Genomic DNA, 62,741 nt, shown 5'->3' with positions numbered 1-62,741 from the left:
GGGTGTCAAGGTTCCTTCCCCAATCTGAACTTTAGGATACAGATGTGGGGACATGCATGAAAGACCCCACTAAGCTTATTTTTACCAGCTTAGGTTAAAAACTTCCCCAAGGTACAACAATTTTTTGTTCTTGAACTGTATGTTGCCACCACCAAGCGCTTTAAACAAAGAAAAGGGAAAGAGCCCACTTGGAGATGTTTTTCCCCAATATATCCCCTAAAGTCCTACACCCCTTTCCTGGGGAAGGCTTGATAAGAATTCTTACCAATTTGTACAGGTGAACACAGACCCAAACCCTTGGATCTTAAGAACAATGAAAAATTAATCAGGTTTTTAAAAGAAGAATTTTAATTAAAGAAATGGTAAAAGAATCACCTCTGTAAAATCAGGATGGTAAATACCTTACAGGGTAATCAGATTTAAAACATAGACAATCTCTCTAGGCAGAACCTTAAGTTACAAAAAGACACAAAAACAGGAATATACATTCCATCCAGCACAACTTATTTTACCAGCCATTAAACAAAAGGAAATTTAATGCATTTCTAGCTAGATTAATTACTAACTTAACAGGAGTTGTGAGGCTGCATTCCTAATCTGTTTCTTGTAAAAGCATCACACAGACAGACAAACCCTTTGTTCCCCCCCCTCCAGATTTGAAAGTTTTTTGTCCCCTTATTGGTTATTTTGGGTCAGGTGCCAGCGAGGTTATCTTAGCTTTTTAACCCTTTCCAGATGAAAGGGTTTTGCATCTGGCCAGGAGGGATTTTATAGCACTGTATACAGAAAGGTGGTTGCCCTTCCCTTTATTTTTATGACAGGGGGCTACTGTGATCCAAGTAGCCAACGCAATCGCTGAGCTGCTGCTATCAAACGTAGTGACTCTGGGAAATGTGTAGGTCACAATGGATGGCTTTGCTGCAATGGGATTCCCTAACTGTGGTGGGGCAATAGGCGGAAACCCCCTCCCCGCCCCCCCAGTGTTCTTGGGCGTCTGGGTGAGGAGGCTATGGAACTTGGGGAGGAGGGCAGTTGATTTCACAAGGGCTGCAGCAGCGGTCTGTGCCTTTCCTGCACCTCAACCATATGCTGGAGCATATCAGTTTGATCCTCCAGTAGCCTCAGCATTGTATCCTGCCTCCTCTCATCATGCTGCCACCACCTTTCCTCTTGATCCCACCACCTCTCCTGTTGCTCCCGCCTCCTGTCCTCACATTCATTTTGTGCTGTCCTGGGCTCTGCCATTGTCTGCCTCCACACATTCTGCTGGGCTCTTTCAGTTTGGGTGGACTGCATGACCTCAGAGAACATTTCATCGTGAGTGCGTTTTTTTCACCTTCTTGTCTGCGCTAGCCTCTGGGACGGAGATGCTAGTCATAGCATTGAAACATTTGCAGCTGCGGGAGGAAAAAAGGGAGATTAAAACTGAAAAAGACACATTGGCCGTTTAAAAGGAGGGGCTGATGTTTTCAGGTTAAACTGCAGCACAAACCCAACTAACCCCCCCTCCCCACACCCAATTCTCTGGGATGATTGCTTCACCCCTCCCCCCACCGCATGGCTAACAGCGGGGATGATTTCTTTTCAGCCACAGGCAAACAGCCCATCAGGAACGGCCACCTCTGAATGTCCCCTGAATAAAATTCCCCTATTTTAACCAGGTGACAAGGAATGATATCACTCTCCTGAGGATAACACAGAGAGATAAAGAACAGATGTTGCTTGAATGCCAGCAAACACCAGGACCACACACTGCCATGCTTTCTTATGCAAGGATTCCAGACTACGTGCTATTGGCCTGGCGTGGTAAAGTGTCCTACCATGGAGGACGCAATAAGGCTGCCCTCCCCAGAAATCTTTTGCAAAGGCTTTGGGAGAACCTCCAGGACAGCTTCACTGAGATGTCCCTGGAGGATTTCCACCCCATTCCAAGACATGTTTACGGATTTTTCCAGTAGCTGTACTGGCCGTGAATGCATCCCAAGTCTTCAGCGCAAATTAATCATTAAACACGCTTGCTTTTAAACCGTGTATTATATTTACAAAGGTACACTCACCAGAGGTGCCTTCTCTGCCTTCAAGGTCCGCGAGCCTGGGTTGGGAGGGTACTGTCTCCAGGGTGATAAACAGTTCATGGCTGTCGGGGAGAACGGTTTCTCTGCTTGTCTGGTGTGCGCTATCTTCAGCCTCCCCCTCCTCATCATCTTCCTTGTCCCCAGAATCCTCATCCCTGTTGCGTGAGACTCCCTTGCAGGAGTCCATGTACAGGTGTGGGGTAGTTGTAGGGGCACCCCCTAGAACTGAATGCGGCTCATCATAGAAGCGGCATGTCTAGGGCTCTGACCCCAAGCGGCCGTTTGCCTTTTTGGTTTTTTGGTAGGTTTGCCTGAGCTCCTTAAGTTTCGCGCAGCACTGCTGTGGGTCCCTGTGATAGCCTCTGTCCTTCATGCCCTTGGAGATTTTTTCAAATATTTTGGCATTTCGTCTTTTGGAACGGAGTTCTGATAGCATAGATTCAACTCCCCATACAGCAATCAGATCCATGACCTCCCATTCGGTCCATGCTGGAGCTCTTTTGCGATTCTGGGATTCCATGGTCACCTCTGCTGATGAGATCTACAAGGTCACCTGTGCTGATCAGCTTACCAATGCTGGCCAAACAGGAAATGAAATTCAAAAGTTTGTGGGGCTTTTCCTGTCTACCTGGCCAGTGCATCCTGGTTGAGAGCGCTGTCCAGAGTGGACACAATGGAGCACTGTGGGATAGCTCCCAGAGGTCAATACCGTCGAACTGCATCCACACTAACCCAAATTCGACCTGGCGATGTCGATTTCAGCGCTAATCTCCTCGTTGGGGAGGAGTGCAGAAATCGATTTTAAGAGCCCATTAAGTCGACAAAACTGGCTTTGTCGTGTGGACGGGTGCAGAGTTAAATCAATCTAACTTGTAGTGCAGACCAGGGCTATGATAAGATGCAGTAACTGCATCTGGGCTGAGTGGCACATTCAGAAAATTAAGGGCCAGGAGAAGAATAAACTTCATAGACCACAGGTTTTAAAATGATACCACTGTAGTCATCTGCTGTGAAAGCTGTCATCTGTTGTCACCTGGTGTGATATCAAGCAGGCCTTGGATCTTTCTGGTAGCTCTTTTCTGAACCCTCTTGTTTTTCAATAACCTTCCACTGTGGACAAAAGAAGTGTACACAGTATGCCAACATTGGTGTCATCAAAGTCTCATACAGAGGTAAAACCATTAGAATTGGGAGAAATTTTTCGGGGAATAGAAATTTTGACAAAAAATGAATTGAGTGCGGGGGAGGTTCTAAAACTCTTTGAAACTTCAAATCTCGTTCAATTTTTTTTTCAAACAATTGAAAACATTTCATTTTGAAACAGCATTTCATTTTCAAATTTGGCTAATTAATAAAAATCACAAAAAGGAGTGAAAAACACCCAAAATCACAACATTCAAAACAAAAAACTCTTAAAAAATTCATTTTGAGTCAAACATTTTGGTCAATTCAAAACAATTTTTAGAGTTTTGTATACAATAAAAATGTAAAAAAAAAAAGGGTTTAATTCAAATTGAACTGCATTTTTTTTCAAGTTTTTCAGTCCCTCCCCACCCCGCCATAGTCTGAAAAATTCACTATTCACTCAGCTCTAAATACCACTTCCCTACTCCTACTAGACAGGTTTCAGAGTGGTAGCCATGTTAGTCTGTATCAGCAAAAACAATGAGGAGTCCTTGCAGCACCTTAGAGATTAACATATTTATTTGGGCATAAGCTTTTGTGGGCTAAAACCCACTTCATCAGATGCATGGGGCTCAAGGTTGGGGCGCGGGCTTGCCTTGGGTGGCTCCCGGTCAGCAGGGCTAAGGCAGGCTGCCTGCCTGTCCTGGCTCTGTACTGTGCCCCAGAAGCAGCCAGCAGATCCAGCTCCTAGGCGGGGAGTTGGGGGTGGCCTGGGGGCTTCGCGACACGTGCTGCTCTCACCCGCAAGCACTGCCCCCGCAGCTCCCATTAGCTGGTTCCAGGCCAAAGGGAGTGCGGAACTGGTGCTCAGGGCAGGGGCAGTACACGGCCCCTGTGACCCCCCTGCCTAGGAACCAGACCTGCTGGCTGCTTCCGAGGTGCAGCACGGTATTCCAGGATAGGTAGCAACTAGCCTGCTTTGGCTCCGCAGCACTGCCAACCAGACTTTTAATGGCCCAGTTGGCAGTGCTGACTGGAATCGCCAGGGTCCCTTTTCAACCGGGTGCTCTGGTCGAAAACCAGAAACCTGGTCACCCTACACTGGGACACACTGCCCTGTCTCACCGGGGCAAATTTACTGACTGTAGCCGCTAGGCCTCATTGCCCTGACAACTGGTGCAAATAAGGATAAGTGCAGGGTCCTGCACTTAGGACGGAAGAACCCAATGCACAGCTACAGACTAGGGACCGAATGGCTAGGCAGCAGTTCTGCGGAAAAGGACCTAGGGGTGACAGTGGACGAGAAGCTGGATATGAGTCAGCAGTGTGCCCTTGTTGCCAAGAAGGCCAATGGCATTTTGGGATGTATAAGTAGGGGCATAGCGAGCAGATCGAGGGACGTGATCGTTCCCCTCTATTCGACATTGGTGAGGCCTCATCTGGAGTACTGTGTCCAGTTTTGGGCCCCGCACTACAAGAAGGATGTGGATAAATTGGAGAGAGTCCAGCGAAGGGCAACAAAAATGATTAGGGGTCTGGAACACATGAGTTATGAGGAGAGGCTGAGGGAGCTGGGATTGTTTAGCCTGCAGAAGAGAAGAATGAGGGGGGATTTGATAGCTGCTTTCAACTACCTGAAAGGGGGTTCCAAAGAGGATGGCTCTAGACTGTTCTCAATGGTAGCAGATGACAGGACGAGGAGTAATGGTCTCAAGCTGCAGTGGGGGAGGTTTAGATTGGATATTAGGAAAAACTTTTTCACTAAGAGGGTGGTGAAACACTGGAATGCGTTACCTAGGGAGGTGGTAGAATCTCCTTCCTTAGAGGTTTTTAAGGTCAGGCTTGACAAAGCCCTGGCTGGGATGATTTAACTGGGAATTGGTCCTGCTTCGAGCAGGGGGTTGGACTAGATGACCTTCTGGGGTCCCTTCCAACCCTTATATTCTATGATTCTATGAAATCTACTGACTCAGGCCATTGGACTACACTGCCCAGCTCTTAGGGGCGAGTACATTGAATTTGGCCATTAGGCCTCATTGCCCTGCTAAAGAAGGGCAAATATATTGACTCGTGCTAAGGAGGCATAGAACATAGGTTATGTACACCCCAACATCTACACCCTAAGAGAGACGGGACGCACTTGCCTCGCACTAGACAGGGTCTCTCCCAGCCCTGTCACAGCTTGGCATAGATGTATGCCTTTACTGTTTAATAGATGCTGTTATAAATATAAAGGGAAGGGTAACCACCTTTTTGTATATAGTGCTATAAAATTTCTTTTGGCCAAAGGCAAAATCCTTTTACCTGTAAAGGGTTAAGAAGCTAAAGATAACCTTGCTGGCACCTGACCAAAATGGCCAATGAGGGGACACAATTCTTTCAAATCCGGAGGCGGGGAAAAGGCTTTTGTCTGTCTGTCTGTGTAATACATTTGCCAAAAACAAATAAAAAATCCTGTAAAGGTAATAAGTAATCTAGCTAAAAAATGTGTTAGGTTTTTTCTTTGTTTTTTTGGGCTTGTAAATTCGCTGTGCTGAAGGAAATGTGTATTCCTGTTTTTGTGTCTTTTTGTAACTTAAGGTTTTGCCTAAAAAAATTCTCTCTGTTTTAAATCTAATTACCCTGTAAAGTATTTACCATCCTAATTTTACAAAGGCGATTCTCTTACCTTTTCTTTAATTAAAATTCTTCTTTTAAAAACCTAATTAATTTTTGATTGTTCTTAAAATCCAAGGGTTTGGATCTGTGTTCATCTGTACCAATTGGTGAGGACATTATTATCAAGCCTTCCCCAAAAAAAGAGGGTGTAGGGCTTGGGGGAATATTTTGGGGGAAAATGTCTCCAAGTGGGCTCTTTCCCTGTTCTTGGTTTAAATCGCTTGGTGGTGGCAATGTATCAGGTTTTTAACTAAGCTGGTTCCCAAGGCAAGAAAAAAATCTGTGCCTTGGGGAAGTTTTAACCTAAGCTGGTAAGAATAAGCTTAAGGGGTCTTTCATGCAGGTCCCCACATCTGTACCCCAATGTTCAGAGTAGGGAAGGAACCTTGACATGGTGGGAGAAGTGAGATCATTTTGAACCAAAAACACAGCGGAATTTAAAAGGTTTTGTAAAAGGTGATTACAGCTGCAAATTCTGTCTCTTTGCCTGGGGACAGAGCAGCTCCATAACAAAAGGATTTTTCTGTCGGCCGAGAACAGCTATCAGAGACAAAGGTATCAGGTTACAGCACAGCAAATTTTACAAGCCGGTTTTTGTTTCTTTCTAACTCTTGGGTATAGCTAGGTTAAAAACAAAAAGGCTAAAATGACAAAAAGCAACGCCCAACAGAAACTGAAAACAACCAAACTGGAAGCAATACACCAAACAACAACACTCCAAAAACTGGTCAAATTAAAAATACTCAATAAGGAGGCAGCAAAAAAGGCAGAAAAAGCCCAGGAGGTTGCCCACCAAAAAGCCATAAGTCAGGTGCCAGCGAGGTTATCTTAGCTTCTCGCAGAAGCTACTAGATCGCACGCCCTGGTTCTCATGGGTGACTTTAATTTTCCTGATATCTGCTGGGAGAGCAATACAGCGGTGCATAGACAATCCAGGAAGTTTTTGGAAAGCATAGGGGACAATTTCCTGGCGCAAGTGCTAGAGGAGCCAACTAGGGGGGGAGCTTTTCTTGACCTGCTGCTCACAAACCAGGAAGAATTAGTAGGGGAAGCAAAAGTGGATGGGAATCTGGGAGGCAGTGACCATGAGTTGGTTGAGTTCAGGATCCTGACACAGGGAAGAAAGGTAAGCAGCAGGATACCGACCCTGGACTTCAGGAAAGCAGACTTCGACTCCCTCAGGGAACGGATGGGTAGGATCCCCTGGGGGACTAACATGAAGGGGAAAGGAGTCCAGGAGAGCTGGCTGTATTTCAAGGAATCCCTGTTGAGGTTACAGGGACAAACCATCCCGATGTGTCGAAAGAATAGTAAATATGGCAGGCGACCAGCTTGGCTTAACGGTGAAATCCTAGCGGATCTTAAACATAAAAAAGAATCTTACAAGAAGTGGAAGGTTGGACATATGACCAGGGAAGAGTATAAAAATATTGCTCGGGCATGTAGGAATGATATCAGGAGGGCCAAATCGCACCTGGAGCTGCAGCTAGCAAGAGATGTTAAGAGTAACAAGAAGGGTTTCTTCAGGTATGTTGGCAACAAGGAGAAAGCCAAGGAAAGTGTGGGCCCCTTAATGAATGAGGGAGGCAATCTAGTGACAGAGGATGTGGAAAAAGCTAATGTACTCAATGCTTTTTTTGCCTCTGTCTTCACGGGAAGGTCAGCTCCCAGACTGCTGTGCTGGGCATCACAGCATGGGGAGTAGATGGCCAGGCCTCTGTGGAGAAAGAGGTGGTTAGGGACTATTTAGAAAAGCTGGACGTGCACAAATTCATGGGGCCGGACGAGTTGCATCCGAGAGTGCTAAAGGAATTGGCGGCTGTGATTGCAGAGCCATTGGCCATTATCTTTGAAAACTCGTGGCGAACGGGGGAAGTCCCAGATGACTGAAAAAAGGCTAATGTAGTGCCAATCTTTAAAAAAGGGAAGAAGGAGGATCCTGGGAACTACAGGCCAGTCAGCCTCACCTCAGTCCCCGGAAAATTCATGGAGCAGGTCCTCAAGGAATCAATCCTGAAGCACTTACATGAGAGGAAAGTGATCAACAGTATTGTTGAACAGTATTGGTGAACAGTCAGCATGGATTCACCAAGGGAAGGTCATGCCTGACTAATCTAACCGCCTTCTATGATGAGATTACTGGTTCTGTGGATGAAGGGAAAGCAGTGGATGTATTGTTTCTTGACTTTAGCAAAGCTTTTGACACGGTCTCCCACAGTATTCTTGTCAGCAAGTTAAAGAAGTACGGGTGGATGAATGCACTATAAGGTGGGTAGAAAGTTGGCTAGATTGTCGGGCTCAACAGGTAGTGATCAATGGCTCCAGGTCTAGTTGGCAGCCGGTGTCAAGTGGAGTGCCCCAGGGGTCGGTCCTGGGGCCGGTTTTGTTCAATATCTTCATAAATGATCTGGAGGATGGTGTGGATTGCACTCTCAGCAAATTTGCGGATGATACTAAACTGGGAGGAGTGGTTGATATGCTGGAGGGCAGGGATAGGATACAGAGGGACCTAGACAAATTGGAGGATTGGGCCAAAGGAAATCTGATGAGGTTCAATAAAGATAAGGGCAGGGTCCTGCACTTAGGACGGAAGAACCCAATGCACAGCTACAGACTAGGGATCGAATGGCTAGGCAGCAGTTCTGCGGAAAAGGACCTAGGGGTTACAGTGGACGAGAAGCTGGATATGAGTCAGCAGTGTGCCCTTGTTGCCAAGAAGGCCAATGGTATTTTGGGATGTATAAGTAGGGGCATAGTGAGCAGATCAAGGGATGTGATCGTTCCCCTCTATTTGACATTGGTGAGGCCTCATCTGGAGTACTGTGTCCAGTTTTGGGCCCCGCACTACAAGAAGGATGTGGATAAATTGGAGAGAGTCCAGCGAAGGGCAACAAAAATGATTAGGGGACTGGAACACATGACTTATGAGGAGAGGCTGAGGGAACTGGGATTGTTTAGTCTGCAGAAGAGAAGAATGAGAGGGGATTTGATAGCTGCTTTCAACACCTGAGAGGTGGTTCCAGAGAGGATGGTTCTAGACTATTCTCAGTGGTAGAAGAGGACAGAACAAGGAGTAATGGTCTCAAGTTGCAGTGGGGGAGGTTTAGGTTGGATATTAAGAAAAACTTCTTCACTAGGAGGGTGGTGAAACACTGGACTGCATTACCTAGGGAGGTGGTAGAATCTCCTTCCTTAGAAGTTTTTAAGGTCAGGCTTGACAAAGCCCTGGCTGGGATGATTTAATTGGGGATTGGTCCTGCTTTGAGCAGGGGGTTGGACTAGATGACCTCCTGAGGTCCCTTCCAACCCTGATATTCTATGATTCTATGATTCTTAACCCTTTACAGGTGAAAGGATTTTGCCTTTGGCCAGGAGGGATTTTATAGCCCTGTATACAGAAAGGTGGTTACCCTTCCCTTTATATTTATGACAGATGCCAATTCATTTGCAAAAATATAGGGTGCCTTTAGCCAGGAGCTGATCCTTGCAGAACCCCACTAATAACTCAGTCATTGATAATTCTCTGTTACCAATTATGTTTGAGATCTATCAGTTAGTCACCAATATGGAGCAGGTGCGAATGGTGGTTTTCTAGCCTGAATGATTTTCATGGGGAGAGGTATCGCTCTGGCTCTAGGACTTTGTAAATTCAAACTTCCACTTCCACTCCCCTAACAGAGTACAGGCCTTTACAAAATGGTTTGGAACGTATTTTTTTACAACAAAACCAACCACCTGGTGTTCACTTACCTTCTCAAAAACAGCTGAGCAATTTTGCTCAAACTTTCCAGAAAATTAACCTGTGGTAAGTGTGGAAAATTTCAGACCTTAAAGTTTGGCAACTGAAAACAAATGTTTCTAATGGAAAGTGTCAGGCAATCTTATCCAGAGGTGCTGATCCTCTCCATCCATAATTAGCATACTTTTTAGTGTGATTGCAGTGAGGTTGATCCCCACCCCAGACAGAAAAGAGTTAAAGAACTCCTTTGGGCACAATCAGCCTCAGTCTGCTGTACCTGTGAGGCATGTCAAGCCCGGAGATGGGTGGGTCCCTAAAAGGGAGGATCCCTGCTCAGTGCAGGGTGGCACTCTGAAGGAGCAGGACTGCAACTCAGAGTCCTTTGGCCCCTGGAAACAGGGATTGCAGAACAGGGAAAAGGTTTGAGAGCCTTGTCCCCCTAAGCTCTCTCAGAAAGGAGAAGTGCCAGGTCTTTTCTCTTTCTTTGGCTTCCCAAAGGTCTCAGACTATGCTTTTTGTGGGCTGCAGAAGCATACTGACTTTTGGTTGGCACAAAAGGGGGCTGACGCCTTGAACAAAACAGCTGGGGGGCAGTGCCCTGGACTCTGAGACAGGAGTAGTGGCCCTTTCCCTGAGGGGGTGCTAGAGACGTATATCGTCTGCTAGATAGTGCTATTTGGTTAACAGTGTATTTGTTCCAATGTACTGACAATAATCAGAAATGGGAGGTGATGGTACCCAAATACACCTTTGCATAAATCAGGCTTTATTGAGATAATATCTTAAATGTGTACAACTTGCCCATTCACCATTCAGAGAAACCAGAAAGAGAATCAATCATCTGTATTATAAAGAAATTGAAGAATCACAAAAATAGGTGCCAGTAGGCAGCCTACAATCACTAACTTGTAAATCTGCACTCATGGGCTTCAATTCAATCTGGACTTCTTTAGCTAGTGTTATTAGCTAATCCTAGTTCTTTTAGCAATGGCCACTTGCAAGCTAATTACAGGGCTGGAAGTTTTTGCAAATGGAAGAAAATCGACACAAACACAGGCAAAATGGCAGCAGCTAGGCCATGCATTCCAGCCAGCAAAGTCAGTGGGGGGTTAGACTGAAAGGAGTGAAGAATCCTTGCCAGCAGCATCCTGAATCCAGCCCTCCAAGGAAATCTCAACTTCCATCATAAGGAGTCACTGGATGCTTGTTCTGTGGGGTGAAATGGGAAAGGTGTCAATAAAGCAGAGAAGGCTCCTGGGTGGCTGGGATTGTTCTGGACATGAAATTTCCCCTGAAATATTGTGTATTCTGCCTCTGAGTGAAGCAGTTTTTGGTGTTGAACATTCAGCACCTGTAATTACCCAGGTTATCCCCTTTAGCCTTTTTAGAATATTGGCAGAATATTAGCTTTTTTCCCAGTCCTCTGGGACTTTCCCATTCTTTCTAATATTTGTTAAAAATTAAGATCAATGGCTCAGAATGCTTCTTGGGCAATTCTTTTGGAACTCTTGGATGCAAATTCTCTGGTCTTGCGGATTTAAAGAAATTTCTCTTTAGCAGGTGTAGTTTCACATCTGCCTAGTTACTGCTGGAATAAAAGGTATATCACTGGCACTGTAAGACACGATTGCATCATCCAGCTTCTTTTCAATCTGATATTAGGGGGCCCTTTAATCTACTGGACAAAGGAATTACAAGGTTACCCATGGACACCCAGGAGATGTCGGAACTGCTGGGAGCTTTACAGGTCAGAGACCCTGGAGACCCAGGAAATCCAGAGACCGCGCCACTGGAAGATACAGTAGGAAGCACCCCAGGGGAACTAGACATTGATCCAGTTGTAGGACTGGGCACTAACTTAGCGTGTTTTGGTCGGATCTTTGCTGAGCCAGTGGTGAGTACACTAGCTGCTGACAGGGCCCTGGGCTGGGACCTGGTGGAATAAGGAGGGTTTGGGTCCCCTTACCCTGCCCACCACCTCCCTTTAGCGGTGGCCCATCCCCCTCTGACTGTTAGGCTGCATGGCCCTGCGAGAGAGGGCAACCCTGTTGACCCTGGCAATTAGGCAATGCCACTCTGAGGCTAAGGGTGCTCAGGAGGACTTAGCCGTAGGGCTATAATGCCCTTTCCCCCACCCCAGAGGGGGACAGGGTGCACTTGCCCCGTGACAGTTTCTCACTGCCTTCCGAGCTCAGCACATGCATGAAGAGCAGCTGGCTGAAGCTGAACCAGGATAAGACTAATGTGACACATGTGGGAAACGAAAAGCACTCCTCCTCTATCACAATCCCAGCCATCTGCCCTCAGACTGCCACTCTGGTCCACAGCCTGGGGTCCTCTTAGATTTATGTAGCAACAGCAACAAAGAAAAAACCTCCCTGCGGTCTGTGGCTGGCCCGATTGTGCCCGGTGTTAGAAAAGGCAGACCTGGCCACAGTGATCTGCGCACTGCAATACTTAAGCTGGGTATTGCAATTCCTTGTATCTACGAGGGAAGACCAAGCCCTGAGGAAAAACAGCTTGTTCAAAACACAGCAACGTGGTCGCTCTGCAACACAGGACACTGGGAACACATCACCCCAGCATGCCGTTCTCTGCACTGGCTCCCCATTCAATTCAGAGCCCAGTTCCACGGGGTGCTGTCCGGATTTTTCAAGACCCTGCATGGCACTGGTCCTGGCTCCCTGAGAGATCGGTCACCCTGCTGCAGCCAGGGGTCCTCCGACACCTGAGTTCCGCTGGAACACTAGGGCTGGCCAGAAACAGCACTTCCAGTTTGCGGAAAAATGAGGTCTCTAATTTGTTTGGTTCCAATTCAAAACCAAATTGAGACCTTTCAAAATCCCCCACACCCAAATATGAGTACAAGCACCAGCCCACCCCAGGATATCCAATAGCCTGATTGTTACGGCATTCTCACGTGGGATGAAAACACCCCAGGTTCACATTCCCAATTTGCAGTAGGCACTTGAATCTTGCACATCCCAAGTGCGTACCCTGACCACCAGGCAATAGAATCAGCCTCTCTGGAGCAATAAACACGTAATTTTTTCAATATAAAATGGAACAGCTCCAACAGGAGTCATTGAAAGAGAGTGACTCTATAGCCTAGTGGTTAGAGCACTTACTTGGGATGTGGAAGACCCAAGTCCTTGCTCCTGAGCAAGCTGTTGTGGGGTAGGGCTGGTTCTCTCCAGAAAGTCCATCCTGGACCTGAGAAACCTTCCAAATGACGTTAAAATCATTTCAATCCCCCTGAGGCCAGAAAGGGGGAGCACATTTTCATCTGTAACTCGTGGGAGCTTGGTTGATGCTATGGGGATGAACACTGTGTAAGTGCCTGAGTAGAACACTAGACACGATTTCAGAAATATCATCCCAGCAGTGAGGTCTAGGAGGCTGTGGAAGAGTGTACCAAGGGAAAGCGTGGAAAACCCACCTCTTGGGAGTCTGGCTATGACACTAGAAAAATACTTCAGGGAACAATCCTGCACTGGCCGCAGGGACAGGGCCTGCATGGGGCCTAACAGATCCTTTCCATTTCTAGAGTGGATGAATCTCTCTTAAGAAGATAACTATGAGTACAGTCAGAATATGATCAGCTGTCAGAATATGATCCACAGCCAGGGATCTAGGGTTCCCAGTCCAACTCCCACTGGAGTAAATGGAAAGCCTCCCACTGTCTTCAGTGCAGCTGGATCCAGCCTATGGTCTGTGAGCAGGGTGGGTGAAGGCCGGGTCTTTGGTACCGGGGCCAGGCAGTGACAGAGCCTTAGGGACAAGAGAGTCAATGGGCTTGTGTTCACTAGAAAATCAGGGCGTGACAGAACATGGACCTGAACTAGTTGTGTTAACTAACGTGGTGTTAAAAGCGACTTTGCAGTGGGTGTATTCGCCAGTGCGTTGGTTAACACAACTCTGCCAAGCAGTGCTAACATTCCCTCATGTTATAGTGAAGACAAGCAGGAGCCTCTGGGGCAGATAGGAAGATCAAGGTGAGGGATTGGGAGGAAGGATCTGTTTGAGGAAGGGTGGCTGGAAGAGTGAGTTTGTTTGGAGATTGGGGTTGATCTGGGGAGGAAAGGCCAGGGAGTGCTGGGGAGGGGAAGTCTCCGCATGGGCCCGGTTGCGTGTGTTTCTCTGGGCACGGGGTCCATTCTGTACCTTCCACTCCCTAGTTACTGCGTTGTCTCCAAGGTGACAAGTCAAGACGGTCGATCACTCTGCAGTTCACAAAGTCCTCAGGATAGCGGTTGACCTTGAAGACGTCCCTGGGCACCTCTCTAATGCGAGTGTTATCACAGAGAACCCCTGGCAATGAACTGCTGCTCAGGGCACGGCGCTGCTGTGGAGTGAAAACCCCGGGATTCTCCCACCAGAACCTACAGAGAAGCAGAAAAACAGCAGTGTTACCGCCTGGGTTTATCCTTCTTGGGAATTGATTGAGTTCTGGGGGGTCACGATTTTGTTTTGTCTCCACAGATAGGAAAAGGAGCCTGCCTGTGAAAAGGAAGTACAAGGGGTGGGGTGTGAAGTCTGGGACTCACTGGAGTCAGCAGCAAAGCTCCCACCAGCTGCAGAGGGGCCACAATTTCACCGGGTAGTTTAAAAAAAGTGTATTTCTAGTGTGAATAAATCTCCTATAGCCAAACGGCCTCCAGGATTTCCAGAGAAAGACTGTGAAGATTCTATACAGATAAGTTCTATTGAAAACGAAAAGAACTTTAGATTGCAAAGTCACGGGCTAAAAAGCTTCTGCAGGAATCACAGCTGTTCTCCGGCCTGTGCTGTGCAGGAGCTCAGATGATGATCACCATGGTCTCTTCTGGCCTTAACATCTATGGATCTATGCAAAGGTTAGGGAATCCCTGAATTAAGGTTGCCTGCGCAATCTTAACTCTGCCCTCTTGTGCGTATGGGCAGTGTTAGAGACCTTAATTGAATGTTCACATACTGTTTAGTCCACAAACAGCCCCTGGCTCACTCAACGCACGGTGCTGTACGAATGAGGTAGCTGCCCAGTTCTTGGTTGTAACAGTGGGCTTGGGGGGCCAGTCAACCTAGTGGTTGGAGGACTTGACTCCCTGCTTGTGTGGTCGAGGTGCTTCAGACTTTATGACAGGGTGGACAGGGGCATGCAGTGGAGTGGAGCACCTGGGTAAGAGGGTCTGCAATGGTTGAGAACCCTGGAATAAATTGGCTAGAATAGTGAGCTGGCTACCATGGTCACCTCTACTCCCTCCCATTCCACCAGATTCCAGCCCAGGGCCCTGTTTCAGTCAACCCCTGAGTAGAGGACCTCCCAACGGGGAGTCTACGTCCACTGCCCTGGGCTACTTCCTACTGCTGCCCCTTCAGTTTGGGGCTTGGCCCCTACAGACCAGGTTCCTGTGATGGCTTGTCACCAGTAATGGCCCCTCGTGGACCCTGGGCAGCATCCTGCTGCAGTCCCAGTTTCCTCCAGGTGGAGCAGCTATAAATTTGCCAGGGTCAGAACCCCCACAAGGTCTCTGTGCTTTGGTCACCCGGGTTCCTCTCAGGCCAGGTGCACCTAGGCCTCTTTCTCTATTTCCTTTGGCCAGGAAGATGGTGCTGGGTTCCTGGTGACTGCCTCGGCTAGCAGGGCAGTGCTCCTTCCCTCGGGTAGGGAGGCAGCTAGCTCTTGCCTTTTCGCCAAACTGAGCCAGGCTCCCTCCTTTTCTCTCCCCTCCAAGCCTGGCATTGGCTGCAGGTATAACAGGGCAGGGCTAGCTGGGCCCAAAGGCTCTCTTTAACCCTTTTCGGGCTGGTGGGCAGTTACTCTGCTTGACCACATTTGTATCTTTTTCCACTCATTGTGCATGCCATCCAAGCACTGCGCAGAAGACAGACTAGTGTATTCCAGGAACTCGCCCTGTTTCAGGGAGGCATTAGCTGATTTTACTGACAGGCCCAGAGGGCTCTTTGCTCCCGTTGGAGCTGGGGCCATGATCTGACCAGGCTGGTGAACACCTGCAGGCAGTGCTACGGCTAGTGAAGGGCACAGTCTGGAGGGCTGCACTCTAGGAGATGCCTCTCCTCCTTGGTCTGTGAGGCTGGTGTATGGTGGAGCAGATCTCAGGGTTGCTGCTGCCTAAGCACTCCCCACGCTCCATGAGGAAGGGGGAATCTTTGCCATGCTGTTAGTGCGGCTCCTGCTACTGGATAGCATGTTGTCGGGGTTTTCCCAGAACCCCGACAACATGCAATCATGTAATTAAAAAGACGGTCAAAATGCATACGCACAAGGGTGTCAAATTAAGATTGCAGGCAGCCTTATTTCTGAGTGCTTCTGAGTGCTCAACTTTGCAAACTACACAACTTTCTTTTAATGTAGTGTTTCTGAATGTCATCAATTATGGCAGAATGGTGCTGACATTGTTGTTAAAAGGAAAACTCTGCTGCAACAATAACCGTCAAATTAAACCTGCATTTGTAAGAAATGTTTTTAAAGTGGCAATACACAAAACAGAAATCAAAATTGACATAGTGTTTGCATTTTTCATGTTGGTTTGAAGCAGGCTGGATTCATAAACACAGGATCACGACCCCAGAAATTATCACCTTTAAAGGAGATTTAAGGGGGTGTTTCACCTTTTCTTCACCTTCTAAAGACCATCCATGCACCAGTGATTGGAGCTGCCTGGCCATGCAGGGGTTAATCAACTGCCCTTCCCACAAGGGCACCCCTTTAATAACTGTGAATGAAACTCCGGTATTGAGCTGTGGAGCTTGGAACACCAAGCAAGCTCATCGGCGAGGGAATGGAACAGCACAGGACACCGACTGCCGTTTGTTCTTTTGTAAATAAAATGGAAGTGGAGATTCACTTTCCAGTCAGCCTACCTGTCCCCATCTCGCAATTTCCTGAACTGAGATCCAATGATGCAAGCCAGGAGAGGTCCCACTCTGCCATTGGGAACAAACGGCTCTGCCATAGCCCCAATCCAGATGTCAATATTGTCTGGTGTCCCGTACAGGTCCATGAACTTCTTGGCTAGCTTACGATTTCTCAGCACTTCAGAGAGTTCAGCTAAGTTGCGAGGCTGTGAAAGCCCACAGAATTGCCTCCAGGCGTTATACCCTGCAGAACCAGAGCAGAGCAGTCAGTACTGCCATCTGTGCCAGCATCACCCCATCTGTAGTCCGTTCCCCACGGGCAGCCCGCTTTGCCTTTGCCCACTAGTAACATTTGCCTTGTCCAGGATTTTAAAACGCATTTCAGCTGATGTTGATGTGTCATCTAGGATCAGACACTGAATTAACAAAGTACTGTCTTCACAAATGGGAGTGGGAGTTAAAGCTGACTTAGAAAGTTCAGTGTCCTACTCATCTTGCATCTCAACTACTGCAGCAGTCTCTTCTCTGGCCTTGACAAATGCAATCTTGCTCCGCTCATAACGATCCAGAATACTTCTGCAAGGATAATTTTCCTAGCCAATTGCTTTAACCACGTCATTCCTCTCTTTAGATCCCTCCACTGTCTCCCTCTTCTCTAATGCATCGAACACAAGCTGCTTGTATTCACTTTCAAGGCCATTTACGCCTATCATCAAGGCCTCACCCTGCCTATCATCTCTCATGCACCATCTAGGTGTCAGTTCCTACGTGACTGGCCAATGGCAGCCCTCATTGCCCACTTGTTAAATTTTCAAGCAAGCACCTTTGAGCTTTCTCTCATGCTGTCCCTTGCACATGGGAGGAGCTCCCTGTCAACGTTCTCAAAGAGACCTCATTATCCTTCTTCAAACTCTCCTGTGTGTGATGCCTACAAAAGCTTGCCAACAATTAGGCTGCTACTGTTTTGAGACCCACTGCCTGGCGGCCTGATCAATATTGTCTCGCTGTTTCCTTGTGCTTCCCTGGAGGTATGTCTGTAGCCATCTATTGTCTCCTCTTATACTTAGATTCTTCTTCTGTCTTTTTGTTCTGTGTTTGTACAGGGCCTAGCACAGTGAGGTCCTGCTCCAGTACTTGGGCTCCTAGGTTCTATGGTAAAACAAATAACAATAATAATCCAAGGTTCAGAATCTGCCAAAGGACATTGTTTTGGTTTTGAAAGTTTGAGCAATTTCTACCAAAAAGTGAAGTCCAGATACTATTCCTGCTGGGAAAAATCTAGTCACCACTGTTTGCATGGACTCCAAGGTCAGAAGGGACCCCTGATCATCTAGTCTGACCTCTTGTAGATCACAGGCCAGAAACTTCCCCACAAGGAATTTCTTTTGAACGAGTGTATCGTTTAAAAAATCCATCCAACCTGGATTTAAAAGTTGCCAATGATGGAGAATCCACCACAACCCTTGGTCAAATTGCTCCAGTGGTTGATTACCATCACTTAAAAATTTATGCCTTATTTCAAATCCAAATTTGTCTAGCTTCAGCTTCCAGACACTGGGTCTTGTTGTACCTCTGTCTGCCCATTTAAAGAGCCAATTATCAAATTTCTGTTCCCCATGTGGTACTTACAGACTGATCAAGTCAACCATTAACCTTTCAGCGTCAAGCTAAACAGATTGAGCTCCTTGCCTCTCTCACTATAAGGCATGTTTTCCACCCCTTCAATCATTCTTATGGCTCTTTTCTGAACTTTCTCCAGGTTCTTCTTGGATTGTGGGCACCAGCACGGCACACAGTATTCCAGCAGCAGTCGCACCAGTGCCAGATTCAGAGGTAAAATCACCTCTCTGTTGCTACTCAAGATTCCCCTGCTTATTTCTCCTAGGATCTCATTGTCTCTTTTGGCCATGGCATTGCACAGGGATCTCACCTTCAGCTGATTGTCCACCATGACCCACAAATCTTTGTCAGAGTTTGAGGCAGTTACAGCAGAAACTCTCCTGGACATCTTCTCCATGTTGGGTGCTGAGACTCTGACCTCTCCTACCCCTTTTACCACGAGTCCTCTTGGTGGGGCTGCCCCCTGTCCCTCTCGGGGTGTTCCCAGGGCTCTGCCCTTGCTTCATCTCCCTTCGCTCCCTGGACAGCCTCACAGGACTCAGCTCTCATCTGCACACTGATGGCTCACACAGCTCTCTCCATGCCTCGCCTGTCTCCTGCTGTCCAATCCCGCCTCTCAGCCTGGCTCTCTGACATCTCTCTTCGGGTGTCCTGCATCATCTTACCCGGGACACGGCCAAACCCAAACACCTTCCCTTCCCTCCCAAATCTTCCCTCTTCTGCATCACCATCGATAGCCCCCAGTCCCGTCACTCGGGCCTGCATCGCAGGGGCTATTTCTGACTCTGCCCTCTCCCTTGCTGCCCATCCAGGTCATTTCCAAACCCTGCTGCTTCCTCCTCAGCATCTCCAAGATCCCTTCTTTTCTTTCCATTCCACACCAGATCTCTTGTCCAGGTCCTGACTGTTGCACCAGCCTCCCTCTGGCCACCCGGACACTCCCTTTCCCTCTGGCCCATCCAGAATCCAGCAATAGAGCACCTTCCCTCTCCATCCATGATCACATCCCTCCCCTGCCTCTCATCAGTTCTGACATTAGATTTAAGCCTCTGTCCACCTTCTCCGAGTCTCTGCACAGTTCTGCCCCTCCCTCGTTATCTTTCTTTTTCAATGTTGTATTACCCCCCTTCTCCTCTACTCCGCCTTCTCCTCTGTCCTTCCTGGGTTGTCTGGAAAAGCCTAGCACATTGTGGAAGCAACTGCAAACAACGCAGAAAGAACATTATTACTACCTATGGGATGCAGTCTTATGCTTACTTACCTGGAAGACCATGATCTCTTCCCCGTTGCAGGTTTAAGGCTGCTAGATCCAGTCCAATTATTTCTACCTGTTCAAAAAGCCGCTCCTGGAGCTCCTCAACCACCATTTGATTCTGTTTCATTAGTTTTGCATGGTCAACCAGCAGACCACGGAGAAGCGGGTCAATGCCACCTGCAATGAAGGTCAAGTCCAGAAAGAAACAGAACAGTCTGTAATACATTCCACCTTGTAGGCTACATTTTGTGCAACAGAAGGTTAGCCCCAGTGCTCACTTTGCTCTTCAGGGGTCACCTGAGATCCTTCCTGCTCTGATGGTTGGGAAGGTTCTTCTTAGCACCATGTTCCCCCTAAGGAACCAGAGTAGTTTTAAGAATGTCTGCAGATGCAGAGGCCTGTTGGCTGACAACAACATGAGCTGCTCAAAGGAAGCCAAGCAGTTTTAGTAAACAAACTGCATAGGAAGAACCGGGAAGGCTTCTCCTTCAGGAAAAGTGGATCTTTGTGTTTCTACCTCACAGCAATAAAACAGGAGCTGGAAAAGGCCTCGCAGGTAGAGCTGGCTGGGCAATGTGTGTTTTGTTCCTGGGAAAAATTTCATTGAAATTTATCTTCAAAAGTATAACAGAGGCTTGGGTGGCTGGGTTGCCTAGTGGTTAGATCTCCTGGCTCTCAGCCCCCTACTGAGCTCCACCTTTAAGGCTGGGGGTGGATAGGAGGACCCAGGCCCTCCCTCTCCACCATCTCCCAGCCCAGAGCCCTGTGTATATCAACCCCCAAATAGGGGGTTGGTGTCCCTCCCAACAGGTAGTCCAATCCACTGCCCTGAGTTACTTCCTACCAGTGGGTTCAGCTTGGGGCATGGCCCCTCTAGTCCAATCTTCCAGGCAGCATGCTCCCTGTAATGTTCCCTCTTGGGTCTGAGGCAGCACCTCTCTGCGATCCCCGGCTCCTTCAGGCAGGGCAGCCACGAACTGGTGAGGGCAAGCCCCACAATATCTTGGGGATCCACTCAATCAGTTTTCTCTGATTCTGGGGGTTCCTTTGCAGTCTCCCCTTGGCTGGGGAGCTAGCTCCTGTCTCTACACCAGTCAGCCCTGAAGTGAGCCGGGTGCCCTCCTTTTCTCTCCCCTATAGGCCTGGCATTGGCTGCAGGCCGAATGGGGAGAGGTTAGTTGGGCCCAAAGGCTCTTTTTAACCCCTTCCGTGCTGGTGGGTGGTTCCCCTTCTTCACCACAAAAAGTTTTCAGGTTTTCATCAAATACCTGAAAATCAAAATTTTGGGACCAACAGTGGCAAAAAAGTGAAAAATACCTGATTTTCAGCTGAAATGTTTTGGTATTCAGGTTTTCAACAACAAAAATTCAAAAAATGTTGTTATACGTGGGGAATTTCTGTGGAAATTTTTATTTTGACAAAAAAGCCCCCATTCATCGAAAAAAAATGTTTCAAATACAAACTTTCACCAAGCTCTAGATAAAGAAAAGGAGGACTTGTGGCACCTTAGAGACTAACAAATTTATTTGAGCGTAAGCTTTCATGAGCTACAGCTCATTTCATCGGATGCATGCAGTGGAAAATACAATGGGGAGATTTACATACACAGAGAACATGAAACAATGGGTGTTACCATACACACTGTAACCAGAGTGATCAGGGAAGGTGAGCTATTACCAGCAGGAGAGCCGGAGTGCGGGGGGAGGGAACCTTTCGTAATGATAATCAAGGTGGGCCATTTCCAGCAGTTGACAAGAATGTGTGACGTCCACATATCTATTCAGGGGACACCATCATAGGGCCTAATCACATCAGTCACACTATCAGAGGCTTGTTCACCTGCACATCTACCAACGTGATATATGCCATCATGTGCCAACAATGCCCTTCTGCCATGTACATTGGTCAAACTGGACAGTCTCTACATAAAAATAAATGGACACAAATCAGACGTCAAGAATTATAACATTCAAAAACCAGTCAGAGAACACTTCAATCTCTTTGGTCACTCGATTACCAACCTAAAAGTGGCAATTCTTCAACAAAAAAACTTCAAAAACAGACTCCAACGAGAGACTGCTGAATTGGAATTAATTTAGGCTTGAATAAAGACTGGGAGTGGATGGGTCATTACACAAAGTAAAACTATTTCCCCTTGTTTATTCCCCCCCCCCCACTGTTCTTGTCAACTGCTGGAAATGGCCACCTTGATTATCACTACAAAAGGTTCCCACCACCCCCGCTCCCTGCTGGTAATAGCTCACCTTTCCTGATCACTCTTGTTACAGTCTGTATGGTAACACCCATTGTTTCATGTTCTCTGTGTATATAAAGCTCCCCACTGTATTTTCCAGTGAATGCATCCGATGAAGTGAGCTGTAGCTCACGAAAGCTTATGCTCAAATAAATTGGTTAGTCTCTAAGGTGCCACAAGTACTCCTTTTCTTTTTGCAGATACAGACTAATATGGCTGCTACTCCCAAGCTCTACATGTAGGCGATACATGCCAGGCCCTCCTCATAGAGAAGGGCTTTGTTTTACAGTTCCTTTTGTTCTGTCTAGTTTTAAAATGTCCTCCCCAATGGTTTCGTAATTCCATGGATTCCCTTGGAAGAGTTGGCCAGCATTGAATTCCTTACTCTCAGGACCATTTTCCTGGAAATCAGCCTAAATTTTCCTTTGCTTAGTTTTACGCCATTACTCTCAATAACAGCTCCTGAAACACACTGAACAATCCTTCTGTCAGTGATGTAATGCAGTGCTAAGCTGTATTATACTGTTCCCAATTAGATATGAACTTGGCCCTCAGGTTCTAGACCTGGCAGCTCTTTGAGTGATGTCTATCCTAAAAGTGTACATAAGCTCTTTTAGCAGTTTTATCTGATTTGTCTATTCTCTTCATATCTGGCCACTTTGGAAATAGGTTCTTTTCCAAAGCTGGAACAGTAGTTCTGAGCTGTCTTCCCATCAGGATTTGGGCTGGACTATATCCAGTAGCCATGACTGGTGTTGATGTGTAACTCAGAAGGGCAAGGAATGGATTTTCTTGGCTGTCTGTCTAAAGCTCTCTCCGCCTCTCCATTTGCTCGTGGGTGATGTGGACTGCTAGTAATGCGATTTTGATATTCAGGATATTTTGAGCACAGGGCTGTTGGTCATTAGCTGTTGTTTGATTTCTGAAAAGCTATACAGTTCTTATAACGCTGAGTTCATAGCGGTGCCTCAGGCTAGACCCACTAAGGGACTTAGGCCCCTAATTTCCACGCCATAAGATCCTTAAAACCCCTGCTCCACTGCTGCCTAACTCTGTAGACACCTAAATTCCATAGCTGCCTACACGCCCAGCAGTGGGCATGCATAAAGCCTCCAAATCCTGATGCCACTGAGCTGCTCAGCACCCTAGCGCACACCTAAATCCCAGCAGGATTTATAAGCTAGGTGTTCCCCTACCAGGCTTGGTCCCATTTGGGTCCTGTGCAGAAGACAGTCAGCAATAAGGAGAGTGGGAATTAGACTGGCTGAAGTTCATGCTCCCCAGTTAGCAAGGGAAGAGCTGTTTCCAAATCCCCCTCTGCTTGATTTGGCACAAAGCCTTGAACTCAGCTCTCCTACATCCCAGGTCAGAGCCCTAGCTGGCAGGCTATTGGTTAATCTGAGGGTGGGGGTGTCCCAGTCACTCCTGTCGAAGCTGTTCCGTTTGGTATTAAGCAATTCATTGGGCCAGAGACAGAGAGCGAGAGATGTTGACTCGATAGCCTGGTGGCTAGGGCCTGTATCTACCATGTGAAAGAGCCATGGTCAAGCCCTTGCTCCAATGACTATTTACTTATTCACAAGTAGTGAGTTCACCCATGTCATACTTTGGCTAATTTGGTTTAAGATTCTGCTGAATGAGTCACAGTAAGTTGAGAGGTAGGGCAGTCAGTTCTAAAGTGGCTGCACTCTGTCCCATTGTATATATATCCAATTAGCATGAAATGCATATAAAATGAAAGTTCACCACTAAACGTGAGTGAAAGGAGCTATAGAATTGTGTATTTTTAAAATATAGCAGAATGCTATTGATAAACTCAAAATCTTGGGGGGAAAAATTCTCCTGTTTGAGATATTTGTTCGTAATCTAGATAAGGCCATTTGTTTTCCGTTTGTACTGATTTTTACTGAAAAATTCCTGGATTTTTCAAAAGCTATTATCTGGTTTTTACTGATTGTCACAACTCATGGACCGGAAAACTCTGATTATGTTAAGAAAATCCAATACATTACATTAGGTACATATATCTATGTTAGTAAATCAGTCTAAGTGTAAATGCAAGGCTGTCTGTTAAAGTAACACAATGTAGTGGAAGATACACATAGGCAAGTACATATGTTAATGTACAGTTCATGAAGTAACTTTTAAATTGCTTTTACTTTCAATCCTCTTACTTTTCTCTGCTTGTTGCTTTTTTTTTCTGTCCTCTCATCCAACATTAATCCTGGTATTTACTCAGAAAACTGGGAAATTAATTTTTTGCACTGATTTTCACCTCTTTTTTAGTTTTTGTAATAAAAACACTGATAAATCCCTAGATAATTTTAAACACAATAAAAACTGAAAATGAAGGGCCTTGACCATAGTCCCAGCCAGATGTTAATCCTGCCTGCTACATCGTAAAGGTAGCTAGGTGCCATCTAAAGACACAGATAGAAGCCCAATGGGATCTTCTCAATAGATATTAGGCACGTAGGTGCTTTGGGAAATTCCACTAGCTGCTAGCTGCATCTTTAGATATCTAATGACCTTTGAAAATCTGGTCCTAGGCCTCTGCATCTCAGTCTCTGGAGCTGTAAAATGGAGATAATTCCCACCTCTGAAGGTCATGAGACTTACTTCTTGTTTGGAAAGTGATTTTGAGGCCTTGATTAAAGGCATATTTAATATGAAAACTGTACATTGTATAAGTTTTATAAACTAAGCGGACTATCAGCAAAAGCATCATTTAAAAATGGTGGCTTATTAGAATTAATAGAACAGCTATTAAAAGTTATGTTGCATAGAATCATAGAATCATAGAATATCAGGGTTGGAAGGGACCTCAGGAGGTCATCTAGTCCAATCCCCTGCTCAAAAGCAGGACCCATCCCCAATTAAATCATCCCAGCCAGGGCTTTGTCAAGCCTGACCTTAAAAACTTCTAAGGAAGGAGATTCTACCACCTCCCTAGGCAACGCATTCCAGTGTTTCACCACTCTCCTAGTGAAAAAGTTTTTCCTAATATCCAACCTAAACCTTCCCCACTGCAACTTGAGACCATTACTCCTTGTCCTGTCCTCTTCCACCACTGAGAATAGTCTAGAACCATCCTCTCTGGAACCACCTCTCAGGTAGTTGAAAGCAGCTATCAAATCCCCCCTCATTCTTCTCGTCCGCAGACTAAACAATCCCAGTTCCCTCAGCCTCTCCTCATAACTCATGTGTTCCAGACCCCTAATCATTTTTGTTGCCCTTCGCTGGACTCTTTCCAATTTATCCACATCCTTCTTGTAGTGTGGGGCCCAAAACTGGACACAGTACTCCAGATGAGGCCTCACCAATGTCGAATAGAGGGGGACGATCACGCTATGCCCCTACTTATACATCCCAAAATGCCATTGGCCTTCTTGGCAACAAGGGCACACTGCTGACTCATATCCAGCTTCTCGTCCACTGTCACCCCTAGGTCCTTTTCCGCAGAACTGCTGCCTAGCCATTCGGTCCCTAGTCTGTAGCTGTGCATTGGGTTCTTCCATCCTAAGTGCAGGACCCTGCCCTTATCCTTATTGAACCTCATCAGATTTCTTTTGGCCCAATCCTCCAATTTGTCTAGGTCCCTCTGTATCCTATCCCTGCCCTCCAGCGTATCTACCACTCCTCCCAGTTTAGTATCATCATTGCATTGTAACTGGGAATTATATCTACACTGATGAGAGGCAGAACATTCAAAGCAGAAGATTAAACTAGCCCTGCAGCAGGAGTAAGACACAACTTAGCCTCTGCTCATGTTCCAGGTCTTTAAGGATACAATTATCAGCAAGTTCTTTTGCAGATGCCCACTGCCAGTTTTTGCATATAATTTCATAGTTTAAGTGGTATTGCAAGGTTACATTTACTCAACACAGTGAAAGTTACTGGCAGCTTTAAAAATCTTTCCTAGAGTGACAGGCTGGGTGAGGTAATATCTTTTATTGGACGAACATCTGTTGGTGAGAGAGACCAGCTTTTGAGCTACACAGAGCTCTTCCTCAGGTAGTGTAGCACAAAACCTGGTCTCTCTCCCCAACAGAAGTTGGTCCAATAAAAGATATTACCTCACCCACCTTGTCTTGCTAATATCCTGGGACCGAAATGGCTGTAACAACGCTGCATCCTAGAGTAATTTTGTTGCTCTTTTTTAATGCCTTCAATTTGTTTTAATTCTGGTGCCCAGAGCTGAATGCAGCATTCCAAGTGCAGTCACAGTCGAACAGGGACTGTCACCTTCTTGCTCCATGAGCTGTTCCATCTACATATGCAGCTCAAACTTGCACTGGCTATTTGTGGTGCCATGTTTAGACTGAAGCTCATGGCTCACCTGCTGTCCATTGTTTATCCATTTTAGAGTTTTCTACCATTACCCATCACCAGGCGTGATGCGTGAACCACCCATTTGGGGAGGCTAACCCCCGGCCCTGCCCTTCCCCACACCCTCCCCGCTGGAGCCTTGAACCCCCACCGGCAGCCCCCCAGCCCTGGGCCGCCTGAGTGCCCCCAGCCCCAGAGCGCTGGGCAGTCGGCCCCTGGCGTGGACCCTAGTGCCCCAGAGCCTTAGCCAGGTGGCCCCCGTTGTAGCCCCCAGTGTCCCAGAGTGTCACGCAGGCTGTGCGGCCCCCAGTGCCCCAGAGCGCTGTGTGGGTGGCATGGCCTCTGCACCTCCAGTCCTAGAGCATCGGGTGGGCAGCCACAACACCTAACAGCCCAAGCACTGGCCCCAGCTGCTCCAAGTCCTGGGCCGTGGGCCAACAGGCCCCAGCCCCATGCCTCAGCCCCAGCCTGGGCCATGGGGAAAGAGGAGGAAGCAGGAGGGGGCCTCAGGGTGAAGATGAGCATTGCCATGCCAGGCTGTTTACGGAGGCTCAGCCTCCTTTGGCCTCCGATACCCGCCACTCATGCCCATCACCATACTGACTTAGTACCTTCCAGGTTAATTAGATTAGCATCGTGAGGTCCTGCTGGACTTCACAGAGTCTTTGGCTCATCTCCCTTCCCCCTGGATATGAGAAGCTCTAGCTGTGGAAGGTGTGGGGAGGGCGATTGTAAATGTCATTCTGGAAAACCTCTTATCGAAGAAGAAGGTTTTGCAGACCCAAGTCTATAAAAGGTCTGTAATAAATATCCCTATGGCCAGATAGTTACCTTTGATGAAAACTGTTTATTTGCTGGAATTAAGGAAATGATTTATTAACTGAAAACATGTCCTGATGCACAGAAACAAATGATCAGTTGTAACGAGCTTTAGGTTCTGATTCAGGAATGTACTTAAGCATGTGGTTAACTTGAAGCATGTGCTTAAGTTCCAGTGAACTCATGTGCTTCAGTACATTGTTGAATCTCTGCCTTGCTGACAAAGCAGGACTGCAGGCAGGGCCTGGCAAAGCATGCTTACCTTCCATTACAATCCTCCAGGAAGCACTGAATGTGAGGTGAAGAGGGACCTGGAAATGTGGACCCAAAGGTTGGAAATGATCATCTAAACGGGTCACAAAAGGCTGTACAGAACCATGACCAAACCGAAAAGCCAAGGAGAATACATTTGCCACGGTGGGATCCACAGACTCATCATAGCCCCCGTAGCATGGTATTTCCTTCTCACTCTCATCTCCAAGCAGAAGTGGCAAGTAGTCTCTGTATGTTACTACCTGGAAGGGAGTACAGACTGAGTTAGAAGCTCATATACACTCTTTCTAAAGGAAAAAACGATCACTTTCTAACGTTATCAATAGGATTGGTCAAAAATTCTGTGTCAAAATGCAAGACATCAATGAAACAGCCAGGAAGGTAAAAGACAACAAGAAGGAAATTTTAAATATATGAGACACAAAAGCAATTCAAGCAATGGCTTTGTTCTGTTACTAGGTATGGATGGCAAAATTGTGCGTAATGATGCAGAAGAGGCAGAAGTCTTCAATAAATATTTCTGTTCTGTGTTTTGAAAGGAGCAGGAGGATGTATTCATAACTTACAGTGATCATTAAATGCTTTCTATTCCAATAATAAGTAGGGAGCATGCTAAACAGCAACTGCTGAAGTTAAAAGTTTTAAATCTGCAGGACTGGAAAACTTTCCCCCAAGAGAATTAAAAGAATTGGCCGGGGAGCTCTCTGAGCCACTGATGTTGATGGTCCAGAGGACCAGAGAAAAGCCAGTGCGCTGATATTCAGAAGGGTGACTAGAAAGGCCCAGCTACCTGAGGGGCTTGGACAGTGACTGTGCCTTGTGTTGGCCTCTGCACAGGGCTGAACTTCACTCACTGACAGCATGGCTGAGATATGAACTTTCCTCCCCAGCTGGATCTCCTTATCCTGTAAAGCTCCCCAAGAGGATGCCTTCATAAGAGATTAAAGTCCAGGACCTCCATGGTAGCATTCTCTAAAATGCTTCCAGCTCCATGATTGGGCCAGTTAGACAGGCAGAACTGAAGGCTCTCAATGTGTGGCTTAGACAATGGCATAGGGAGGAGGGATTTAGGTTTATTAGGAACTGGGGAAACTTTTGAGAATGGAGGAGCCTATACAGGAAGCATGGATTCCACCTAAACCAAATCAGAACAGGATTAAAAATAAAATTAAAAAGTTCATAAAAGAGTTTTTAAACTGAGGGTTGGGGGAAAGCCAACAGGTGCTGAGGTGCACACAGTTCAGAGAGAGCCATCCCTGTGGGGAGGATCTATTAACAGGGATTCTCTATATCCTAATAGAGAGGAGAGGATAGAAATTGCTAAAGTACAGGCAGGAGCTGAAGAGAAACAGTGAAATGAAAGAGTCTCTTCAATTATTCATCCAAAATATTAAGAAATTTTAAAAGGGTTGGTTTTCAAATGCTAGAAGTCTAAATACTAAGATGGATGAACTTGAATGCCTGGTGTTAAATGAGGATATTGATATAACAGGCATTACAGAAACTTGTGGAATGATGATAATCAACAGGATAAGGTAATAACTGGGGATAAATATATATAGGGATGACAGAGTAAGTCATGCTGGCGGGAGAGTGACAATTCATATGAAAGAAAGCATAGAGTCAAATATGGTAAAAATCTTAAATTAATCAAACTGCACCATAGAGTCTCTATGGACAGAAATTCCATGTTTGAAGAATAAGAGTAGAAATTTATTACCGACCACCTGACCAGAATGGTGATGGTGGCTGTGAAATGCTCAGGGAGATTAGAGAGGCTATAAAAATAGAACAGGAGTACTTGTGGCAACTTAGAGTCTAACAAATTTATTTGAGCATAAGATTTCATGGGCTACAGTCCACTTCATCGGATGTATAGAATGGAACATATAGTATATGTTTCTTACTATATGTTCCATTCTGTGCATCCGATGAAGTGGGCTGTAGCCCACGAAAGCTCATGCTCAAATAAATTTGTTAGTCACTAAGGTGCCACAAGTCCTCCTGTTCTTTTTGCTGATACAGACTAACACGGCTGCTACTCTGAAACCTGTCATTATAAAAATAGAAAACTCCATAATGGGGGATTTCAGCTATCCCTATATTGACTGGGTACATGTCACCTCAGGACAGGATGCAGAGACAAAGTTTGACACCTTAAATGGCTGCTTCTTGGAGCAGCTAATCCGGAACCCACAAGAGGAGAGGCAGTTCTTGATATAGTCCTAAGTGGAGCACAGGATCTGGTTCAAGAGGTGAATATAGCTGAATCACTTGGTAATAGTGACTATAATGTAATTAATTTTAATATCCTTGCAGGGGAGAAAATACAAAAGAAGTCTACCACAGCAGCATTTAATTCAGACTGGGGAACAACACAAAAACAAGTAAGCTAGTTAAACGGAAGTTAAAAGGAACAATCACAAGAGTGAAATGCCTGGAAGCTTCATGGAAACTTTTTAAAAACACCATAATAGAGGCTCAAATTAAGAAAAAATAATAATAAGAGGACCAAAAAATGCCACCATGGCTAAACAACACAGTAAAAGAGGCAGACAAAAAAAGTATCCTTTAAAAATTGGAAGTCAAATCCTACTGAGGAAAATAATGTAAAAAGGAGCATAAATTTTGGCAAATCAAGTGTAAAAGTATAAACAGCCAGGCCAAAAGAGAATTAGCAGAGCAACTAGCAAAAGATTCAAAAACTAACAGAATTTTTTTAAAGTTTGTTAAAAGCAGGAAGCCTGCCAAACAATCAGTGGGGCCACTGAATGACCAAGGTGCTAAAGGAGCACTCACAGAAGACTAGACCATTGCGTAAATGAATTTTTGCATCGATCTTCACTGCAGAGGATGTGAGGGAGATTCCCACACACCTGAGCCATTCTTTTTAGGTGACAAATCTAAGGAATTGTGCCTCTTTGAGGTGTTAATAGAGGTGGGTTTGGAACAAATTGATAAATTAAACAGTAATAAGTCACTAGGACCAAATGGTATTCACCCAAAAGTTCTGAAGGAACTCAAATGTGAAATTGCAGAACTACTAAATGTGGCATGTAAACTATCAGTTAAATCAGCTTCTGTACCAGATGACTGGAGGATAGCTAATGTGATGACAATTTTCTTAAAGGGCTCCAAAGACGATCCTGCCAATTACAGGCCAATACGCCTAACTTCAGCATTAGCCGAACTGGTTGAACTATAGTAAGGAGCAGAATTATCAGATACAGAGATTAATACGATTTGTTGCGGAAAAGTCAACACTGCTTTTGTAAAGGGCAATCATGCCTCACCAATTTAATAGAATTCTTTGAGGGGGTCAACAAGCATGTGGAGAAGCGGGATCCAGTGGATATAGTATACTTGGAGTTTCAGAAAACCTTTGACAAGGTCCTGCACCAAAGGCTCTTAGGCAAAGTAAGCAGTCATGGGATAAGAGGGAAGGTCCTCTCATGGATCAATAATTGGTAAAAAGATAGGAAACAAAGGATAGGAATAAATGATCAGTTTTCAGAATGGAGAGAGGTCAATAGTGGTGTCTCCCAGAGGTCTGGGACCATGGTGTTTAACATATTCATAAATGATCTGGAAAAAGGGGTAAACAGGTGGCAAAGTTTGTAGGCAATACAAAATTACTCACGATAGTCAACTCCAAAGCAGAATGTGAAGAGTTACAAAGGGATCTCACAAAATTGGGTGACTGGGCAAATGCCTCTAGAAAACCCAGTTTGAACCAAGAAATGCAAACTGCCTCAAGGGGTTGTCTTAGCAACTCACATTAATCATCCCCCACTGTTTTTAATTCCTGGAGGGGCTGTGATAACCACCTCCATGGAGTAGAACACAATCATACTGAAACTATTCCTAGATTGATTGCATTGGTCCCCAAAGATACCGCATGCGGTTGGAATATCTGACACAGTAATTATTTCCATTTGTACAACACTAACAGTAAGCCACTAAAACGGAGCTAAAAAACCGAGGAGTACTTGTGGCACCTTAGAGACTAAAGGACTCCTCACTGTTTTTGCTGATACAGACTAACACGGCTGCCACTCTGAAACTGAGCTGTGAATGACTGATAAGGCAGAGGGGACTTGCAGCACATAGGGTGCCTAAAACATTTAGATCTGCAGCCTGCTGCACACATAGCCCCAGTGGCTAGGACTGAGCGAGCTTGGTGTGTAGGAACCTGCACAGGCAATTCTGGAGGGGAAAAAATCATGTCTAAATTTGAGCAAGAAATGTTTAATCAACAAGTGAATGGCAGCGAAAACGATATTGCAGCTAGTACCTGGGTCATGGCACCTATGATTTTTCGAGCCTCCTGGTAGAGCTTCTCTCCATCCCACTGTGGATTTAATTTCTTCAACTCGATAGCCAAGCGATTGTGCTCCCGCACAAAGAGAGTGTGTATAGCTGTAAGTCCCAGATTTTCAGTTGCTCGTGCATCACCTAAAATATAAAAATACAGCATAATTTTATATTTTATTCATCTGAGGAACTGTTTTTAATTTGCCATATTAGACTCCTGCATTGTAAGGTGGGCTGCGAGCAAGTCACTGTGGCCACAGCTGGTAGTGCTGTCTAAAGTTAGGATTGCCCAAGATTTCCATGGTAATACCCTGTTTTCAGTTCCTTATAATTTTGCCAAACTTTAACCATTCAGGCTGAAATTTCCCATGCCAGGTGTCTTCCCCAGGCTGATTGTTTTCCTGAAATTTTCAGCAAAATTAGTTGAGCTGTTTCTGAGAATGGGACTATGGAATTAATGTTCTTTTGACCATGTTAAAATGTTCTTACCACTGTTTTGTTGAGGATCTCCAGCACCTCCATGCTGTGGAGCAGGGACTGGAAATTTGGTCGAGGGCCGGCCCTAGTGTAAGGGGTGTAATTTTGCCATTCCCATAAAAACCACACAAATTTGGCCAAGCTACAAACCTCTGAAAAATCTCAGTTTGCACAGGCTCGGAGGAGATTTGTTAGAGGCAGGCAGAAAAAAATCTTCAAAGATTGTGTCTGCACTGAGCATGGTCCATCCCTTCACATGGTGAATGAACTGCACATGCACATTCCCACAGAGCGACGTAGCATGCTCCTGCCCAGGGCAGCTGGTGCCAAGCAGGATTTTCCCTGCAATTAATTCTCTCGGCTGCCGGGGGGTTCTGTGCTGCTGTGTGCCAGACCTGGGAGCAAAGAGACTGTTTCTCTTGTACTCTCAATACCACCGCACTAGGACCTAGAATGCATGGGGGAGGGGAAATATCACTCTTATGCAAAGGTGGAAGAGCGGGGGGAGGGGGCAGGGGTATGCTGGGGTGATAGGAGCTGAGGGGAACAGGAATGAGAGCTGGAGGTTGGAACAGAAGCAGAGTGGGAGAGGGACAGGATCTGGGAGGTGAGGGAATAGGAGCAGAGGGGGGCAGGGGCAGAAGGGTCTATAACCACTAGATCACACTGCTCTCCAGAACCTGTAATTGAACCCAGGATTCCTGCATCTCAGCCCTCCTCTGCTGTCAGCAAACAGCTATGAATTCTATTAACAAAATGGCTCTTCTCCTGTAATGGCTGGTCCCCATAAAGGATACCAATCTACTAGTGCTACCGGTTACTCAATTAGCTTAAATGGTAGAGAGCTTTGTTGTGGATCGAAATCTTCAGATCTTGCATATAACCCATGTGGGGTGGGAGCAAGATGATTCCACCTGTTGGACTTTCTATTTTTTTTTACTTTGCTTTTCTGAAAAACAAAACAAAAAACACCATGCAACCTTAATTCAGCCCTTCTCCCCCACCCGCATTGTGTGTGTACACATGATAATAATTTTTAATTACATGTTCTCGTATAATTCCGGCAGTCCCCTGTCTCATTCAGTGAAGAGTATTGACAACACTCAAGGAATGGGTCACAGTTGCATAATGAAGGAGTCTATTATCTGTAGGACCCCTGCCTCCTTTGTTACAGAAGTGAGAAGATATGTAGTGTATGAGCCAGAGGGTTTTAAAAAGTTAAAGGATGATCTCATGATTTAAGCAGTTAAATGCTAGCTGAGAGAATTGGATTTCATTCCTGCCTCTGCCAGAGTTCCCATGTGAGTCTAGGCAAGTCACTTACACCTAGCTTCTCAGAGGTAGTCACTGATCAAAGACAAACTCGAATGTAGAATTCCCCCATGTTGGATGTAACACTTTTTGAGCTAGGAAATTGTCATCTACAATATTTAGAAATTCAGAGGATGTTTTAGTACTGAGAGACCATTCATAGAGAGTTCATTGCTGATCAAAGGTTCAGAGCCATGAACACAGGCAGCCAAATAGGGGATTTCCAAGGAAAGAGCTGCGGAGTAGGTGATTGGAGGTATGCAGTCATGGGGCTAGGTGAGAGGTGCATTTGGTCAATCTGTTGTTTGATTGATGGGTTGTTCACTGTTACAGCTGTGCTGTGGGTAACCTATGTGGACCACTCAGTTACCAAGTTGCAGGCAGGAGACAAGTAGCAGAGTCAGGGTCAAGCCGGCTTTGGATACCAGGGTCAGGCACAGACAGGAGACAAGCCGTGGAGTCAGAGATTAATCGAGGTCAGAAGCAGGGGTCTGGGGTTCAAAGCAAAGCAAAGTTGGCACAGACACAAGCAGACAGTCTGCAGGAGTTTTGCCTGGGAGTTTGCCTAGGGGGAGCTCCCACAGAGTTTTTGCCTTTCAGGCTTATGTGAGTGGTAATTACAACATCTGAAGAGACTCTTAGAAGGAAGACAATATGGATAGTGAGAGATCAGCTGTTGTGACCTGCACAGGATGTGCCATGTTAGTCTTTCTCCCAGAGGATAGAAGCAATTTCATCTGTACAAAGTGCAAATTGGTCTCCATATTGGAAGAGAAGGTTAAAGGACTAGGGACCCAAGTATCAACCCTGCATTGTATCAGAGAAAATGAAGACTTTCTGGATAGAAGTCAGCGTTTGATACTGCAGACACAGCATGCAGAAGAATCAGAGAGGGCAGTGCAGAACGGGGAAGAAAATTGGCAGCATATGACCTACAGAAGAAGAAAGAGGAGAACCCATGTACCCCCAATGCAGATAGAGATAAGAAAGGTTTCAGAGTAAAACCCTGTTAGTCTGTATTTGCAAAAAGAAAAGGAGGACTTGTGGCACCTTAGAGACTAACAAATTTATTTGAGCATAAGCTTTCGTGAGCTACAGCTCACTTCATCGGATGCATACTGTGGAAAGTGTAGAAGATCTTTTTATACACACAAAGCATGAAAAAATACCTCCCCCCACCCCACTCTCCTGCTGGTAATAGCTTATCTAAAGTGATCACTCTCCTTACAATGTGTATGATAATCAAGGTGGGGCATTTCCAGCACAAATCCAGGGTTTAACAAGAACGTCTGGGGACGGGAGGGGGAGGAAAAAACAAGGGGAAATAGGTTACCTTGCATAATGACTTAGCCACTCCCAGTCTCTATTCAAGCCTAAGTTAATTGTATCCAATTTGCAAATGAATTCCAATTCAGCAGTCTCTCTGGAGTCTGGATTTGAAGTTTTTTTGTTGTAATATTGCAACTTTCATGTCTGTAATCACGCACAGACACACCCCTGGAACCCCGACCTGGGATATTCTATCTACTACCCAAGATCCATAAACCTGGAAATCCTGGCTGCCCCATCATCTCAGGCATTGGCACCCTGGCAGCAGAATTGTCTGGCTATGTAGACTCCCTCCTCAGGCCCTACGCTACCAGCACTCCAAGCTACCTTCGAGACACCACTGGCTTCCTGAGGAAACTACAATCCATCGGTGATCTTCCTGATAACATCATCCTGGCCACTATGGATGTAGAAGCCCTCTACACCAACATTCCACACAAAGATGGACTACAAGCCGTCAAGAACACTATCCCCGATAATGTCACGGCTAACTTGGTGGCTGAACTTTGTGACTTTGTCCTTACCCATAACTATTTTACATTTGGGGACAATGTATACCTTCAAATCAGCAGCACTGCTATGGGTACCCGCATGGCCCCACAGTATGCCAACATTTTTATGGCGGACTTAGAACAACGCTTCCTCAGCTCTCATCCCCTAACGCCCCTACTCTACTTGCGCTATATTGATGACATCTTCATCATCTGGACCCATGGAAAAGAAGCCCTTGAGGAATTCCACCATGATTTCAACAATTTCCATCCCACCATCAACCTCAGCCTGGTCCAGTCCACACAAGAGATCCACTTCCTGGACACTACAGTGCTAATAAACAATGGTCACATAAACACCACCCTATACCGGAAACCTATTGACCACTATTCCTACCTACATGCCTCCAGCTTTCACCTTGACCACACCACACGATCCATCGTCTACAGCCAAGCTCTGCGATACAACCGCATTTGCTCCAGCCCCTCAGACAGAGACAAACACCTACAAGATCTCTATCAAGCATTCTTACAACTACAATACCCACCTGCAAAAGTGAAGAAACAGATTGATAGAGCCAGAAGAGTTCCCAGAAGTCACCTACTACAGGATAGACCTAACAAAGAAAATAACAGAACGCCACTAGCCATCACCTTCAGCCCCCAACTAAAACCCCTCCAACGCATTATTAAGGATCTACAACCTATCCTGAAGGATGACCCAACACTCTCACAAATCTTGGGAGACAGGCCAGTCCTTGCCTACAGACAGCCCCCCAACCTGAAGCAAATACTCACCAGCAACCACATACCACACAACAGAACCACTAACCCAGGAACCTATCCTTGCAACAAAGACCGTTGCCAACTGTGCCCACATATCTATTCAGGGGACACCATCACAGGGCCTAATAACATCAGCCACACTATCAGAGGCTCGTTCACCTGCACATCCACCAATGTGATATATGTCATCATGTGCCAGCAATGCCCCTCTGCCATGTACATTGGTCAAACTGGACAGTCTCTACGTAAAAGAATAAATGGACACAAATCAGATGTCAAGAATTATAACATTCATAAACCAGTTGGAGAACACTTCAATCTCTCTGGTCACGCGATTACAGACATGAAAGTTGCAATATTACAACAAAAAAACTTCAAATCCAGACTCCAGAGAGAGACTGCTGAATTGGAATTCATTTGCAAATTGGATACAATTAACTTAGGCTTGAATAGAGACTGGGAGTGGCTAAATCATTATGCAAGGTAACCTATTTCCCCTTGTTTTTTCCTCCCCCTCCCGCCCCCAGACGTTCTTGTTAAACCCTGGATTTGTGCTGGAAATGGCCCACCTGGATTATCATACTCATTGTAAGGAGAGTGATCACTTTAGATAAGCTATTACCAGCAGGAGAGTGGGGTGGGGGGAGGTATTTTTTCATGCTTTGTGTGTATAAAAAGATCTTCTACACTTTCCACAGTATGCATCCGATGAAGTGAGCTGTAGCTCACGAAAGCTTATGCTCAAATAAATTTGTTAGTCTCTAAGGTGCCACAAATACTCCTTTTCTTTTAGAGATAAGAAACTGTTTTCAGGCTCTCTGCACAGGTGCTATGGCAGACTACTGGTTTGGAAGAGTTATCCGAAGGAAGGAATCAGAAGGAGACCCCATTGACCAGAAGGCATGGGATGCACTAGGGATGGGAGTTCCATGACCACCACTCCCAAGAGAATGAGACGGCTGGTGGTGGTCGGGGACTCCCTAAGGGGGACGGAATCATCCATCTGCCATCCAGACCGGGAAACTTGAGAAGTGTGCTGCTTGCCTGGAGCTAGAATTCAGGATGTGACAGAGTGTCTGCCGAGACTGATCAAACCCTCAGACCACTACCCCTTCCTACGTCTCCATGTGGGCACCAATGATACTGCCAAGAATGATCTTGAGCAGGTCACTGCAGAGTATGTGGCTCTGCGGAGAAGGATAAAGGAGTTTGAAGCGCAAGTCACGTTCTCATCCATCCTCCCTGTTGAAGGAAAAGGCCCAGGTAGGGACCATCGAATTGTGGAGGTAAATGAGTGGTTACGCAGGTGGTGTCAGAGAGAGGGCTTTGGATTCTTCAACCATGGGATGTTGTTCCAGGAAGAAGGATTGCTAGGAAGAGATGGGGTCCACCTAACAAAGAGAGGGAAAAGCATCTTTGCAGGTCGGCTTGCTAACTTAGTAAGGAGGGCTTTAAACTATGTTTTCCGGGGGATGGAGACCTAAGCCCTGAGGTAAGTGGGATAGTGGGAGGAAACACAAGGGAGAGGGTACAACAGGGGAGGCCTCCTGATTCACTTTGAGAAAGCAGGGCAATCAGCTAGTTATCTTAGGTGCCTGTACACGAACTCAAGAAGCCTGGGAAACTAAGCAGGAAGAATTGGAAGTCCTGGCACAGTCAAGGAACTATGATGTGATTGGAATAACAGAGACCTGATGGGGTAACTCACATGACTGCAGCACTGTCATGGATGGGTATAAACTATTCAGGAAGGACAGGTAGGGGAGAAAAGATGGGGGAGTTGCACTGTATGTAAGAGAGTGGTATGATTGCTCAGAGCTCCAGTATGAAACTGGAGAAAAGCCTGTTGAGAGACTTTGGGTTAAGTTTAGAGGCGAGAGAAACAAGGGTGATGTCATGGTGGGCATCTGCTATAGACCACCAGACCTGGAGGATGAGGTAGACGAGGCTTTCTTCAGACAACTAACAGAAGTTTCCAGATCACAGTCCCTGGATCTCATGGGGGACTTCAATCACCCTGATATCTGCGGGAGAGCAATACAGCAGTACACAGACAGTCCGGGAAGTTTTTGGAGAGTGTTGGGGACAACTTTCTGGTGCAAGTGCTGGAGGAACTGTGCTCCTCTTGATCTACTGCTCACAAACAGGGAAGATCTGGTAGGGGAAGTAGAAGTGAGTGGGAACCTGCGCAGTAGTGACCATGAGATAGTCGAGTTCAGGATACTGACAAAAGGAAGAAAGGAGAGCAGCAGAATATGGACCCTAGACTTCAGATAAGCAGACTTTGACTCCCTCAGGGAACTGATGGGCAGGATCCCTGGGGAGGCTAATATGAGTGGGAAAGGAGTCCAGGAGAGCTGGCTGTATTTTAAAGAAGCCTTATTGAGGGCACAGGAACAAACCATCCCGATGTGCAGAAAGAATAGCAAATATGGCAGGTGACCAGGTTGGCTTAACAGAGAAACCTCTGGTGAGCTTAAACACAAAAAGGAAGCTTAGAAGAAGTTGAAACTTGGACAGAGGACTAGGATGGAATATAAAAATATTGCTCAAGCATGCAGGGGTGTAATCAGGAAGGCCAAAGCACAATTGAAGTTGCAGCTAGAAAGAGATGTGAGGGTAACAAGAAGGGTTTCTATGTTAGCAACAAGAAGGTCAGGGAAAGTGTGGGACCCTTACTAAATGGGGGAGACAACCTAGTGACAGATGATGTGGAAAAGCTGAAATACTCAATGCTTTTTTTGCCTCGGTCTTCACAGACAAAGGCAGCTCCCAGACTGCTGCACTAGGCAGCATAGTATGGGGAGGAGGTGAGCAGCCTTCAGAGGTGAAAGAACAGGTTAAGAACTATTTAGGAAAGCTGGACATGCACAAGTCCATGAGGCCGGATGCAATGCTTCCAAGGGTGCTGAAGGAGTTGGCTGATGTGATTGCAGAGCCACTGGCCATTATCTTTGAAAACTCATGCTGATCGGGGGAGGTCCCAGACGACTGGAAAAAGGTGAATATAGTGCCCATCTTTTAAAAAGGGAAGACGGAGAATCCAGGGAACTATAGACTGGTCTGTCTCACCTCAGTCCCTAGAAAAATCATGGAGCAGGCCCTCAAGGAATCCATTTTGAAACACTTGGAGGAGAGGAAGGTAATCAGGATCAGTCAACATGGATTCACCAAGGGCAAGTCATGCCTGACCAACCTGATTGCCTTCTATGATGAGAAAACTGGCTCTGTGGAGATGGGAAAAGTGGTGGATGATATACCTTAACTTTAGCAAATCTTTTGGTACGGTCTCACACAGTACTCTTGTCAGCAAGTTAAAAAGGTATGGATTGGATCAATGGACTGTAGGGTGGATAGAAAGATGGCTAGATCGTCAGGCTCAGTGGGTGGTGATCAACGGCTCGATGTCTAGTTGGCAGCTGGTGTCAAGTGGAGTGCCCCAGGGGTCGGTCCTGGGGCCGGTTTTGTTCAACATCTTCATTAATGATCTGGATAATGGAATGGATTGCACTCTCAGCAAGTTCGCATATAACAGTAAGCTGGGGGGTAGGAATAGGGTCCAGAGTGACCTAGACAAATTGGAGGATTGGGCCAAAAGAAATCTGATGAGGTTCAACAAGGACAAGTGCAGAGTCCTGCACTTAGGATGGAAGAATCCCATGCACCGCTACAGGCTGGGGACAGACTAGCTAAGCTGCAGTTCTGCAGAAAAGGACCTAGGGGTGACAGTGAACGAGAAGCTGGATATGAGTCAGCAGTGTGCCCTTGTTGCTAAGAAAGCAAACGGCATGTTGGGCTGCATTAGTAGGGGCATTGCCAACAAATCAAGGGAAGTGATTATTCCCCTCTATTCGGCACTGGTGAGGCCACGTCTGGAGTATTGCGTCCAGTTTTGCATCCCCCACTAGAGAAACGTTGTGGACAAATTGGAGCAAGTCCAGTGCAGGGCAAAAAAAATGATTAGGGGTTGTGGAGGAAAAAATCAGTGGACCCAAGTAGGCCTAAACTTCCCAAGAAGGCCTAAAACTTGGTCAAGCTAACTGTGTATATGAAGCATAAGAAGAGAGTGAGGAAAATTCCATTGTAAGGCAATTGCAAACAGCACAGCTTAAGAAATGTAACCATTAACCGCAAAGGAAACACCTGTCAATTACAGGAAAAGCTTGTTTTTGCTAAACTCCAAGTAAGGCAAAGCTACTGTTAAAGCTTGCAGTATATGCCAAATAAGGAAAATGCTGTTAAAGGAAGTGGGTTTGATAAATTGTGGTTTTCAGCAATATAAGCTCCTGTATTTTCTGTTTATGCCAGAGCAGCTCCGGCTGACTCTCCCTGTATGCACATGCTTGAATAAAGGAACGTCAGGTTTGTTCTGATCCAAACACAACGCGTGGTTAATTTTTCCACGACAGGGTCTTGGGCACATGACTTATGAGGAGAGGCTGAGGGAACTGGGATTATTTAGTCTCCAGAAGAGAAGAATGAGGAGAGATTTGATAGTAGCCTTCAACTACCTGAAGGGGGGTTCCAAAGAGGATGGAGCTCGGCTGTTCTCAGTGGTGGCAGATGACAGAACAAGGAGCAATGGTCTCAAGTTACAGTGAGGAAGGTCTAGGTTGGATATCAGGAAAAACTAGTTCACTAGGAGGGAGGTGAAGCACTTGAATGGGTTACTTAGGGAGGTGGTGGGATCTCCATCCTTAAGAGATTTTAAGGTCCAGCTTGACAAAGCCCTGGCTGGGATGGTTTAGTTGGGGTTGGTCCTGCTTTGAGCAGGGGGTTGAACTAGATGACCTCCTGAGGTCCCTTCCAACCCTGATCTTCTATGATTCTATGATTCAGACACCCCCTGTGATGGCTTCCTGGTTTATCTATAGCCATGAGCCCATGAGTGGACTGTGGCATTTTGGGCCGTGCTTCCTGCCATGACTAGCTTCACAGGATGTCCCATCAGAAGCCCGGGGTGAGCTTCTAATGGGGATGTGGAAGAGTCAGCAGCCCAGAACCTCACGGATTCTAGTCCTGCAGGTTCTTACAGTTGCGTGTGTGTGGGTTGTGTAGTGAGGCAATGGGCCCTTCAGTAATCAGCTGAGACAGGTCTGTTGGTTGGTGTCAGCAACACTGTTTGAAGTCTCTAAGAGAGTAGAGCTGAGCAAGGAGGCTTAGAGTTTGTTGCTATGGAGATTTCAGAGGAGCAGCTGTGTTAGTCTGTATCTGCAAAAGGAAAAGGAGGACTTGTGGAACTGTGGCCACTGCATGCATCCGAGGAAGTGAGCTGTAGCTCACGAAAGCTTAGGCTCAAATTTGTAAGTCTCTAAGATGCCACAAGTCCTCCTGTTCTTTTTGTTTACGTGGAGAGTTAGCGTGCAGGAAGTGGGGATGTCAGCCTACAGTGCTCTAGTCTGCTGCACGCTAACTGGCTGTGTGGGTCACGGAGTATTTAAATGCAGGGTCCACGCCGCTGGTTAGTGTGCGGCATGGTACGGCACTTTAGATTTACACCCCAGATTAGTGCGCACTAAATCTCTGTATAAACCTGCCCTTAGTATAGAAAGTCAGTGGTCTGGCAAAGTAGATGAGAGATAAAAAGGAACCAGTCACCAAACTGAAAATTAGGGGTAGCTTAGGTACAAGCGATAAGGAGTTGATCACATTTGTAATGTACAAACAGAATAAATGCCAAACCAGTAATATGCTTTAAAAACACCGATTTCACAAATCTGAAAATATTCATGAGCCAAATCAGCTGGGAGGAAGAATTTAAAGAGAAAAATGTGACTGTTCCTGCATATCCAGTCCACTGTTTTAGAGGAAAATGGCTTACTATTGCTTCCACATAGTGCGGTCACTCTTCCATGTCACTGGTACTGCTCTATGCTGAAGTACAAACCCTGGAACAAACCCTGCTGTTGATGATGTGAGAGAAGGGGTGATACAGTTGGTTGCATGTGATAGAATTTGTTTTGTTTGTCTTTTTTAAAAAAAAAACCAACAACAAAGCTTATTGGAAAACCAATTTTTTTTCATGGTAAATTCCATCGGAAAAGTGACCATTTGACATTTTTTGACCAAAAAATGGTGGGTTTTCTGTGGGAAATTTCCTTTTGACTAGAATTTTTCATTTAGTTTTGTAATGACATTTTAAAATGAAAAAATGGTTTGGCTTAAAGTGTCATTTTGGTTTTTGGAAACCAAAACATTTCCGTTTCCATTTTCAGTTTTGTCATTTTCATGGTTCCCCCCATTTTTTCTTACACAATACTTTTACACAATAGTTTCTGATGTCTCATTATGTTTGTCTCAGGGACTGCTAAGTCTCTCTGCAGTTCACTTCAGAAAATTAATTGTGCTCCAGGCACATGACTTACCTGCTTTAAAACAGGGGATATTCATGATCTTGTTTGTGAATAAACAGGGGCTTTGGGAATTGTTCTCAAAGGGCAGTAATCCCAACCCTGCATCCGTAAAGTTCTGGTTCAGCGCCATCAAACCAAGCTGGTTTGTCTGATTCCTAAGACTCTTAGCTAGAGGTACTTCACTGCCATACACCATGCTGGCATCCAAGAATGAGGTGATTGCATTGATCTGCTCATGCATAAATGTTCTGGCATTGCACACTGGAGCTGTACGGACAAATGGCATACAAGTATTTGGATCCTTAATTCGTGGATCATCAGGGGGAAACTGTAGAAAACAAAAGAGAATTACTCCCAATTTAAAGTGTCGAGGTGTTGATAAAGATTGGATTTTTTAAAAAGATATTCCTGAGTTCAAACAGAATTATTCTACGGAAGATCTGTGGCCTGTGTTATACAGGAGGCCAGACTAGATGATCACAATACCGCCTGGCCTCAGAATGTATGAATCTAGGAATGTTCCAAATGCATTATCTATTCTTATTATCTATTAAAATAGCGACAGGGCAATTCACAGATTGGACGAGACTCATGGTACATCTAGTCCAATGTCCTATCTGACAGTGTCCAGTAGCAGACAATTAAGAGGAAGGTGACATAAAACCCCACAGCAGGCAGTCATGAGATAATCTGCCCCCATGAAGGTCTAATCCTAATCCAGTGGTTCTCAAACTGTGGGTCATGACCCGTTTTAATGGGGTCACCCAGGCTGGCGTTAGACTGGCTGGAGCGCAGGGCCAAAGCCAAAGCTTGAGCCCCACCACCCAAGGCTCAGGCTTTGGCTTCAGATCCGGGCAGTTGGGCTCAGGTTACAGACCCCCTGCCCAGGGATGATTCCTTGGATTTTGGCTTTGGCCTTGTCAGGGTTCCTTCCCCACTCTGAACTCTGGGGTACAGATGTGGGGGCCTGCATGAAAGACCCCCTAAGCTTATTCTTACCAGCTTAGGTTAAAACTTCCCCAAGGCACAGATTCCTTTCTTGCCTTGCAATCGCTGCTACCACCAAGTGATTTAACAAACAATCAGGGAAAGGACCACTTGGAGTCCTATTCCCCCAAAATAGTCCCCCAAGCCTACACCCCCTTTCCTGGGGAAGGCTTGTGCATATATCCTCACCAATTGGTTACAAAGGGACTACAGACCCAAACCCCTGGGTCTTAGAACAATGGAAAAATCAGTCAGGTTCTTAAAAAGAAGGATTTTATTTAAAGAGAAAAAGGTAAAAGAATCACCTGTGTAAACTTAGGCTGGTAGTTAACCTACAGAGTAGCAGAAAATTCAAAGAGCACAGAGGAACCCCCTCTAGCCTTAGTTTCAAAGTTACAACAAAACAGGGATAAACCTCCCTCTAGCAAAGGGAAAATTCACAAGTTGAGAAAACAAAGATAAACTAATACGCCTTGCCTGGCTGTTACTTACAAGTTTGAAATATGAGAGACTTGTTTAGAAAGATTTGGAGAACATGGATTGATGTCCGGTCCCTCTTAGTCCCAAGAGCCAATGGCCACAGAAACAAAGAAGCCAAAACAAAACCTTTCCCCTCCCACCAGATTTGAAAGTATCTTTTGTCCCCATTGGTTCCTTTGGTCAGGTGCCAACCAGGTTACTTGAGCTTCTTAACCCCTTACAGGTAAGGAGGAATTTAGGCTACCCCTATGGTTATGACAGGCCCCCTGCCCAGGACAGCGGGGCTTGGGTGGGCTCAGGCTTCCGTCCCTCCTTCTGGGGTCCTGTAGTAATTTTTGTTGTCAGAAAGGGGTCGCGGTGCAATGAAGTTTGAGAACTCCTGTCCTAATCCCTAATAGTTAGAGATCAGTTTAAAACCTGAAGTAGAATTTTTATAACCCTGACAAAAATTGTATTAGTATTAGCTATTCTAACTCTGGCTGCTCTTGTTATCCATAGAAATGTCCAGTCTCTCTTTGAATCTTGCCAAATTCATCATCTAGTATCAGTCAGTTCCAAAGTCTAATTATGTGTTGTGCGTGAAAGTATTTCCTTTGATCAGTTTTGAATTTGCCCCCTTCCAGTTTCAATGGCTGTCTCCTAGTTCTTGTGTTATGAGGCAGGGAGAACAGGAGCTCCCAATCTTCCTTCTTCAGATCATTTATTATTTCATATGGTCCCTCTCGAAGCTGAACAATCCCAATTTTTTCAGTCTCTTGTCACGTCATGCATCCGATGAAGTGAGCTGTAGCTCACGAAAGCTTATGCTCAAATAAATTTGTTAGCCTCTAAGGTGCCACAAGTCCTCCTTTTATTTTTGTGAATACAGACTAACACGGCTGCTACTCTGAAACCTGTCACAGGAGAGTTTTTCCAGGCCCTGATCATCCTTGTCACCTTTCTCTGAACGCCTTCTAATTCTGCAATATCTTTTTTTCAAAATATAGTGATCTTTATGCATCGTAACATCATGTTTCCTTTTTTGACCACAGCTGCATATGGAGCAGGGACATTGAAATGTCCACAGTGATGCCCGAGTTCTTTTCCTGATTTATAAAAATATTACATACAACCCTACTCTCAAACAACCCAATTAAACAAAAAACCCAACTATGTTTAAAGAATATTATTTAGATCACAAAGTCAAGCACTCAAAAGTTAGAAATTACAAATTTTATGGCTGCTCTTAACTCTGCCTTTTGTGTGTCCATTCTGTGCACTAAAAGAATCCTAGAAAAAATAGTATTTTATCACATAATAAAAGACTGTAGCATGATCACTATGTGCCAGGGGACAGAGTAAAGGCTGCATGGACAACCTGAATTCTGGTATTTTTAAACTTTGGATTGCTTGACTTTGCAGTCTAAATAGTGTTCCTTTAATGTAGTTTTTTGTGCAAGTAATTCCCTGTCTTCTTTGGCTTGGGGAAGGTGGTGGGTGCAGCATCCCAGTCTGTCTCTCCCCACAATGCCCTTTTTCAGCTGATAGACATTCGCAGTGCGGTGGCTACTGTTTCTTTGGCAGCAGTGTGGGCCCCGCCTTCGAATGGGCTGTTCAGTTAGTTTTTCAGCAGGCTACCAACATGTTTCTGAAGAATGAAAGCGAGAGAGGGGAAATGGCCATTTTTTCAACTATTTGTTTTATCTCAGCAAAACGTGAACAGAATTACACAGGGCAATGAACGGGCACTTCTCTGGCTCCAGGGCTTTCGCTGTGCCAAGTTTCAAAAGCCAGCTGCAAACAGTGGAGCTAGTAGATCATCCCAGAAAAGCTTGCAAGAGTATTTTATGATGGAATTGTGACGGGGTGTGCATGCCCCATACTGGGGAACCAAGGGTTAATGAGTAGCCCAGAAGGCCCAGGCCAGCTGCACCTGCGGGGCCTGCTCACAATGGAAGAGTATTTTATGATGGAATTGTGACGGGGTGTGCTGTATCAACCAGGCACGGTACTAACAAGCTTCAACAGGACTTTATTTTCAAAGTGGAAACCTCTTTACCAAGCGGCTGCTGCACCCTCTGTAGCTTTCTCCCAGCCTCTCAACTCCTCCCCCTCCTTCCTGTTTCTTGTCCTTTCAGACTCCCAACAGCCAGTGCTCCCAATTCTAATAATTACAAGAAACATCTATCAGAGTAACAGCCGTGTTAGTCTGTATTCGCAAAAAGAGAAGGAGGACTTGTGGCACCTTAGAGACGAGCCAATTTATTTGAGCATGAGCTTTCATGAGCTACAGCATCCGATGAAGTGAGCTGTAGCTCACGAAAGCTTATGCTCAAATAAATTGGTTAGTCTCTAAGGTGCCACAAGTCCTCCTTTTCTTTTTAAGAAACATCTAAACACCACAGGGGTGTACAAGCCCCACTCTGAGGAACCAAGGGTTAATGAGTAGCCCAGAACACCCAGGCCAGCTGCATATGCAGGGCCTGCTCACAATGGAAGCAGAGCTCAAAAGGGAGCAGCCCAGTTCCGTCAGGGTAGATAAAGCAAGGGAGCAGTTCTACGTAGTTAGCTCCTACAGAGAGGCTACAGGAGCTCCCACCACTTGGACCAGACCCATCCCCTGAGCTGCCTGAGGAGACTGGGAGCAGTGGGCTGCGATTGATGGAGAAGAGCCTTCGGATCATTGCCAGGGAGAAACCCTATTCGGTGACAGGTTTCAGAGTAGCAGCCGTGTTAGTCATATTCGGTGAGTCCATAAGCAGACTCTGCTGTGACTTTGGAGGGGCAGAGGCTGGGGTAAGAAGTGACCCAGGGAGCAGGCTTGGGGGGTGTCTGCCCCAGGCTGTGTATCTGACCTGCCAGTCACAGGGCCCCTGAATGAGCAGGGAGGGCCCAGGTTCCCCTACCTCACACCCTGCAAACTCTCACCACTGGCCTGTCATGGCTGCAGACTCTCACCACTAGGGTGATACTGCTGGGTTTGGAAACCAATCCCTGCAGACAGCAAGGTGTTAGGCAACCTAAATATAGGGGTTACTTCTAGCTCCCCTGTAATATATACAATGTTCTAGGTGCTTTAGGCTCTTTCAAGAATTCATGTCTTTGCTCTCTCTATTCTTTCACCATAAAGTCTTTCAGGGTCTAACTTTCTAAACTAGTCTCATGCTTAGAGCCCTGCAAAGAAGGAAGGGAGTCAAGGTTGTAGTTGTACCTTAATTGGGAAGCAAGGTAGCTCAAAGGTGCAACTGGTCTCACAATGAACTTCTTTATTGTTGATTTTTGTAGTAGTGACAGGGGCTAAGTCCAAATCGTGGTCAACCCACTGACCCCACTGCACGAAGAAGACAGAGTACTCCTGGTCTTGCGTGACATTCTCATTGGCTGTGTGAATTATTTCATTTGACACTTTTCGAACCTGCATAGAATCAAAACAAAAACATTTATGATTGAGACACAGTGAACGTGTTTAGCTCCATAGGGGAAGTGCTGTAACTTTAGGGGTAGCCTGCTACAGACCTCAGGAAAGTATCAGACACAACACTTTGTTATGCTGAAAGTCAATTTCTGAACATCAGTGATGAAGTTCAATGAACTGCCAATGACGCAGCCTTCATTGCCCACTGGAATCTTTAAAGAAGCAGCTTTGTGCTTTCTCCCTTGCTGCCATTCAGCAACTGGGAGAAGCTCCCTGTAAAACACCTGCAAAGCCACTTCACTGTCCTCCGTCAAAACCCCTCTTCAAACTCTCCTTTGCCATCATGCCTACAAAAAACTAGGTAGTGTTTAGGCAGCTGGTGAGCCGAGACCCTATCCATCATGCTGCCCTGTGATGTTGCATTGTGCTCCCCATCTGTCTGTCTGTGTCCACCTTTTGCCTCGTCTTATATTTAGATTGGAAGATGTTTGTTCTGTTTGCACAGTGCCTAGCACAATGGGGTTCTGACTGATGACTGGGGTCCTAGGCACAACCACAGTACACCATGATGGTGAGGAGGAAGAGGAGGAAAGCGTTACAGTCTGGTTTTACTCTGAACAGTGACTCTTAAAATGGAACTTCCTTACTCAACCAATCTGCTCCCTGCGTGTATTCAGTCACGTGTGTTGACGCCAGACTGAGATCATCACCCCCATCTGCACATGAAAGACACCCTTTGTGAACAGATCTCTCCCCCCTGTGAGGAAGGGAAGCGCTTCTGCCATTGTGGTACTGTGGCTGCTCTCCCCTCGACTTCTCCACAGAGCTGAGGGTCAGAGCAGTGGGAGAGAGTGCAAGCTGGATGACCCAGAAGGAGTGGGAGTGCTGGGTTCATTCTGGCCATAGGCACCGACTCCATGGGTGCTCCAATCAGCTCCCCCCACTTCCCCTCAGCGCCTCCCATCCACCAGAAGCCTGGATCAACTCTTTCTCCTCCCTCCCAGCACCTCCCGCACTCCACGATCAGCTATTTCATGGCTTACAGGAGACCCTGAGGTGGGGGGAGTGGGGACAGGGCACACTCAGGGGATGGGCTGGAACTGGGCAGGAAGAGGTGGGACAGGAGTGGAGTGGGGGCAGAAAGAGGTGGGGTGTGGGCAGGGCCTCGGGTGGAGCAGAGTGGTGGGTTGAGCACCACTGGGGCGTGAAAGAAGCTGGCGACTGTGATTCTGGCATTCCCTCACTTTTGAGGGCTCAACTTTGCAACCTTCTTTTAACAATATTTTCTGGTATAGAGTTTCCTAGAATTTAAAGACCCTGAAGAAACAAAATTCCATCATGTGCAGCTGTAGTAACCCAGGAGCTTGGGTTAGCAGCAGGGTTTGAACATAGATCTCTTATTCTTCAGCTGAAGGAGTTGCTCCTTTAGCTTAGAGCGGTAGTAGGCTATTGTCCTCTGTGTGTATGCAGTGTTGTTGTAGCCGTGTCCGTCCCAGGCTATGAGAGACAAGGTGGGTGAGGGAATGTCTTTTATTAGACCGTCAGTTGGTGAGTGAGACAAGCTTTCAAGCTACACAGAGTCCTTCCTCAGGTCCTCTATGTGGACGGACTTCTGGACTGGGCATGACACACGTTGCCAGTGGGTTATTTGCTTGACAGAAGTAGAATGTCAGGGAGTCTGAAGGGTTTGAACCCAGGATCTCTGAGTATGAAAGCAAGGACATAAACTGTTTGAATGAGAGAATGAGAATGCTTGCTAGTGATGCAATGCATTGACACCGTTCTCAGGCCTCAATGGGTCTCAAAGCACGTTAGGAAGGTGGAGATGCAGGAGTAACCCCACCTTACAGACACCAATGCCCGGGGCACAGAACTGGCATATCCATTTGGGGTGAAATTCACCCCATGCAGAGTGCAAACCCAGGTGCCGACTTGGTGGATGCTCCAGGGCTGGAGCACCCTCCAGAAAAAAACAGTGGGTGCTCAGCACTCATTCATGGCGGCTCCTCCCCCACCCCCCAGCACCTCCCATCCCCCACAACCAGCTCTTCAACGGCATGCAGGAGGTGCTGGGGGGAGGGAGCAGAGTGAGGGTGGGGAGCTCAGGGGAGGGGCGGAAGGGGCGGGAAGAGACAGGATGGGGCCTTGGGGGAAGGGGTGGACTTGGGATGGGGCCTGGGGAAAAGCTGGGGTTGAGCAATCCCCGGAAAACGTTGATCCAATGAGCGCTTTCTTCTCCACAGGAGGGTAACAGGAATGCTATTCGGTGTGCATGAATTCCCTGCACATGCAGCACCTGCCAAGGTATGAAGGTGTGTGGAGCGCTCGAAGCAACACAGCCCAGCACAAGACATATGTACTGCTTAAACCTCACTTGTGCCCTCAGAATAGACTTAAATGGGGCAGTAGCCTGGCCTGGGCCTCTGCCCAGGGAGCACTTCCCCCAGCCATGGACAGGTCTGAAATATGGGAGTCATTGATTAAACAAGGAATCAAACGACCTCACAGGCTCGTACCAGTGGGAGCGGAAATCCATTGTAAAGTTTTCCTTCAGTTAACCCTCTGGGAAGAGACACTCCATCCTCATACTCCGCCGGGAGCCATCGGGCATATGCGTGATTGGAAGCTCCAAAATAAGAATGCTTCCTGGAACATTGGGAAGAAAACAAACAAGTAAACTATTTCAGAAAGGACACGCCCTGCAGAGAAGCAGAATTTCTTTTTCTCCCAGGAACCTAAGTTGAATTGCTCAAACGATAGAAAGGAATCGTTTTCGGGTTCGGAGGCAAAGCTATATTGTGGACAGACAACCCTCCGAGGCAAAGGCTCAAAGTCTCTTAGCGTAGGCTGTGGTTAATACTGAGGTAAAAGGACGAATCCTCATGTTGTTGTTATACTCACATTTGTAATTCAGAATTTAAACCTAAGCTACTTATATAGAATCATAGAATATCAGGGTTGGAAGGGACCTCAGGAGGTCATCTAGTCCAACCCCCTGCTCAAAGCAGGACTGATCCCAAATTAAATCATCCCAGCCAGGGCTTTCTCAAGCCTGACCTTAAAAACTTCTAAGGAAGGAGATTCCACCACCTCCCTAGGTAACGCATTCCAGTGTTTCACCACCCTCCCAGTGAAAAAGTTTTTCCTAATATCCAACCTAAATCTCCCCCACTGCAACTTGAGACCATTACTCCTTGTTCTGTCATCTGCTACCACTGAGAACAGTCTAGAGCCATCCTCTTTGAAACCTCCTTTCAGGTAGTTGAAAGCAGCTATCAAATCCCCCCTCATTCTTCTCTTCCGTAGACTAAACATCCCCAGTTCCCTCAGCCTCTCCTCATAAGTCATGTGTTCCAGTCCCGTAATCATTTTTGATGCCCTCCATTGGACTCTTTCCGATTTTTCCACATCCTTCTTGTAGTGTGGGGCCCAAAACTGGTCACAGTACTCCAGATGAGGCCTCACCAATGTCGAATAGAGGGGAACGATCATGTCCCTCCCTCTGCTGGCAATGCCCCTACGTATACATCCCAAAATGCCATTGGCCTTCTTGGCAACAACGGCACACTGTTGACTCATATCCAGCTTCTCAGCCACTGTAACCCCTAGGTCCTTTTCTGAAGAACTGCTGCCTAGCCATTTGGTCCCTAGTCTGTAGCGGTGCATTGGATTCTTCCGTCCTAAGTGCAGGATTCTGCACTTGTCCTTGCTGAACCTCATCGGATTTCTTTTGGCCCAATCCTCCAATTTGTCTAGGTCCCTCTGTATCCTATCCCTACCCTCCAGCATATCTACCTCTCCTCCCAGTTTAGTGTTGTCATAAATATAAAGGGAAGGGTAAACCCCTTTAAAATCTCTCCTGGCCAGAGGAAAATTCCTCTCACCTGTAAAGGGTTAAGAAGCTAAAGGTAACCTCGCTGGCACCTGACCAAAATGACCAATGAGGAGACAAGATACTTTCAAAAGCTGGGAGGAGAGAAAAAAACAAAGGGTCTGTGTCTGTCTGTATGCTGTTTTTGCCGGGGACAGAACAGGAATGGAGTCTTAGAACTTTTAGTAAGTAATCTAGCTAGGTATGTGTTAGATTATGATTTCTTTAAATGGCTGAGAAAAGAACTGTGCTGAATAGAATGACTATTCCTGTCTGTTTGTCTTTTTTGTAACTTAAGGTTTTGCCTAGAGGGATTCTCTATGTTTTTAATCTAATTACCCTGTAAGGTATCTACCATCCTGATTTTACAGAGGGGATTCCTTTACTTCTATTAAAAGTCTTCTTGTAAGAAAACTGTATGCTTTTTCATTGTTCTCAGATCCAAGGGTTTGGGTCTGTGGTCACCTATGCAAATTGGTGAGGATTTTTACCAAACCTTCCCCAGGAAATGGGGTGCAAGGGTTGAGTGGATTTTGGGGGGAAAGACGTGTCCAAACTACATTTCCCAGTAAACCCAGTTAAAGTTTGGTGGTGGCAGTGGAAATTCCAAGGGCAAAGGGTAAAATTAATTTGTATCTTGTGGAAGTTTTAACCTAAGCTGGTAAAAGTAAGCTTAGGAGATTTTCATGCAGGTCCCCGAATCTGTACCCTAGAGTTCAGAGTGGGGGAGGAACCTTGACAAGTGTCATCTGCAAACTTGCTGAGGGTGAAATCCACACCATCCTCCAGATCATTTATGAAGATATTGAACAAAACCGGCCCCAGGACCAACCCTTGGGGCACTCCACTTGATACCGACTGCCAACTAGACATGGAGCCATTGATCACTATCTGTTGAGCCCGTCAATCTAGCCAACTTTTTATCCACCTGATAGTCCATTCATCCAGCCCATACTTCTTTAACTTGCTGGCAAGAATACTGTGGGAGACAGTGTCAAAAGCTTTGCTAAAGTCAAGGAACAACACGTCCACTGCTTTCCCTTCAACCACAGAACTAGTTATCTCATCATAGAAGGAAATTAGATTAGTCCTCCCTCACAACAGTATGAGTGCCTCACAACCCTCAATATGCTCACAACGAGAGCTGACCCAAAAATGGGAATCCATTCCCATGGAAAAATGTGTGTTTTTAGAAACGTTTTCATCCCAAGCCAAGACAAAATATCAAAAACATGAATTTTTTCAAGGGAAGGGATTTAAAGAAACTTTCTCTTTTGAGAGAGCTGAAAGGCAATTTTTTGGCTTCCTGGCTGCCTGTGAAATTGAAAAGAGCCTTCCAGCCTTGCTGCAGGTGAGGCAAAGAGCCCCTGCTCACCTCCCCCACAGCTCCAGGAGCCTGGGGTGTATAGCACCCAACAGGACTTAGGTGCCTAGATGCCTTTGAAAATCCCACTGGGCACCTCTCTGTATCATTAGGCATCTAAATCCTTTGAAAATCTGAACCCTAACTCCCACTGAAATCATTTAAAAAGAAAAGGAGTACTTGTGGCACCTTAGAGACTAACCAATTTATTTGAGCATGAGCTTTCGTGAGCTACAGCTCACTTCATCAGATGTATACCGTGGAAACTGCAGCAGACTTTATATACACACAGAGAATATGAAACAATACCTCCTCCCACCCCACTGTCCTGCTGGTAATAGCTTATCTAAAGTGATCAACAGGTGGGCCATTTCCAGCACAAATCCAGGTTTTCTCACCCTCCACCCCCCCACACAAATTCACTCTCCTGCTGGTGCTAGCCCATCCAAAGTGACAACTCTTTACATAATCAAGTCGGGCTATTTCCTGCATAGATCCAGGTTTTCTCACATCCCCCCCACCCCCATACACACACAAACTCACTCTCCTGCTGGTAATAGCTCATCTAAACTGACCACTCTCCAAGTTTAAATCCAAGTTAAACCAGAACATCTGGGGGAGGGGGGGGTAGGAAAAAACAAGAGGAAACAGGCTACCTTGCATAATGACTTAGCCACTCCCAGTCTCTATTTAAGCCTAAATTAATAGTATCCAATTTGCAAATGAATTCCAATTCAGCAGTTTCTCGCTGGAGTCTGGATTTGAAGTTTTTTTGTTTTAAGATAGCGACCTTCATGTCTGTGATTGCGTGACCAGAGAGATTGAAGTGTTCTCCGACTGGTTTATGAATGTTATAATTCTTGACATCTGATTTGTGTCCATTTATTCTTTTACGTAGAGACTGTCCAGTTTGACCAATGTACATGGCAGAGGGGCATTGCTGGCACATGATGGCATATATCACATTGGTGGATGTGCAGGTGAACGAGCCTCTGATAGTGTGGCTGATGTTATTAGGCCCTGTGATGGTGTCCCCTGAATAGATATGTGGGCACAATTGGCAACGGGCTTTGTTGCAAGGATAAGTTCCTGGGTTAGTGGTTCTGTTGTGTGGTATGTGGTTGTTGGTGAGTATTTGCTTCAGGTTGCGGGGCTGTCTGTAGGCAAGGACTGGCCTGTCTCCCAAGACTTGTGAGAGTGTTGGGTCATCCTTTAGGATAGGTTGTAGATCCTTAATAATGCGTTGGAGGGGTTTTAGTTGGGGGCTGAAGGTGACCGCTAGTGGCGTTCTGTTATTTTCTTTGTTAGGCCTGTCCTGTAGTAGGTAACTTCTGGGAACTCTTCTGGCTCTATCAATCTGTTTCTTTACTTCTGCAGGTGGGTATTGTAGTTGTAAGAAAGCTTGACAGAGATCTTGTAGGTGTTTGTCTCTGTCTGAGGGGTTGGAGCAAATGCGGTTGTATCGCAGAGCTTGGCTGTAGACGATGGATCGTGTGGTGTGGTCAGGGTGAAAGCTGGAGGCATGCAGGTAGGAATAGCGGTCAGTAGGTTTCCGGTATAGGGTGGTGTTTATGTGGCCATTGTTTATTAGCACTGTAGTGTCCAGGAAGTGGATCTCTTGTGTGGACTGGACCAGGCTGAGGTTGGTGGTGGGATGGAAATTGTTGAAATCATGGTGGAATTCCTCAAGGGCTTCTTTTCCATGGGTCCAGATGATGAAGATGTCATCAATATAGCGCAAGTAGAGTAGGGGCTTTAGGGGACGAGAGCTGAGGAAGCGTTGTTCTAAATCAGCCATAAAAATGTTGGCATACTGTGGGGCCATGCGGGTACCCATAGCAGTGCCGCTGATCTGAAGGTATACATTGTCCCCAAATGTGAAATAGTTATGGGTAAGGACAAAGTCACAAAGTTCAGCCACCAGGTTAGCCGTGACATTATCGGGGATAGTGTTCTTGACGGCTTGTAATCCATCTTTGTGTGGAATGTTGGTGTAGAGGGCTTCTACATCCATAGTAGCCAGGATGGTGTTATCAGGAAGATCACCGATGGATTGAAGTTTCCTCAGGAAGTCAGTGGTGTCTCGAAGGTAGCTGGGAGTCCTTACCCATAACTATTTCACATTTGGGGACAATGTATACCTTCAGATCAGCGGCACTGCTATGGGTACCCGCATGGCCCCACAGTATGCCAACATTTTTATGGCTGATTTAGAACAACGCTTCCTCAGCTCTCGTCCCCTAAAGCCCCTACTCTACTTGCGCTATATTGATGACATCTTCATCATCTGGACCCATGGAAAAGAAGCCCTTGAGGAATTCCACCATGATTTCAACAATTTCCATCCCACCATCAACCTCAGCCTGGTCCAGTCCACACAAGAGATCCACTTCCTGGACACTACAGTGCTAATAAACAATGGCCACATAAACACCACCCTATACCGGAAACCTACTGACCGCTATTCCTACCTGCATGCCTCCAGCTTTCACCCTGACCACACCACACGATCCATCGTCTACAGCCAAGCTCTGCGATACAACCGCATTTGCTCCAACCCCTCAGACAGAGACAAACACCTACAAGATCTCTGTCAAGCTTTCTTACAACTACAATACCCACCTGCAGAAGTAAAGAAACAGATTGATAGAGCCAGAAGAGTTCCCAGAAGTTACCTACTACAGGACAGGCCTAACAAAGAAAATAACAGAACGCCACTAGCGGTCACCTTCAGCCCCCAACTAAAACCCCTCCAACGCATTATTAAGGATCTACAACCTATCCTAAAGGATGACCCAACACTCTCACAAGTCTTGGGAGACAGGCCAGTCCTTGCCTACAGACAGCCCCGCAACCTGAAGCAAATACTCACCAACAACCACATACCACACAACAGAACCACTAACCCAGGAACTTATCCTTGCAACAAAGCCCGTTGCCAATTGTGCCCACATATCTATTCAGGGGACACCATCACAGGGCCTAATAACATCAGCCACACTATCAGAGGCTCGTTCACCTGCACATCCACCAATGTGATATATGCCATCATGTGCCAGCAATGCCCCTCTGCCATGTACATTGGTCAAACTGGACAGTCTCTACGTAAAAGAATAAATGGACACAAATCAGATGTCAAGAATTATAACATTCATAAACCAGTCGGAGAACACTTCAATCTCTCTGGTCACGCAATCACAGACATGAAGGTCGCTATCTTAAAACAAAAAAACTTCAAATCCAGACTCCAGCGAGAAACTGCTGAATTGGAATTCATTTGCAAATTGGATACTATTAATTTAGGCTTAAATAGAGACTGGGAGTGGCTAAGTCATTATGCAAGGTAGCCTGTTTCCTCTTGTTTTTTCCTACCCCCCCCTCCCCCAGATGTTCTGGTTTAACTTGGATTTAAACTTGGAGAGTGGTCAGTTTAGATGAGCTATTACCAGCAGGAGAGTGAGTTTGTGTGTGTATGGGGGTGGGGGGGATGTGAGAAAACCTGGATCTATGCAGGAAATAGCCCGACTTGATTATGTAAAGAGTTGTCACTTTGGATGGGCTAGCACCAGCAGGAGAGTGAATTTGTGTGGGGGGGTGGAGGGTGAGAAAACCTGGATTTGTGCTGGAAATGGCCCACCTGTTGATCACTTTAGATAAGCTATTACCAGCAGGACAGTGGGGTGGGAGGAGGTATTGTTTCATATTCTCTGTGTGTATATAAAGTCTGCTGCAGTTTCCACGGTATACATCTGATGAAGTGAGCTGTAGCTCACGAAAGCTCATGCTCAAATAAATTGGTTAGTCTCTAAGGTGCCACAAGTACTCCTTTTCTTTTTGCGAATACAGACTAACACGGCTGTTCCTCTGAAATCATGTAATACACCTAAAATGAACATGTCACCATTAATCATGTACCTGAAAGGACCATAGATTGGTGTATTTTTACAATACACAAAACTGCAGAATACTCCAAACATTTTAATGAGAAAAAACTCCTGTGTGAGATAATATTTGTCTATGACAGAGAGTAGTTAGAGCCAGGTGCTAGTCCTGATGGCTACATCCGTCACTAGGGGCCAGATTCCTAATGGTAGTTGGGTGCCTAAAGAGGCAGATAGGCACCTAGTGGGATTTTTCTCAATGGGCATTAGGCACCAAGATGGTTTGGGAAATCCCACTAGGCACCTATCTGCACCTTTAGATGCTTCAAGACGTTTGAAAATCAGGCCTTAAATTCCATTTTCAAAAGTGACAAAGGTATTTCAGAACTTAAGGGTTAGACTTCCAAAGGTGTTTAAACACCTAACTTTCAATAGGAGTCAAGGGCGTACCTAGTTTAGGTGCTTTGGAAAATTCCATCCACTTAGCTCCTGCCTCTTGAATGGAGTATTTACTACACTGATGGGAAAACACCCTCCTGGCTGTAGTAAGTGTCTACACTATAGTGCTAAGGTGGATCTGCTGCAGCGCTGCAGTTGCATCGCTGTAGTTCTTGCAGTGTAGTCATACCCCTGGAAGAAGTATCGAATGCAGCCTAGGATCCCCTTTCTCTTTCTCTACAACTGCATCACATTGATGGCTCAGATTTCTTGTGACTGAGTAAAACATCCAGGTCTTTCTCCTCCTCTGTCATTTCCAACTGACCAACCCACAACTTACAGCAGAAATTCTTGTTGTTAGTCCCTGAGTGCATGACCTTGCCCTTTGTACCATTGCATTACATTTCATCCCACTGCTATTACTTCAGTCCTCCAGATCATCCAGTGCTTCCTGTGTAATATTCCGATCCTCCTCTGTATAGAAGATGCCACCAAACTTTGTGTCATCCGCAAATGTCATTCAGGCACTTCTACTTTTTTGTGTCAAGGTCATTCATGAAAATATTGAATAAGCTCGTTCCCAAGGCTGATCCTTGAGGAACTCCACTGGCAACCTCCCTCCAGACTGATAGTTTTCCTTTCAGCACAACCCACTGTCATCTCCCTTTCAGCCAGTTCCTTGCCCACCTCTCAATTCCTGTACCAATCCCCATCTTCTCTATGTCAAAAACAGACTCCAATGAGAGACTGCTGAATTGGAATTAATTTGCAATCTGGATAAATTAACTTAGGCTTGAATAGAGACTTGGAGTGGATGGGTCATTCCACAAAGTAAAACTCTTTCCCCTTTTTTATTCCCTCCCATCCCCCACTGTTCCTCAGACGTTCTTGTCAACTGCTGGAAATGGCCCACCTTGATTATCACTACAAAAGGTCGTCCCCCCCACTCTCCTGCTGGTAATAGCTCACCTTAAGTGATCACTCTCATTACAGTGTGTATGGTAACACCCATTGTTTCATGTTTTCTATGTATATAAATCTCCCCACTGTATTTTCCACTGAATGCATCCGATGAAATGAGCTGTAGCTCACGAAAGCTCATGCTCAAATAAATTTGTTAGTTTCTAAAGTGCCACAAGTCCTCCTTTTCTTTTTGTAAATACAGACTAACACAGCTGCTACTCTGAAATCTATGTTAATAGTTTCCCATGTGGTACTGTGTCTAATATTTTACTGAAGTCCAGATAAATTAGATCTACTGCATTTCCCTTATGTAAGAAATCATCCATTTTATCAACGAGAGATTTCAGATTAGTCTGACATGATCTGCCTTTGTTTGCAGTGTTGTAGCCATGTGGGTCCAATAAAATATATTGCCAGTTTGTATATGGAGGATCTGTAACCTGCTTGTATCATCTGTCAGGGTGAGACACTGATTCAAATCCTGCTTAGTTTTTAGAAATTAGACTGCAAATTTATTTTTCTTTCTTAAGTAACAAACTCTGATCTCTATGCCTGCTACTTATAATCACTTAAAATCTATTTTTGTACTTAATAAATGTGTTTATATTTTACCTAAAACAATGTGTTTTGGTTGAAGTGCTTGGGAAATCTCAGCCACAGGTGCCGACTTTCCAAAGGGCCAGGGGGTGCCCAAGCCCCGCCTCTGCCCCAGGCCCCGCTCCCATTCCACCTCTTCCCCCAAGGCCCCACCCCTGCTCCACCCACACCCTGCCTCTTCCCACCCAGTTCCGCCCCTCCCCCAAGCGCACCGTGTCCTCACTCCTCCCCCTCCTTCCCAGCTTCCTGCATGCTGTGAAACAGCTGATTGCGGTGGACAGGAGGAGTGGGGAGGGAGGGAGAGGTGCTGATCCACGGGGCTGCCAGCAGGTGGGAGACGCTGGTGGGGGAGCTGATAGGGGTGCTGCCGGTGGGTGCTCAGCACCCACCATTTTTCCCCCGTGTGTGCTCCAGCCCTGGAGCACCCACAGAGTCAGAGCAGCTCAGTTTACAAAGGCTAGTGTGTATCCATTCCACACTGAGGGAGGGCCAAACTGGATAATGAACTTACACTGGTCAGGCTTCTGACTATTGCAAGATGGAACAGTTCTGGGGTGTAAGACTGGGGAACTGGGAGAAATTGGCTGGAGCCTCCCTACAGATGGTTCATGAGTGGCTGGGAGATCAGTCATGTAATACAGCTGGATGTGTCCCTGCCTGTGGATGTCTGTGTAAGTGCGGTGCCTGTCAGAGTTTCTTGCTTGACATCAGCATCACAGTGTGAAAGGGATACCCCAGGTTGGTGGGACAGAGGGCTCAGTGGTCCCACAGTCCCGGTTGCACCCTGGGGACCCTGTCACACCATCAGTGGGGGGGTTTAAGAACAAGTTGGACAAACCCCTGTCAGGGATGGTCAAGGTTTATTTGGCCCTGCCCCAGCACAGACGGGATGTACTCGATGACCTTTTGAGCTCCCTTCCAGGTCTACATTTCTATGATTTCTTGTATGCTGTCATCTTAGTTTTAGTGTCACTTTGAGGTGGTTATTCATCGAGTTACGTGTGGATCTCTTCCCTACAAGCTTTGCCCTTTGCTTGGAATGCAAAATCCAGATAATTTTTGCACCTTTGACTTAAAGACATTCCAAACCTCCTTGTGATGGGGTTTACAGACCTCACACCATGGTAAAAAGAATGGTGGAACAGTATTGGTCCAAGAAAGCCCTGCTCCTCAGCAGCTATCAGGCATGCTTGCTATGGAAGACCTGCTTAAAAGGGAGTTCTGGCAGAGAATCATAGAATATCAGTGTTGGAAGGGACCTCAGCAGATCATCTAGTCCAACCCCCTGCTCAAAGCAGGGCCAATCGCCAATTTTTGCCCAGATCCCTAAATGGCCCCCTTGAGGATTGAACTTACAACCCTGGGTTTAGCAGGCCAATGCTCAAACCATTGAGCTATCCCTCCCACCAGAGGGGTGTGTGCAGGAGACACTGACTACAAGAAGTCAGACAGGCTGCAGTCACTGAGGCAGAGCAATCTACAGGGGAAGGACAGGGACTGGCTGGGATCCCCTTTCCCCTGACTAAGAGGGGACAACTGGATTCCAAGGGTGAGCTAGGAAGCATCCCTGCCCACCCACAGCTGAAGCCCAGAATTACCAACACTGTGGAAGCAGAAGGCTGGGCCATGCCCCAAACTGAAGGGAAACAAGAAGGTAGGAAGTGATACAGGGAAGGCTGATCCAGAATGGCAGTCAGAACCATCCCTCGCCTCTCTCCATTGGGCCCTGCACTGGGATTCGGTGGAGAGGAAGGGCCCGGATCCCCCTATCCTTCCCTCTTCCCCGGCCTCCTGAGAGATATTGGAGGATTCCAGGGCCGGGGAGGGGGAGATGAATGGTGGCTTGGCTGCTGGGCCCCAGGGCTGCCTGGAAGACCAGCCTCAAGTCTTAGAGAGACTGTCCACAGTTTGACCAATAGGCCCCTGAGCGAAGCCTGCTACACTCCTCCAGGTTAAAGTCTCTTTGTTATGTGTTTGTACAGCACCTCTCTTGGATCCCTCCGTGTTAACACAATACAAATAACTACTAATACAATTGTTTCTGCTTGCTGGAATGGTGTTATACCGATAACATTCATGTGTCTATACTGGACACTATATAGACTGAAGACCCTCTATTACACATGAAAAAATCAATGCTTTACCTGTTGTTGCATTCTCCAGTAATGGTCCGGTAAATGCTACTCCTCGGGCACCTAATGGAACGAATCTGATAGTCGCAACCAGTTGCCTTGGAAATAATTTCCTTCTGCTTCCTACTTAGTACATCTGCAAGAGAAGCCAATCAGAGTGATGTCATTTCTGTCATAATTTCTGGAGCAGTCTCCAATAGTTCCATTTCATGGCTCCCTCAGCAGGAAAGCTCTACAAACAAATAGCATCTCATTTTAAAACTCTTTCTAGTTTATACCAACAGAGTACACCAGTTTTCCTGCAGAATAAAGGCCCGCTTCACATTCAGGAACTCACTCAGTACTTCATGTTCTAGGAATCATATTGTCTGCAACCTTCATCTCTCAGCAGTTTTGGAGCATCTGAAGTGGAGGACAGGTATCAGGACTGATTCAAAAGTGCTAATGACAAAATCCCTACGTTTAGTATACCTGCCTGATTCAAATACTGATGAGATAAAGTTCCTTTTGGGGGGTTTAAAATGTATGGTATTTTCAATGGCTATGGTGACATCATCAGGGGGGAGGGATAGCGCAGTGGTTTGAACATTGGCCTGCTAAACCCAAGGTTGTGAGTTCAGTCCTTGAGGGGGCCATTTAGGGATCTGGGGCAAAAATTGGGGATTGGTCCTGCTTTGAGCAGGGGGTTGAACTAGATGACCTCCTGAGGTCCCTTCCAACCCTGATATTCTATGATTCTATGATCATTTGAGGGGACCAGGTAGGGACGTAGTAATGGGAGGATTTAAAGAATAATGGAGCAGAAGAGGAAGCACGGTGGTAGGACAGACAATAATATTAATATGGAAGGTATTTCAAACTTGGAAAGAAGAAAGCAATAACCAGGATATTGAGAGTCGAGAAGCAAGGGGTCTCTCAGTAGAACTCCCTGCAGATTTGTGTACTGTACTGCACTAGCAAATTATCATCACAAAACTGGAGTGAGACTGAGGGAACTTTAGAGAAGAGCAACAAATCCAGCCAGTGGGCAGTAGGGACTAACTTCTGGCCAGGAGGAGCTAGGCAGACAATAGAAATGGTGGGAACTGGAACATCTGGGACACTACTAGACTGGACAATGAAGTAGCACATGTCCAGCTGGGAACAGCTCTGACAGGAAGGTGACTAGATGAGCTAAAAGGTGGGTTCCTTTACCAGGATTTGTGATTGTGTCACCATTGACCATATTTTGTCATTAAGGGGTTTCATGCCACACCTGGCTCATCAGTAGTTTTGATCCTGGGTATATTGGCCTGGAGTAGAACCACTACTGGACTCTCCTGCCATTGACAGGTTTCCTGCTAATTAGCCATTTACAGTCTTATGTGCACAGTACCTGTGATATTAAATTCTCCTTTCACCACGCGAAGCAGCTTCTTCTTCAGGAGGCTCAGGGTGGTTTCCATGTAATCGGCAGCCCGGATTGCAGACCTGGTTCCTCCCACTGGCTCCTTTAAATGTCTCAGGAAATCTGAAGGGCTCATGTCCTTTTTCCGGAATGCCTCCTTTGCTCTGGAAAAAAAGGACCCCCGAAGTGGTGCACCAGTCACTGTTGTCCACAGCCTAGCCCTCTAAAATGAGACCTGCACTGGTATGTGGGAATTAAGTCCAGGCCCAAAACAACTGAGGAGCAGAGCTGCAGCAGCCAGCTCCACGCTGACCTTTCCTGCACACTGACCAGCAGCCTCAGGGTTCCCAGGTCATCGCTGCAAGGGACACACCATTCCAGTCTGTAACCCCTGCTTGGCTAATTTCTGTAAACAATTCAACTTTGTTTTATGCTTCTTCTTATACAGAATCATGCTAATTTATATGAAGTGGTTGGGTTTGTGAATTGCCTGCTAGTGTAGTGAAGGCAGTGGATCTCATGAGACCTCTAGATAGCCTTATAGGTAGTGCTGGGGAGGAGCCAGTGGTCGTGCTATGTGTAGGTACCAATGAGACAGGGAAAACTGGGACAGAGATGAATTGGGGGAAGGATGAATTGGGGCTGCGGGGAAGTGGCCCGGGGAACTATAGCAGCAACAGAGTTTAGCACGGTGGACGGATGCTATCGATAGGGTCATATATATATATGCTATCGTTAGGGTCGCTGGGCTGAGACCCATAGTAGAGGGGGGCCAGGTCGCTCCCACCAGCCCCTGGGAAATTGATCTCATGAGACCTCTAGATAGCCTTATAGGTAGTGCTGGCGAGGAGCTAGTGGTCGTGGTATGTGTAGGTACCAATGAGATAGGGAAAGGTGGGACAGAGATCCTGGAGGCCAAATTTAGGTGGCTAGGGAAGAGATTAAAGCACAGCACCTCCACGGTAGCATTCTCTGAAATGTTTCTAGTTCCATGTGCAGGGCCATTGAAACGGAGAACTGCAAGGTCTCAATCTCTGGCTGAGCAGGTGGTGTAGGGAAGAGGGATTAGGTTTATTAGGCACTGGGGAACCTTTGGGGAAAGGAGGAGCCTATACAGGAGGGATGGGCTTAACAATAACCAAAATGGAACCAGACACCTGGCACATAACATTCAAAAGGTTA

At 46.2% G+C, this 62,741-nt stretch overlaps 1 protein-coding gene across 1 annotated transcript; it reads right to left on the bottom strand.

The window, feature by feature from the left end:
• Window positions 1–10,363: 10,363 nt before the first annotated feature.
• On the bottom strand, window positions 10,364–61,644 carry LOC142069490 (myeloperoxidase-like). Its single transcript, XM_075120770.1, has 11 exons — window positions 61,548–61,644; window positions 60,185–60,308; window positions 49,444–49,573; window positions 46,724–46,927; window positions 42,079–42,394; window positions 31,300–31,460; window positions 26,995–27,247; window positions 19,337–19,507; window positions 16,462–16,699; window positions 13,762–13,979; window positions 10,364–10,806 (listed from the first exon to the last, which is right to left on the bottom strand). The coding sequence occupies exons 1-10, from the start codon at window positions 61,615–61,617 to the stop codon at window positions 13,772–13,774; spliced, it is 1,875 nt and encodes a 624-aa protein (XP_074976871.1). The 5' UTR covers window positions 61,618–61,644; the 3' UTR covers window positions 10,364–10,806; window positions 13,762–13,771.
• Window positions 61,645–62,741: the final 1,097 nt, after the last annotated feature.

The sequence above is a fragment of the Caretta caretta genome, chromosome 17 (genome assembly GCF_965140235.1).
Source record: "Caretta caretta isolate rCarCar2 chromosome 17, rCarCar1.hap1, whole genome shotgun sequence".
NCBI classification, from domain to species: domain Eukaryota; kingdom Metazoa; phylum Chordata; order Testudines; family Cheloniidae; genus Caretta; species Caretta caretta.
This window is presented reverse-complemented; position numbering and strand designations above follow the sequence as displayed.

What these genes read in the sequence shown, in the direction of transcription:
- LOC142069490 (XM_075120770.1), bottom strand. Translation starts at nt 61,617, where the DNA reads ATGGAAACCACCCTGAGCCTCCTGAAGAAGAAGCTGCTTCGCGTGGTG. An exon ending in ATGGATTTCCGCTCCCACTG is followed by an intron (nt 46,928 to 49,443) that starts GTACGAGCCTGT and finishes GATTCTATGCAG; the next exon opens with GTTCGAAAAGTGTCAAATGA. An exon ending in AAATTGCGAGATGGGGACAG is followed by an intron (nt 13,980 to 16,461) that starts GTAGGCTGACTG and finishes GCTTCTCTGTAG; the next exon opens with GTTCTGGTGGGAGAATCCCG.